General features: G+C 46.1%; 1 long non-coding RNA gene across 1 annotated transcript; it reads left to right on the top strand.

Moving 5' to 3' along the window:
* The first annotated feature begins 21,772 nt into the window (after positions 1–21,772).
* On the top strand, positions 21,773–46,535 carry LOC135361891 (uncharacterized). The gene is made up of 5 exons (XR_010406009.1): positions 21,773–24,109; positions 38,973–39,054; positions 40,236–40,749; positions 41,710–41,808; positions 42,405–46,535. It is a non-coding gene; the product is annotated as an uncharacterized LOC135361891 (long non-coding RNA).
* The last annotated feature ends 25,554 nt before the right edge of the window (positions 46,536–72,089 follow it).

The following is a 72,089-nucleotide window of genomic DNA, read 5'->3' as shown; positions in this document are numbered from 1 at the left end:
ACACTGATGAAGCAAATAGCCCATCAGTCACTACATCACAATAGTGCACCTGAAAAAGTGAGGTTAATTTAAGGAATTTCAAATGCACACTGTGGGTCATTTATATGAATAGAGAGACAGGAAGTGAAGGATCTGACAGGAAGTGAGGGGACTCATTGCCAGTTACCCGGAGACCCCAAACCCAGGTGGCCGTGAAGACATACACACATCTGGATTTCTAATCAACACACGGTGCCTGTTGTTTTGGTTCTGAGTTTGTTTTTGTTTTTTGGGGGGGGGGGTTCTCATTAAAAAAAAATTTTTTTTTGGTAGATTTGGTTCTTGCTATGATTGGCACACGAGCAATCTGCGGTGTATTTTCTGCACCAGATCAAGAGAAAATTGTATATTCTGTGACTCACGCTACCAACCCCAAACTTTTCACTGCAAGCGTGGCTAATTATTGGCTGCAATATCTCTTCGGGTTAATTTATGCACGCCTATTTCTTGTTTCCGAGAAGCAAAAATAAGGCACAACACTGGGGCTGTGAAAACCCGTAATTTGAGCTGTCAGCATCGCCTCCCCACAGTTAGAAAGCCTGCAAGTTTAATCTCATCGTTCACGCAAATTTAGAGACTTAAGAGAAGGTATCTGGGTCTGAGCTCTTTTCTGCACCTCGGTGACAGACTTGCAAGGAGTGGTCCCCCGTGGGGATCTGTGGTTTCCCAACTTGGTACAAAAGTCATGCCTCCAAGAAACCTTAACCCTCTCTCCTTATCTGCAGCAATCCCATAAAACGTGGTTTCCTGGGTTCATCTTGTCAAGATCATCTTTTGCTTTACTTTAATGGTGGCTGTCCACTTGGCCGTGTTTCAGACAAGGACCAGATTTGCTCAGATCGGATTTTGCAGGTTTTGCCCAACGCCTACTTCCTTTGTCTCAAAGGGTCAGATCCCCAGTCGATAGCTTGCTTGCTTGCTGTCCTCGGAAGGAGTGACTCATCCATTCCTTTCTCCCTCACAACCTTGAGTAAAGCTGGAAAAGTCAGTTGCAGGTCTTGACACGTCTCTGGGAACTGAACAGAGGGGAAGGCATTTTCCACTTGGCTTGCTCTTGATGGAAATGAACATAGCATGAAGATAGGAGGCGGGGAGGGGCAGGTACAACTTTTTTAAAAGGGACAAGCCCTCGGGCGATGCCCGCGTCAACTCCTTGCTTCTCAATTCCCTTTGGAGGAGCAAAGCTGCATGGGTATTTTCTCGGCAGGAAAGGCATCAGGAAAACATCTGTAGGGTGGCTACAGCAGAGATGCTGAGCATTAATGGTGAGGTAGAGCTTGACGTGTCAGTTCTGCTGCCGTGCACCATCAAATGAGGGCATCAAAATCGGGAATGAAATAATATAAGCAGGCACAAGAAGGAGAAGGGCACCTCACCCCTATCTGCCCACGGGAAAGTCCCTCTGGAAAATGAGCATGTTTGCTAATACGGCTTGACTTCTGCCCTGCTGTACACTCCGCACCCAGAAATTCTGGAATGACAGTGATCCACAGTGACAATTCAAGAGCACAGCAGATCAAAGAAATATCCTTCCCTGTAGAAACGAACACAGAACCCCAGTTTTGGCCTTATGCTCTCATCTCATCAAGTATAAGAATATTGCCAGTCCTCTGAGTCTTTCCCATAATATATAAAGAAGTGCTATGTGATTTCGCCTTGACGTAGGATTTTTCTCACTATACTACATTGTTCCTTTAATAGGTCCCAAATCATTATATGGGCAGTTGCCAGGAAAAAAGTCACTGGTGTTATTCTCCGTTTGTAATTATGATGGCATTCCACTGTCAAAAAGTCAAAGCACGTGAGGGTATTTATTTCGTATTTGTGTAACGCTGCGAAATAAGACCGTAATGAATTCACAGGTTGGCAAACTTCCTTGGAATGTGAACAGCTGTATGAACCAAACACCTTAAACGATTTCAATCGCATTGATTTGAAATGGAAGAAGGAATTGCATGCTCCTGTCATGACTGTGAATTTCTTTAACCAGGTATAGAATTTCTATCTTTGTCGGTCTCTCATAATATCCGTCAAGTGCCAGGGGATAAATACGTTTTTGTTAAACAACTGACTGATGATGAAGTTCATGAACAGACTGTGGTGTTTTCTTCCCAGTTGTAGGAGTCAATGAAGGATTTTTTTTTTTTAAGTATTGGTTTTTTATATAGTTTTCTGATTTGGCCCCTAAAAAAATTTTAGGATTAGACCTGATAGGAACCAGGGTATCTGAATATACAAACACCGGGTGTTTGTTTGTTTCTTTTTTTGCTCTTTTGTTTTGTTCTCAATGACCTGATAGGAACCAGGTTTATCTGAATATACAGAATAGCAGGTGATGGATTGTTTGTTTTTTGCTCTTTTGTTTTGTTTTGTTCTCAGTGAACTCTGACGCTGAGGCCGAGCACTTCTTTGACCGGGGTGAGTGACCTTTAACTACTCAGACAATGCTTCAGTCTAGACTGGCTCACGCAGTGACAATAGGATCACCTGCCCATGCCTCGGCTGACCCGCATTATCCCCACTGCTGAATATAAATGTCACTGCAGGCTTTTGAGACCCTGAAGTGAAACACTTCTTTTATCCCTCTATTGTTCACATTGCTGTATATTGACCGAGATTCAGAACTTTGCAGGAGGCAGGAGGTGGTGGTGGTATTGTGCAATTTATCAAGGCACACGTATTAAAAAAAAAAAAAAAAAAAACAAAGAAAAAACCACTTAGTTTACAAAAATAGAAGTGTTAGAAAGCAGTGGGAAACCCAGTCAGTCAGGTAGGAGAAGAACCTCAGAGGGGAGGGTCTTAGGAGTCCCACAGAGCAGGTAGGAAACTGAGGCAGGGTTCTGGCTTCAAGCAGTGGGGACCAGCACAGGTGAGCCCGTAGAAAGGGTGAGGACAGGATACAGGGAATGGAGGAAAAGATGAAGATCCAAAAACCAGAAGACTACCTCTGGCAATATGGCTGGACCCCGTTCTGAGGGCCCAGTGCCCATGTCAAAGAAGTGGCAACATATGTTTAATGTTGTAGTGGGGTGAATAGTGGCCCCCCAGAAAGACAGATCCACATCCTGACCTTCAGGAACCTGAGAATGGGGTCTTATTTAGGAATATGGTTTTTGAAGATGGGATTAAGTGGAAGATCTGAGAAGAGGTTGTCCTGGATGACAGTGGCCAGTGACAGGTGTCCTTGTAAGAGACAGACACAGAGAAGGAGCCACGTGAAGATGGAGGCAGAGATCGGAGGGACATGGCCACAAGCCCAGGGATGCCTGGAGCCCCAGGAACTGGAAGAGGCAGGAAGGACCCTCCCCTGGAGCCTCAGAAAGGATCATGGCCTGGACCCCCGCCTGGATCTCAGCAGCCCTGCCCCACCTGGATATCAGACTTCTGGCCTCCAGAGCTGGCGGAGGGGATACACTTCTGTAGTTTAAGCACCAAGTTTGGGGTACTTGATTAAAGCTGCCCCAGGGCCAGGGCACACATACAGATATCATCCCTGATTTGGGGGATGATGAAATTTTGAGAAAGTTAAGACACTTAACAGAAACATCCTAGAACATTTAGAGAGAGACAAGGAATCCGTGCAGGAAATGTTGTTTTAGAGCACCCATTAGACCCTATGAACGCTGATGTTTTGGGGAGTGGAGGGGCTTTTTGACCAGAAAAGAACAGAAAAGAAGAAAAATGAAACCCCCACGGTGCACCCCTTTGAAGGAACGGCAGAACCAGTCACTCAAAACTGAAAGACAAAGATGAATTAGAGGTATTAAGAAAAGATTTATGAATAACATGGGAAATAAGCCCAAATTAGCCTGAGAGGGAGAAAAGCCTGTCTGCAGAGCCCCATCTGGTGGCCAGGAGGACTCACTCTGGGCTTTGGGCAGTGGCACCAACTCACAAAAACATGGAGAACTCATGAAAACCTGAAATATAAGAATGGGGGAGGCTTTGGAGACCATTTGCAGAGTCCTCTGACTTCCAGATGAGGAATAGGAAGCCCCACTTATAAACAGCCCCCGCGCTTGGTTGCTGTGCTGACCCCCGGGGCCCATGTCCCTGCATAACCATCCCTTTCTCTGTTGGCAAGTGAGGGTCAACACCTGTGAAATGCATCATCAATCCCTTTTATAAAAAGGAGACTCTTCGGGGCACCTGGGTGGCTCAGTTGGTTAAGCGACTGCCTTCAGCTCAGGTCATGATCCTGGAGTCCCGGGATCGAGTCCCGCATCGGGCTCCCTGCTCGGCAGGGAGCCTGCTTCTGCCTCTGACCCTCCCCCCTCTCATGTGCTCTCTCTCTCTCATTCTCTCTGTCTCAAATAAATAAAAAAAATCTTAAAAATAAATAAATAAATAAATAAATAAATAAAAAGGAGACTCTTCTTTTTTTTTTTTAAGCAAAGAGTTCTACTCAACATTAAAACTGTAAATTCCCATTTGCATACGTGATAAACCCTATCTTAGAGTGATGTGTTCTGGCTTGTGAAAAGATCCATTCCAATGTGACTCTCCTAGGTAAATCTGTCGGTGGATAGAGTCTCCCGAGCCCACTGTTTCCTTGCACAATAATGGAAATTCAGCCATCAGACAAGTTAGGAAGGTGACTTCTGGTCTACCCAGGAGATTAAGGTAATATTTTTTATTCTTTTTCTTTTAAGTTTTTATTTAAATTCCAGATAGTTAACAACAGTGTAATATTAGTTTCAGATGTACAATATAGTGGTTCAACAATTCTATATATTACTCAGTGCTCATCATGGTAAGTGCCCCCCTTAATCCCCATCACCTATTTCACCCATCCCCCACCCACCTCCCCTCTGGCAACCATCAGTGTGTTCTCTAGAGTCAAGCGTCTGTTTCTTGGTATGTCTCTTTTTTCTCTTCACTCATTTGTTTTGTTTCTTAAATTCCACATATGAGTGAGATCATATGGTATTTGTCTTTCTCTGATTGACTTATATCACTTGCATAATACCCTCCAGTTCCATCCATGTCGATGCAAATGGTGAGTATTCATCCTTTCTGATGCCTGAGTAATATTCCATTGTATATATGGACCACATCTTCTTTATCCATTCATCTGTTGAAGGACATCTCAGCTCCGTCCACACTTTGGCTACTGTGGACATTGCTGCTATGAACACTGGGGTGCACGTGCCCCTTCAAATCACTATGTTTGTATCCTTTGGGTAAATGCCTAGTAGTGCAATTGCTGGGTTATAGGGTAGATCTATTTTTAACTTTCTGAGGAGCCTCCATACTGTTTTCCATACTGTTTCCCTTTCTCCACATCCTTGCCAGCACCTGTTGTTTCCTGTGTGGTTAATTTTAGCTGCTCTGACTGGTATGAGGTGATATCTCATTGTGATTTTGATTTCTATTTCCCTGATGATCAGTAATTTTTTTTTCCTTTTAATCAGCTGATATGTCCATAGTTATTGTGAATGGTCTTTGCAATGTATCTATTAGTGTTGTGTTTACCAGCATTCTTGAAGCCTGATCTTCACTTTCATTCTTAGAAACTTTCCATTCTAATAGTATTCCTCTGATGAGTCTCTGGCTACTGAGAACCTGGCATACCAGGGACCAGGAAGGGGACAGAGGGAAAAGATCCACATCATCACCTGGGAAGGTATGGCAACACAGAGGTGAGCTCTGCGTCCCTCAGCACACTGCCTGGGGCTGGCTATGCCTCCATGACTTTGTTTGCTTCACACCTCCTCTGCCCCCCATGGCTCACCTAACTATTCCCCAGATTTTCTTTTCTGGATTGTCGGGGTATGACACTTACGGGCCCCACACCTATAAATAATGCAGAGCTCAAAAGACAACACCGCACATAATAGTCTGCCGGTTTTAATAACGACTCCATCCTTGCGTGTTGGTTACTACCAGATGGTCAGAGGCCGTTAAGCAAGCCAGCTGAAAACCACAATAAATCCATGGGAGCAACGGGGTAGAGAGGGAGCCAGGCTTTTACACCATGGGAGGGACTCTTCATTCAGTAGTAAACAAGAAGCCAGGCTGGTGTCTGCAGACTTCTCATGGCTCCCACATTATTCGTCCAGCACTCGCTTCCTCCTGTCCCTCTCACCCAGGTATCTGATGCTGCATTGCATCTCTTCCCCTGGCACAGCAAACTGACTTTGTTCATTGGTGGAGAAATGCCTTTCCTCCACTTGTCTACTGTCCAGATTCTTCGTACGCCTTCCACCCTGCTGTGGGTTGAATTGAGTCCCTGTCTCTTTCCAAAATAATGCTGAAGTCCTAAACCCCAGGCCCTGTGAATGTGACTCTATTTAGAAATAGGGGCTTTGCAGATGATCGCATCAAGGTGACATCACGAGGGTGGGCTCAAGTCCAATATGACTGATGTCCTTATAAGATGAAGAGAAGAGACCGAGATAAACACCAACAGAGAGAAGTCTGAGTGAACACATAGGTGCACAGGGAACATGATGTGGACCTGGAAGCACAGATGGGGTGTAGTGTCCCCAAGCCGAAGACCATGAGCAATGGCTGGCAAACACTAGATGCTTGCTGAAGGCACACATAGAATACTCTCCCTGAGCCTCTAGGAAGAACCACCCCTGCCCACACCTGGACTGCCCATCTCCAGCCTCCAGAGCCAAGACAGGACACGTCTCTTGTCTTACGCCCTCTGATTTATGGCACCCTGTGATGGCAAGCAGCCATGAGGAAGTCACTAAATGTCCCGACACAGATGCCACCGCTCCGTGAAGCCTTCTCTGACATGGCTGGTGCAATTGGCTGTGTCTTCTTCTGTGTTCCTGCAATATTCAGATCATAGTTCCCTGGAGCCAAGTCACTTGGAGTCAAACCTGAAAATCTCCTTGGGGGTGGATCATGGTGGTGGGGGGTGGAGATGCGTACTCATTGATCTTCCCAGAGGGGCCCTAGATGTCCATCCTGGGACCAATGACTGCAGAGTTGGTTGGTGCGTCACCCAATGGACTCTTCATTAACTGTACACATGGTCTAGTTCTGCCCTTTCTGAAATGAACACGTCACCCTTGTAGCCCATCCTTTCCCTGCCATCACTGCCCTTGTTCCTCCTGTCCCACACGTGCCTCTTACACTGGCTCCTGCCTCCACAGGACATGGCACACACCCAGGTGAACCATGTCGCCATCACTAAATACAAAGAGCACCAGTCTGCATCTTCTTAACCCCCTTGTGGCGTTGGTGGTACCTTTTTTTTAAAAGATTTTATTTATATATTTGTTTAGAGAAAGAGCATGAGTTGGGGGGAGGTAGGGAGGAGCAGAGGGAGAGGGAAAAGGAATCTCAAGCAGACTCCATGCTGAGCACAGAGCCTGACGCGGGGCTCCATCTCACGACCTTGAGATCATGACCTGAGCCGAAACCAAGAGTCAGAGGCTCAACTGACTGAGCCACCCAGGGGCCCCCATGTTGGTGATTCTTACTTTAAAGCTTAGTCACTTTTATGGTTGCCGATCCCCATCCACCCACTCTAGCCATTCTGCTTCTTCTCTTTTTCTATCTTGGTGTGAAATTTGTATAACATAAAAAAAAATCAAAGTGTTCAGTGGTGTTGAGCACGTGCACCATGTTGTGCAAAGACCACCTGTTGTGCCAGAGCATGACCCCAAATGGAAATGCTGCACCCATCAAGTATCCTTCCCCACCCGCCTCCCTCCTACCCCTGGATGCCAGTACTGTTTTCCTCTCTGTGGATTTCCTTATTCTAGGTATTGCGTATAAATGCAACCATGCAGTGTGTGGTCTTCTGTGTCTGGCTTCTTTTACTTAATGCTTTCAAGGTCTGTCCACATTGTAGCATGGGCTAAAGTGTCATTCCTTTTCATGCCTGAGTAATATTCTGCTGTACGGCTAGACCACATTCTGCTTATCTGTTCATCCATCCGTGGACATTTGAGTTGTCTCCACCTTTTGGCTGTCGTGAATAATCCTGCTATGTAGATGGGTGTGGGAGTTTTATTTCCTACACCTATTCCCAGTTTGGGGGCGGGTATATATTTACGAGTAGAATGGGTGGGTCATAGGGTGACTCTACGTTTTCACGTTTTTGGCAGTGGCAAGCTCTGTCTTGATCACTTTTCCACACCTGGCACTCTGGTCCCTGGCTCCTGGGTCTGGTCCTGTTATCTTTTCATTGCCCACATGCTCACATTCGTGGTTGCCATTACGTCCCAAACCCCATGTGCCCACGTTATCCCTGGAACTCACTGCATGCAAAACCAACTGACCCTTTTGGGTCTTCTCCTGGCGCCAGAAGAAACATCATGCATGCTTATTTCTGTAGTTTGCCTTGAGATGGTCATCTGCCTCACCTTCCAAATCTAGTTCCCCTCTTGTATTCCCGATCTTAGCCAATGGAACCTACTATCCCCCTAAGTGCCTCATGTAGGGTTGTGGAGGTCTCCCTTGCATCACTAAATTCTTCTCATGAATTATAGATTCTGCCTCCTAAAGGCATCTCAAGTCAACATTCCTCTTCCAGCATGTCATCAGGGTGCTGCTGTCTCAGTGAGTACCTTTTTATCTGTGCCACCAATGCCTTGGACCATTCCAGTACCTTCCAAGGTGGTTCCTTGGTCCTGTGTCCTCTAAGCCTCCGGTTGAGAAGCCATTCAGGGGCATCTTTCTAAAAACACATTCAAATTGCATGTTCCCAGGTTGGCCTCCCCAGCGAGGTGGCTGATATGATCATCTTTATTCACACACCTGCCTCTAGACCCTAGAAAAATGTGTAGTATAGGATATGTCTTCAATATGTGTGTATGAGCAGGTGCATGCTATTTATATAGCTCAAAAGGACATCCGGCAGGTGTCCACTCACACCACAGGTAGATGTGCTCATCCTTCTAAGGGGAAGTTCAAACACCAACACACAATTCCACTTTATCTTCAACAAGCACCCTGACCCAGTTAGCTCCCGCTTTACTCCCAGCTTCAGCATGAACATTCAAAGTACTGTTTACACATTTTCGCTTCTCTCCAGTTAGGATGTGGATTTCTGATCTGTATTTCCTTTCTGGCTTTTTTTCCCCATTTGGAATGTGTTTTTTTTTAATCAAGTTTTTTATTTTAATTGCACTATAGTTAACATCCAGTGTGATATTAGTTACAGGGGTACAATCTAGTGATTGAACACTTCCATCCATCACCCGGTGCTCTCCATTCTGACTTTTTACACACACAGGGGTGCCATGTTATTCTGCTTTGGTGATGGCAAATTTCATGTATCATTTTCTTCCCAGATCTTGGCAAACCACTTTTATTTAAACCCTTGCTCCATCTATCCGGACTCACTCATTCATTCATTCATTCACTCATTCATTCAGCAAAGTCAAGTTTTACCGAGGGATCTTGGATAAGGATCAAAGTGCTTTCTCTGTGAAATGTAGTTGTTTTTGCTCTGAAATCTTACTTTGTGTCATTCGCAGAAAGATACAGATGTTCCTGGTTTCCTTGTCCTTTGCTATCCCCCAAAGCCTTCAATTCTTTGAGGGCATAGACTGTGGATTATTTGCCCCAAACACCCACGTGGTGCTCGGAACCTAATGGAGATGATTGGTGCCAGAAAACATGGCAGACAAATGCAGGAAGAGGATGGATGGGGCTGGCAGGGCAGGGCTGTAATCATAACCACAGGCTTTTGTCATGATCCGTGCTGTCCTGGCTGTGCTCCCAGGCCCTCTCCTGCCCCGTTCTCCCAGCAGTCCCCATCTCCTCCCATGATAATGACCAAGCTATTGCGCCTTTGCATTTGCCATTCGATGGGAGGATGATTCCACCGTCATCCCTGGCACGTACGCACCCTGATCGGAAACACCCACTCATTACCCCTCCCATTTCCACAAGATGTTATTTGTCACTTGCCAGTGGACGAAACATGGCACCATACCAGATTCCGAATCTAAGTCACTGCAGGTCCCTGGATTCTTGCTGAGGCCCGTGTGTGTGTGTGTGGGCGGGGGGAGGCAGCCACGTGGGTTCCTGTCAACCACACTTTCCATACTGCTGTGTTCTCTCCACCAGGAGGCCAGCAGATGCGGTGGCTCTGTCCACACTTTCTACCTGTTTCTCCAGAAATTCATGGTCCTGATGATACATCTGTGCATTTCACATTTTCTTAAGTATATAGTTTGAATTTTGAAAAGCGTTGGGGGCAGATAGTAGAGGAAGTACAGGATGAAATGGGATTCCACAAAGCATTTGTTAGAGAATGGGACTTTATACTCATTGGTATATAAATATTGTATATTTGTATATAAATAGTGTGTATTTGATTATAGCTCAGACCTCAGTCCAGTGGGATCTTCTAAACTCTGGAATGTCCGTCAAAACTTCCAATCTGTATGTATACATAATGAAATATTATTCAGTCTCTTGAGAAAGAAGGAAAGCTCGCCATTTGCAACAACATGGATGGACCTGGAGAGTGTTATGTGAAGTGACATAAGTCAGACAGAGAAAAAATAATGCACAGTATCACTTGCACTTGGAATCTGAAATAACCAGACTCATGGAACCAGAGGCTAGAATGGTTGTTGCCAGGGACTCAGGGGAGCAGGGGGGAAATGGAGAGATGCTGGTCGAAAGGTGCAAACATTTAATGATATGGTAAGTTCCAAAGATCTAGCATCCAGCATGGTGACTCTAGCTAACAATGGGTTGGTTGGTGTTGTGTGTGCCCCGCGTTGGACACAATAAACCTGCTATACACATCAGTGTGCAGTTTATGGTGTAGATGGATGTTGTTAGCTCATTTGGGTAAATACAAATCTGCCGCCTTGTTGCAAACGTGACAGCCTTCATGGACTAACTCCAGTGTGGTTGTGGGATTGTTCAGGGCCAACTGGCAGCATTCCTCAGTAATGGTGGTCATTGGTCATTGGCTGGTTTCTTGAGAGGTAAAGACATTGCCCTAAAGCACCAAGCTGGCTGGAAACCAAAGAAGAGTCAAGACAAAACCCATAAGGGTTATAAGAACGCACGCAGTCTCTGGATGTTGCCCTGAGGGCGTTGGAGAACCAGCCAAAGGTGGGCATCAGTGTTTCCTAATCTCAATGCCAGTGCAGGCAGGTCAGAGGAGACCCTCCCCAAGCAAGTGTGGGACTGGCTTCATCCCAGCATGAAGAATGCCCACTGCCAAACTGAGAAAGACGTCAAGCATCTCATCAGAAAAACAAATACCCAGAAAACAAATCACTGCAAAAGAAGCAAGACACCACAAAGAAAAAAAATCACCAGGCAGGCTATGGCACAGACCCGCCAGTGAAAGCCAAGATGAGCCAGAAAAAACAGGATGTTTGCACAGACTCAGAATATGTCCCCGAAATTTCTATTTACCCCTGCATATAAAGCATATAAAAATTTAACACACCAAATGCACACAGAACGTTAAACATCCCTCACAAGTTCGGTTGATGCCAGGAAGGCAAAGTTGGGCAAGCACTTTCAACAATCGGGAAAGAGTTCTTAACACAGAGGAGAAAACCACATGCTCTCTCAATATGTGCCGAATATTTGGGTACAGAGTTTGGGCGGGTTTAAGAGACTCACGATGACAACAAAGGACAGAACCCAGCCATGGGACCCGGGCACATCCTCTGGCTTCCAGGGTCTTGGCGAGGGGACGGTATTAATTTCCTCCTTGCAGCGGGGTCGCAAAGATTAGAAATGACGAGGTCCAGAGACGTGGAGGGCGGGATGCGTGCCTTAGGTGATAGCAATTGCTGTGAATTCCCCACCTCTGTGCTCTCCACACACCAGCGTTTTGGGGCCAGCACCGGAACCCAGATTCTGGCAAATGGGAATGATCATGTGCAATGGGGCGCCGGCATCTAGCCACCACCGGATGTAATTACATCTGCATGACCAGGGGTTCCTTCCTCCGTGCCAGAGCTCCCCTGTGCGGCTTTGCTTAAAGTCCAAATCCCCTTTATGCACATTTTGCATTGGGGGCAAGGCAATGTATTCTCTGTCCGCAAGCCTCCCTCTGTCCCACTGGTATGGTCACACACCTGTCATTTCCTATCTGTGGAGCTCCCAGGGTGGCCTGGGTGGGCAATTCGTGCTATTTATTCTGAGTTTTATTAAATTCTGCAGGTGCCAGGGCGTGGTGGAGAATTGATCTGTGACCTCCAGCCTTGTGAACACCTGTTTGTATCTTCACACATTGTGTCCCCCCACCCAGGACCCCAGCTCAGAGCAGCTCCCCGTTCCTACCCTTCATGGCACTCACAGAATTCATTAATTACTCTTTTTCATAATTAGCAGTCTTTTTCTCTTTAGTCGAGGTTTAGATTTACGGAAAAACTGAGCACATAGTAGAAAGAGTTCCCAACTACTCTCCCACACAATTTTCCTCTACTCTTTACATTTTGTGCATTTGGGATATTTGGTGCACCGGTTACAGAGGATGAGCCAATGTTGATGCATGGTTACTAACCAATGTCCATACTTGATCTTAGGGTCACTGCTGGTAGTGTATGTTCTGTAGGTGTAGACACATATATAATGGTAGGTACCCATCATTGTATCACACAGTTTTTTCCCTGCCCTACTACGCTGTATGATCCCATAATCCTGAATACATATCATTATACATTTGTCCAAACCCACAGAAGGCATGTTTGCCCGCTGCGGTGTGTTTTCAAGGAGGCAGGCTCCGTTCTCTGTCCGTACTGCACAAGGGTCCCATGGGGTAACGTTGTCACCGTCTGGTAGGTGAAGAAATGGACACCTGGGATGTCCCAGCTCTTTTCTCAAGGTCATGAGCACAGGGAATGGTGGAGAAAGAATTCTAATCCAAGTTCAGGATCACAACTACTCATTCATTCACTGATCCTTCCATGCAATGGGTATTTATTCAGCACCTTTTGTATATACCAGGCTCTAGGTACTAAGGATGTAAGGCTGAAAAAAAAACCCCAAAACAGGAATCAGTAAAATACGATGATCTGTGTGCATCACTGTGTGTGTGTAGAAGAAAGAAGAAAGAGAGAAATGGAGGGGAACACACTTAGTATAAGTTAGAAAGAGGACTATGGTTTCTCCATAATAAGATAAGAAAGTAAAAGCCCTAAGAAAATACAGGTGATTGAGACATGGTCCTTGCCAAGAGCTTGCTAAGGACGTCACCCAGTCTTTAAGTTCCTGCCTCTCTCCCCCTCAATAGTCCACTAGCTTGTGGAAAGAGAGAAGCCTGGAGCAGGAAACCTGGTGGATTTGTAATGTCACCCAGCACACACGGTCATTCCTGGGTCACCCAACACCTGCTCATCTCCAGGACACCCGGACACCTGCTGGTCCCCAGGTCACCCAGCACACCTGCTGGTCCCGAAGTCACCCAGTGCACCTGCTCATCCCCAGGTCACCCAGCACACCTGCTGGTCCTGAGGTCACCCAGTGCACCTGCTCATCCCCAGGTCACCCAGCACACCTGCTGGTCCCGAGGTCACCCAGCACCTGCTCATCTCTAGGTCACCTGGTGCACCTGCTCATCCCTGGGTCACCTAGAGCACCTCGTTTTCCCCAGGTCACCCAGCACACCTGCTCATCTCTAGGTCACGTGATTATTCCTGGGTCACCCAGAGTACCTTGTCATTCCCCAGATCCCCTCTAAGGATCATCCCCCACGAAGTTCTTGGTGGCTTTTCTTTGTCTTAATTGCACACGTGGAGAAACACAGAAGCAAGTACGAGAACAGACGGAAGACTGAGGGAAGACTTCCTAGCTCATCAGACCAGCACGGGTGTCAGGTTTCTAGAGACCCCTACGTCTGGTGAGGGTCTTGTGGCTTCGGGCTACCAGAGCTAGGTTCTCCTCAGGTCCTGCAACCCTAGGGGTTGAAAGGCATGCCCCTGTTCTGTGCTTGCTACGCACAGAGTTCTCATCCCACACACACGCACACGCACACGCACACACCATCATGCGAAGCTTTCCCACTCAGTCAGGAGGTGCTGTGCAAAACACCCAGACCGTGGTGAGGCCATTTCCGGGCTGTAGAGTGCCCCATGGAATGGCCGGATTCCTTCTTCATTTCAGGTCAGTAGTGCTGGACTGATCGGCTAGCTTTGCAAGTGAACATGGCGCTCCACAATAGAAAGACCTTTGAAACTTTGAGGGAAGGGACCCGGAGGATGGCATTACCAAGGGGATAATTGCCCCCTGACACACAGATCCGTGCCTGGTTTTGAAGCAGGAGGAGCTCTGAGAGGCTGGGGTATATTTCAGGCAAGATCAATGTGCAAGAGAAAAAGGAGGCTATAGATTTCGGGGGATGACAGAGGATGACTCCCTCGGTTCTGAGCCTCTGGGTCTGTCCATGGATGCCTGGGAGATGTGAACCACGCTCTGGGCTCGTGCACCTCTACCATCCACTGCTCTGCTCACTGGCTCTCCAGTGTTTGCAGCTCTGCAGGCTTGAGTCCTTCATCTGTAATTAACAGCGACATGCAGGCACTCAGGGTTTGGACATCCAAGTCCGACCTCCTGATATGGGGACTCAATGTCTCCCGTGTCTATTTGTAGTGACATCCCCGTCACATTTCACAAAGATTTTAAGGGAAACCATCACTCTTGATGCACAATTTAAAAGCTGATTCTTTAGCCATCCATATGGAATGAAGGGAATTATCTGTACAAACAATTTTAGAAGCTGGACTAACTAGAAAGGTTTTCTTTTGGCGGGGGGAGGCTTTTTTTTTAAGGTTCTGTTTTTGGGGCGCCTGGGTGGCTCAGTTGGTTGGGCGACTGCCTTCGGCTCAGGTCATGATCCTGGAGTCCCGGGATCGAGTCCCGCATCGGGCTCCCTGCTCGGCAGGGAGTCTGTTTCTCCCTCTGATCCTCCTCCCTCTCATGCTCTCTGTCTCTCATTCTCTCTCTCGCAAATAAATAAATAAAATCTTAAAAAGTTCTGTTTTTAAGTAATCTCTATACCCAACATGAGCTCGAACTCACAACGGTGAGATCAAGAGTCTCATACTCCACGGACTGAGCCAGCCAGGCGCCCCTCACTAGGGAGATTTGGCATTTTTTGTTTTGTCTTATTGCTTTAAAAATATTGTTTTATTGCTCAAAAAAATATGTTTTGGTTGTGTGTTTTTTCGAGGAGAGGGACTCTCTTGGGTTGGGGTGGGGTGCGTTCTGGGCAGACTGCTCTGGCAGTCCTGCAGAAAGGGGGTTAGGTGGGAGACCACTCGTAGGCTCTGGAAAGCCTGCATTAGGGGAGTGCACAGGGTCGGTGGAGAGAAGAGAATGGTGTTACGGAGATAAAACCAGGACTGTGGGAATGAGTGTGGGTTTCAAAAGAGCAGGGAGTTAACTCAAAGTCAACCATTAGCCTGGAATTGCCCAGGGCCAGACCCGGAAAGGTGGAGAAGAGGTTGTGGGGACAGAACTTAATGAGTTCCAGTTACAGATGTAGGTTCAAGGACCGTGCAGAAACATCTGGGCGTTCCCTTGCCTGGATGTGTTTGGGCCACCGGAGAATGATCTGGCAATTGCCCCATCTTGGATCCCGTGTCATGCGGTCCTCTGGTCTTCAACAAGGGAGCCATGAATGCTCAGTGGGGAATGCGTGGTTCCCTTCAACACACACTGTTGGGCAAACTGGATATTCACGTGCGAAATAATGAAATTGGACCCTTGTCTGACACCCCCACACATACACGCAAATTAGCTCAGGATGCATTAAAGACTTAAACCTGCAATCTGAAACCTTTAAACTCAGAGGAACACACAGGGGAAGGGCTTTTTGATGCTCGTCTCAGTAATGATTTCACAGGTGGGACACCGAAAGCACAGGCAACAAAAGCAAAAACAGACAAGGATGGTTGCCTCAAAGAAAAACGTTACACAGCAAAAGGAATGATCACCAGAGGGAAGACATGATCTTTAGAACAGGAGGAAATATTTGCAAATCACGTATCTGATCCTTCAGAGCTTGTATTTGGGGCATGGTAGACCACCTTAAAAAAAAAAAAAAAAAAAACCCAGCCACTACCCAAAATAGATTGTGAGTATTTGCTTTATGGTAAGAATTCTTAATTCTGATTTATCTGTAAAAATCCACCAATTTATCCTAAGGATGCAAACAGATTCACTCGGTGTTACTGTTACTGTATTATGTGGTTTCTAGTCTCCCTGGGGAATAAAGAAGTCTCTCTTGATTTTCCAGGTGGTTGGTGGCATTTCATTGATTCTATGGAGGACCCTTCACATCTGTGCTCCTGGTGGGTAAGTCCATCCATCCGTCCTTTGTCGGCTGCATAATGCTCAGCACTCTTGACGCAAACCTCCCAGCTTCCCCGAGTGGCTCCCCGAGCCTCACAAATCGGATTCTGTGTTTCTGAGAACCATCTGTGGGTGCTCAGTGGTTCTTTTGCTTTTCATCGAATATCTTTGAAAATTCTCCAAACACGTGTATCTTCCTGCACCAAGTTCACACTTGGAGATCGTCCAGGAGGGAATCCCATGCCTCGTTTTGGTTGTAAATGAGGGTGGTAGACTCAAAGTTCACTTTTCTGGGGTGATAAAGCAAACAGCTGTAGCTTTGCTCTGAGCCAGAACAAAACTGGAGAGCCATCAACACAAACCTGCACCCCGCCGGCTCCACAGCAGGACGAAGTTTCCCTCTTCTTCCAGTGCTCCTGTCCAGGCACCACAGAGAGACAACAGGGATTGAGCATAGGTCCAGATGATTAAATGCATGCACAAAATTCCCATACATAATTTTGGTTGCTAGCATTAATCAAACTAGCCTGGCATTTCCTGCCAAGTCTATGAATGCGCAATTGGTAGTATGTTGTTTGGGAAAGAGAAGGCCACTCTTCAAAAAAAAAATTGAGCTTAAAGATTGGAAATTGTACATTGAACTCAGAAGAGGCATGCTCAGAATTATGACTCTGTGTTCAAGCTTTAACAAATGCTTTGACTTTTTATGGTCTTGACCTACAGAGCCCAGCTCATCCATTCCAGTTTGCTTAGAAACATTACAATTTCTGATTTTCAAATGGACAAATCAGGCTAGTGATGCTGCCTCCTTTTGATGAGAGACACGGATGTCAGGTCAGGCATTTTCCTATAGTCATCCCCTTCTCAAACCAATTATTTTTGGCCTCCTTTTGGACCTCAAAATAGGACCAATGACAAGTAGGGAAATGTATATAAAGATAAGTCAATTTATACATTTTTAAGATACAAGCAACGGCAGATGAAAGAATCAGTTCCCGCCACAAAAAGCAGGCACACTGAATTGTGATTTGATGTTGATGTAAATGGAATTAATTCTGTGAAATCTTTTGTACTTCCCCGGCAGATTTGGTAACTCAGTAGAAAAGCTTGAAACATGCCATGAACTGTATGTTCCTGGGAGAATCCTAAATGCGAGTCCGTTCAGGATATCTTAGTAGTTCAGATTTCGTATGCCGCCCTGGGTAGTGGAAGGACGCAATGCAAGAAGTGGGTGGGTTTTCTCATTTCTCGTGATCCCATCCTGGGTCTGTAACTGTTCTCCAGTGAGCCAACCCCAACCTAATTTCAGTGCCAATGGTATATTCCATTTTAGGTAGAATTAAAGAATTAAATAAATAAGAGCACAAATAGTGGGCAAAACACAAGCATAAAGTGGACCACCTGCACATGCCACAGAATTGGACAATTCCAAGGAGTATCTACCCCCACTCGTTCTCAGAATTCACTAATTTATTTTGCTTTCTAAAGAGCATGAAAATAATCTCCTCTGAAAAATCAGGCAGCAGGTCTTCCGACTCTTGATCGGCAGCTAGAGAAGATCATGTTGGCTGAGTTCGATTTGGGAGAATTTCATTGTGAACCCACAGGCATTGTCCTCCTATCGCTGGGTTGGATTAGGCTAACACACCATTTGCTAGCCCTCAAAGGGGTCAAAACGTAACACAAATCAACTAGGCTCGGTGTTCTTCCCCTAAATCAGTTGGAGGAGGCCAGTCTTAATAACAACCCCAGGGGGGCCGCCTGGGTGGCTCAGTCATTGAGCATCTGCCTTCGGCTCGGGTCGTGATCCCAGGGTCCAAATAGCAACCCCAGGATCTTAGTCCAACAAAAGTGTATATGTCCCCAGGACATGCATGTTCTCTACACGCTGACATAGGGATCCAAGCTGACACGGTGGCTTCACTATGTAAAACGCCACCCTCCTTAGTTAACATGAGCAGAGAAAGACACTGGGGAGTCACGTGTGGGCCACACACCGTGCGTGTTCGCACACACCAACATTGCACCAGGCAGGACCGCTCACGTGGCATTTCCCTGCAAGGCATGCTGGAAAGTGTGGGGAGCAGATGGAGCTGTCAGTGGGCACCAGTCTCTGCCCCAAACTCTCAGAACTCAGATCCCCTGACTGCAGCCAAACACCAAAACAAATGCTCGTAAATACTAATTCTGTCCTCATCCTGGGAGATGTCCAGATGTTGAATAGGAATTTCAGGCCAACAGCTCTACAGAGCACAATGGTAGATGTCAGGTAGATGTGAAGATACCAAGGAAGGTATCAATGTAGATCCTTGGTCAGTGCATATTCCAGGCAGTATGGACAATGGCTGGGATTAGGCACCCCCGTGAGGATGGCAGCCATCACAACAAACAAACAACAAAGAACAGGATATAACAAGTGTTATCAGGGATGTAGAGAGATGGGAACCCTTGTGCATTGTTAGTGGGAATGTAAAATGGCGCAACTGCTGTGGAAAACAGTATGGCGGTGCCTCAAGAATTAAAAATAGAACCATGCCGTGATCCAGCAATTCCACTTCTGGGTGTATACCGGAAATAACTGAAAGCAAATGTCTTGGAGAGACATTTGTACATCCATGTTCATAGCAACATTATTCACAATAACAGGAATGTGAAAGCAACCCAAGTGTCCATCAACAGATGAGTGGATGAGCAAAATGTGGGTCCATGCACATGGTGGAATATGACGCAGCCTTGAAAAGGAAGGATGTTCTGCACCTGCTATGATGTGGATGGACCTCAAGGACATGGTGCTGCATGACATAAACCAGACACAGAAGGACAAATCCTGTGTGATTCCACATATACGGGGTCCCTAGAGGAGTCCCATCCACAGAGAGGGAGAGTAGGTGGTGGGACCAAAGGCTGTAGGAGGGGGGATGAGGACTTAGTGTTTGATGGGGACAGAGCTTCAGTTTGGGGAGATGGAAAGTTCTGGGCATGATGGTGGGGATGGTTGCACAACAGTGAATATGCTTCATGCCCCTAACAGCATATTGCCACATGATTAAAATGGCCAATTTTTTTGTTATAAATGTCTTAATTCAGTTACAAGGAATCAGAGAGCCCCAATACAAGTATATAAGGCTGTTTTTCAATTACCACTTAGTCCTTGGAAGGTAGAAACCCAGTCCCTCCTTAGACAGCGCAGCCCTGAGTGGACCCCATGTTCTGTCCCAGCCCCTGTGAGTCTGGCTGAGGGGCTGGAGACAAGGTCACACGGCCACCAGACACTCAGCCACATACAGTGCGCAAAGCCGTGGTGGCTAAATTGAGGCTTGTGATGTGTCCGTCAGACAAGTGAATTGATTATCACTCTTTTAGCTTGGGAAAACTAAGGATAAGTGTCCCCATTTGGAGGGGACAGATGGGCAGATGGTTGTGAACAGAGAGTACAAGAAATGTCTGAGATGGCTCAGATAGGGGCAGAGGAAGGAATGTGCTTTCTTAAGCCTCATGTGTATTTGTGTAATATTTTAAGGGGTATTTTGAGAACTCTTCCTCTTGCAAACAAGGCTTATGTGTGCCTTTTAAAAAGTAGAGAGATCCAATTGCATGAAAATGCAATTAATTTCTGCAATCTTGCTTGAGCCTTGGGCCCATCAAATCCCTTTATAGAGCATGGAGAGCACCCCAGTTCGTAGATCTGGACGTCCCAGAAACTTGGCAAGGCACCTGCCAGATATACAGGTGAGCCTATTGGGAGGCACACTGGGACCTCAGAGGCACAGACTGGGTGGGAAGGAGCTATGGTAACAGGATTCTGAGGTGGTCTCGAGATTTCTGTGCCCTAGTGCACACACCCTGTATCATCCCCTCCCCTGGAGTATGAGCAGGACCCATGAACATGACAGATGTCACTCCCCTGCTGATGTTACTAATCAGGTAACTGTGACTTCATCAGAGGGAGATTATCCTAGGTAGGCCTGACCTAATCAGAGGATCCCTTCAAGAGAAGGTGAATTCTGCCAACAACAAGAATGGACCATAAGAGAAATTTAGTCTTCAGATGAGAATGCAGCCCCAGCTGTTTTCTTATTGAATTTTTTTTTTTTTTTGAAACCCTGAGCAGAGGACCCAGGTGACTCATACCTGGAATCCTGACCCATTGCCATTGTGATATAATGCATCTGTATTGTTCTAAGCTGCTAAACTTGGGGGACATTTGTTACACAGCAACAGCTAATATGGCAGCTGCGGATTGGCAGAGCTGAGGTGGAGGAGGATGCAGGGGATGACCAGAGAACATTTCTTGGGGTCTCTATAAAGGATGGAGTGGCTGGGCATTTCATACCTGGGCTCAGTACTCATAAATTGCTCATTTCCTAGGAACTGTAGGGTAGAAAGTAATCAGAACTAACCAGGGCAGAGCTTTCCATGTCCATGGCCCTGTGAGAGATATCACTTCTGACTCATAGGAGCTCCTTGGATTGAGAACACATCACATCAGCAGGAACTCGGAGCACAGAAGAGAATGCGGTGGACCCTCTGCTCATGCAGACGTGATTAGTTAGGATGAGATCGTGGGATTGGATCCAATATGAGTAGTGTCCTTATAAGAAAACCACAGAAAACCAAAGACAGCAAGCAGATTGGAAGGATGCATCCACAAGCCAAGAGATGGCAAAGATCCCTGGAAAAACCACCGAGTCCTGAAACAGACTCTCCATCAGAGAATCCACATGGAATCAACCTTGCCCTCGGATTTCTAGTTCCCGGAACTGAGAGAATACGTATCTGTTATTCAAAGACTCCCAGGGCGCCTGGGTGGCTCAGTCGGTTAAGCGGCTGCCTTCGGCTCAGGTCATGATCCCAGGGTCCTGGGATCGAGTCCCGCATCGGGCTCCCTGCTCTGTGGGAAGCCTGCTTTTCCCTCTACCTCTGCCTGCTTCTCTGCCTACTTGTGCTCTCTCTCTCTCTGTCAAATAAATAAATAAAATCTTAAAAAAAAAAAAAAAGACACCCAGTTTGGTGTTTTGTCATGGCGGCCCTGGGAAACGAATACCCGTCTAAACAAAGGATTTGGATATCAAGCATGATCTCTGTTCAAGGGAATTTCAGCCAAATAGCCAGTAGGTGCAAAATCCAACACAGTTGTGTGCAAATTGGTCCAAATCACGCAGCGCTTACCAGTGTATCTAATCAATATGACAAGAGGACAGGTTAGTGCCCCCAGATAATTATTTCAAACACCCATTACCGAGTATAAATCTCACAGGGCTGGAGAAAATGATTCCGGGTCCAGCCCCACTGAGATTCTCTGTCTCTGTCTCGGGGCAAGAATATTTCACAGTAGAGGAATATTGGGAAAATTTCCCAACACCTCCTGTCCACAGAGCAAGGGCAGCTTTTCGGGGGGAATAATGGATGATGACCAGCCAACTGGATCCTAGTGGTTGACTCTTCAACATTCAAATATGACAACTCATATGTAGGTGACTCAGAAGATGAATCCTGATGGCAATGAGGCATCTTCAACAAATCTCCCACGTCCCCTCCAGTTGGGGTCTGCTGGTGACAAATCATCCTCCTGCCAGTTCATGTCTACATCTTATGTCTTGTCCTCACCTGTGTCTAGTTATAATATGAGAAACATCAGGCACCAAATACCTTCTGGTGCCCAGCACATCAGTGCAATTATTTTAATAGATTTAGACAGACTTAATTGGGACAAAAGGTGTCAGAATGCTTGAGTAACCAACTGTAAATCCTACATAACCAACATTATTAAGGATGAAGGAAGCTTCTGAGAGAAAGAGTAACTCCTTAAAAGAAACCCCAAAACAACCAGTCTACCACACTTGGTGTCTTAGGCCAGGCTGCTGTGACAACATACCATAAACCAGAGGGCTTAACAGCACAAATTTATTTCCATGCAGTTCTGGAGGCTGGAGGTGTGAGATCCAGGTGCCAGCAAGGTTGGATTTTGGGGCGGATGCTCTTGCTGGCTTGTACATGACCGCCATCTTGTGTGTCTTCATACGACAGACAGATTGAGCTCTTTTCTTGTAAGGAGAGTAATCCCATTGTGGAGCCCTACCCCCATCTGGCCCTAATGACTTCCCAAGGGCCCCACCTCCTAAAACCATCCCATTGGGGGAGTAAGCCTTGCACATGTGAATTCTGGGGGGCTGGGGGGGAGACATGATTCTCTCCATGCACCCAGCCTTCCTGTTGTGATAAACAGCATCATCCAGACACTCAAACCAGAATCATGGAGCGGATGCCTGACTCTTCCTTCTCCTCATCCCCCCACATTCAGTACATCTTCAGGCTTTGTCAAGGCATATACTTCCAGTCTGCCCCATAGTCTCCATCATGGCATCCACCATCCCAGACGCAGCCGCCACCATCAACCTGGACCATGATCACAATCTACTGCTGTGTTCACTCTCTCTTTCTTATCATTCTCCAAGCACTGATGCAGATGGAGCCTCCATGACTCCATCTGCAGGGACTCGCTTGAATGCCGCGGGCTCTAAGCAACTGTACATCACCCCACTGCACCCTCCAAGACCCGATGATCTCATGCTTCAGCCTCCCCACGTCTCCCTACCTGTCACCTGCCCTCCTGCATCAGGCACATCACACTTCCCTGGGCTCTTTGGACCCACTCAGTCCTTCCTGTATCCAAGAGATGGATCAGAAGCAATAATTATAGAAATGACAGGAGACAAATGTAGTCCGCCAAACACATTGTCAGAAAGAAATTATGACATTGGAGGTCTCAACAGAAAACAAAACAAAACAAAACAAAAAATGGAACCAATCCTAGACATACTCTAGTGGATTTCTCAAACCAGATAAAATAAAGAAAACTCTCCAAGGGTCTACAGGGGAATAAAAATAAAACAACAAAAGAGTCAAACTGGTCTAGCTTCATTTCATCTCGGACATTAGAAATGACACAGTGGTATTGGATTGCCTGGCATTGATAGGGGGCAAAAAAAAATCATTATTAATTCCACAGAGGGACTTTTGGGGAATGAGCCATTTCTCCCCAAATACCATTACAATAATTTCAAATACAGTTTATGCAATCCATGGCATTTCACTCAGTAATTGTGCAGTGCTGCAAAGCTGTGTTGCGTACAGGGATCTGTGTTAAGGAGTCCTACAGTGAAATCTTTATCCCCTAAAACAGACAGTTTTTGTCACGGTTGATTATTGCATCCGAAATACTTAGAACACAGAAAGAGGGTTTCATTCTTAATCCATGCTTCAAAAAAAAAAAAAAAAAGAAGGCAAAACAGATGATGATTTACAAATGTCTTGCTAAAACTAGGGTGCAGAGAACGTATCCGTGCCCTCACATCTACAAAGCCATGGGACAGGAACAAAATACCCTTAACAGGATTTTCTGACTATGACCAAATATATTTGCATTTTCCTCGGTGAGGGACAAAACCAGAATTGGCTGATTTTAATGGTTTCAATACTTCCCTCTGTAGCTTAGTGCCCCCTTCAAGTGGGGGGAAAGTATTCCCACATTAAAATTTAGAATGAAAAACCTTTTTAAGAATTTATGTATTTTCTGAAATCCCCTCAAATGTCATGTGCTACAAAAAAAAAAAAAAAAACAAAAAAAAACATTTGTTTGGGAAAGACAAGGTGGGGTATTTTAAGAACTGAGCATCTATGACTGTGCTGACAATGTTATCCTCTATAATTTCAGAAATTCGGGATGCTCCTTTTACTTTACCGAGGACCCCGCCTGACACGTAGGACATGGCATTGGCGTGAACCAAACTCTCAGAGACCTACGCCTGCACCATCCATGCTCAAGGTGAGCTGGAAAATCTGGTGAGCATGCACACTTCCTCAGAAGTGAGTACCGTGTGCATTCTATAAGCTACTTGCTGCTTATAGACCTTGCCCTACAGGTGTTTGTGGGGGACGTAAGAGGGGCCTCCCTGCTGTGCTAATCATATTGAGCACCGTCTGTGGTGGATCCTGCATGAAGGAATCCTACAGTGACATCTTTATCCTCTACATCAAACCATTTTTTTCAGAGATTGAAGATCAGGAGATGGAGATTAAAGTCAGCACTTTGTTACAGCACGCTCTCATGGGGGCCCCTGGCAGTTGGACCCAGGAGAGAGGGTACCGTGCACCTGGGCCACCTGGAGCCCGATTGGTTCCGAGCCATAGCTGGGCTGACAACAGCTCCGTCAGCCCCTGGCGGGTCTGCTGGACAGGCACCATCCATGAGTGGTAGATAAGATGTCTAGAACAAGTTGCTCGGTCTCCACAAGGGCCCTGGGAGGAAGGCACTCTTCTGGCCACTTTTTAAAAAAATAAGAACATTGAGACATACCATTCGAGTCAACCTCCCCTAAGTTCACAGAGTTAGCTCATGAGGAAGAGCCCGGATACACAGTCAGAGTGTCAGGGGCACGAAGAAGAAATGAGCGGCGTGCCGGGGCCGAGAGTCCATTTCAAAACATGCTTGCCCTCTGTTGGAAAACCCAGATGGCTCAGAAGTTCAGAGGCAGAAGGACCTTCCTTCCAGGGTGGAAATGGATTTGCCCAGAAGCGCTCTGGCTTCTGCTTGGAAGCGCCCAGGGATGAGCTCACAGGAAACTATGTAGTGGCCATGGCTGTCACGTCACTGGTGTGTGATTCTTGGATTTTCCTCCGAGAAATCAGCGTGCAGGGGTTGGTAGTCCCACTTGTGGTAGCTGAGCTTCAGTAAGGGCTGGTCATGCTAGCAACACAGTGGTCTCCCCAACCAGACCCTGCAAGGCTCCCCTGAGCCCAAGCTTACGTGGCAGGTGGGGAGATGGCAGACTCATGTTGGAATCCCTAAATCTTCTGTGCATTTCCAGGCATAGCAGGTATAAGGAATAAAAAGGCACTTCCCCCCAAATAGGAGGCACGCTCCTTGTCCACGAAGGGTTCCCCAACCTTGACGTTTGAATGTGAGGTCCTTGGATGTCCGGGGAGAGGTGGTGCAAGAAAGAACCTCAAAAAAGGTGCACCTTCACAATTATGCATAAAGTGTGAGTCTATGTGTGCACCTACTCTAGGAAGAGTGTGCAGAGTTTTTGTTCACTGTGAACGAGATCTTTGAACCCAGGCTTGTAAAGAGCATCAAGGCAGTGGTTAAAAAGATGGGGACTTGCCGCCCCACGCCGTGCCTCTGCCACTCTTGAGAGGCAAAGGGACAATCGTGAGAAAGCTCATTTGGAGTGCATTCTTGTCCAGACGGGATCTCAGTGCATCTCTGAATTTCTTTTCCTCAAAGCTGGACGGGTCCAGAGAACACACCCGCGGCAGCCCCAGTAGGGGAGCGCCGGAGAGGTTTGCAACTAGGATGAGTGTCAGAGGTGGCCGGGATGGGGCTGTTCCCCACGTCTGAGCTCCTCTCGGGAGCTGATTACAGACCACTTTGCATCATGAGGAGGAGTGATGCACACAGGCAGCCCAGTCCATTACCTCCTACCAGCCGCATCCCGTGCCCTGCGTTTGGCAGTAAGTCTGCCTGGCATGCCTTGTCGCCTCTCGTCAGGCTCCGCGATGCCTCGCTCTGTGTTTTCCCGGAGGTGGCGCCTCAGGGAGTTTGCTCCTTCCCGTGGCAGATTGCTCATGACTTAAATCCTGTTTCCGGCTTCCCACCAGGATGACAGGTGGTCTGACTGGGAAGGGACTTTGGGGACCTGCGTGTTCAGACTGAGAAACCCAAGTCTCGACAGCAACATGGCAGATTTGGGTGATAGGAACGCATCTGAGCGTCTGCACCTCCGATTATGTCTCAGTTATCGTTGGGCTTGCATGAGCGCACCTGCATGATGCTTGGAGTCCTTAGTGGATACGTGTGTTTACGTGGGTATAAGACACACGTCCGTACATACATATAAATATGTCCTCGTCCCCACACGCACACACACCCATCACGTATATACATGCACATACCTACACAGACACACACACACCAACATACTTTACAAACTACTACGTACAGACAATTCGCCACAACATATTTTGCAATATCAATGATATAAAACCTTCCACCCTGGCAGGTGCCATCAGAAAGTTTTTTCTCCATCGTTCAGACATAGCAATGGGGACTTCTTTATTATTATTATTATTGCAAGTGATTTGTTATTTATAATTGAAAGAATCATGTATGATTGCAAGTCCCCCAAACAGCTAGATTCTTGTCTTCAGAAGCATTTTGAATGTACCACCCATTTCTCTGCCTTTACCCGGACACCTGCTCCCAGCCACCTGGGATGCTTTCTTATGTTTCCATGTATTTTTTTTTTTTCCTTTCCTGCAAGAGCTCATAAATCCTGGGTGGATTTATTCTGTGCTTGTGTATGAGCTGGAATGCCTATCACCCTCTCGATGGCGCTAAGGTCAGCCCTAAGTAGGGTCAGATCTTGCATTCGTCAGGGTTCTCCAGAGAAATAGAACTGGTAGGATGTGTACACGTATACAGACAGATTTTTTTTTTAAGGAATTGGCTCATGCCGTACTCAGAGCTGAGTGGTCCAAAATCTTCAGGGTAGACTAGCACTCTAGACATGCAGGAAAGAGCTGGTGTTGCAGCTGAGCTGTGCAGGCCCTGTGCAAGCAGAATTCCTTCTTGCTCAGAGGAAGTCGCTGCTTATGCTTTTAAAGCCTTCAACTGATTAGACGAGGCCCACCTGCATTGTGGGCCGCAATCCGCTTCATTCAGAGTCCACTGCTTGAAATGTTAATCTCATACCAAAAAATATATACAGATAAAACACCTTTAAAAGAAATATCCAGAATAATATTTGACCACATCTCTGTGGCTGGGCCACATTGACACGTAACATTGACCATCACAGATCTGCTCACTGTTCAGGAAGATATCCGTGACAAGATGACTGGAGACCTGGCCAGGACCAGGAGCCAGTGACAGGCTCCATAACGTTTCAAACAGAAATTTTCCATACCAGCAGGGGCTAATCCCCATTAATCAAATATTCACTTGCCACGCAAAATACGTGAATTGGTAAAACTCCCATGTCTCCCTACCTCATGGGCCTGGCATATTGTAGCTGCCCGAAGATACAAACATCACTATCTGTTCTTTGTCCCCCTGTACACATCGATAGCCTTGCACAGAAAGTCTGAAGAATATGATGATGCCTTGGTGTGTTTTGTGGCAAAGAATTATTCTTTTTTCTGTGGATCACTTTTGCAGAAATCATACCAGATGTCAGAGTGCACATCACGGCTTCTCAGACATTCATGGGCACACAGTTTCCAGGAATCTTGCAAAAGTGCAGATTCTAATGTAGCAGGTGTGGGGCAGAGCTGAGATCTTGGCGTTGCTAACAAGCCCCCAGGTGAGGTCGATGCTGCAGGTGCATAGGATACCCCCTGGGCATCAGTGGATAGACCTTCATCCTCCGAAATCCAGGACAACACAGAACCAGGCATGAATAGGTTTCTTGATATCTAGTCTCTATGGGATCTCCGTAGGTGAGTTTCTGTAAGTCCTGGAGTATCATCCAAGCAAGGTGTTGCCTACAACCTGGACGTCAGGTGTGCTGGAGGAGGCGGCCACCCGGGAAGTCTTCTGCGTGTTAGTTTTGTGCAATCAGGCAGGAAGCATGGCTCATCAACCACAGGAGTTAACATTTGGCCAGCATGTACACATTCCCAAGGCTTCAACCCAAACACCCACCCCTATTAAAATGCTCTCACAGTGCAGCATAAAAAGAGGCAACGAGCAAGCCACCAGGGAACAGAGACAACTAGAGTCAGTGACTCCTACCTGCTTGTAAAGTCCGGGTACACAAATCTGTTCATGACGCCCAGCTACCCCCACCTGTGCTCACGAGACATTGTCTAGAACCAACCACAGGGCCTGTGGTGTGCACGCCTGCCTTCCATTCCTGCCGTGCAGGAATGTTTCGGTGCATTCATCTTGAAGAGAGTGTGTGGAAGACAGAAACCAGACGTATGGCCGATCGCACTGGCCCGTGATCACATTTAAAGAAGGGCAAGTAACAAAATCAGACTTTGGTGTGTTGTGTGCAAATGTACCTTCGTTGTATGGACCAGGCCATGGCTAGTCGCCCAGCTCTGAGCCCATATACCTGGCACCGATGACTTGAAGACCCCTAAAGTTTACCCCAATTTCTATTTCTCTGGATTCCATAACAGTGCACATAATAAGTATATTAGCTATCACTTAGATATATATAATATATTTACATATACATGATAATGCATATGATACTATGTATATGATATATACATAATATAAATTTGCTTAGATATATAATATATATTTATACATATATTACAATATATATCATGCAATATATAATATACATATTACATATAGAATACATAATATAAATTTTATATATTTATGTATGCATTATATATTGTATTATGCATTATATATTATATATCATATAGTATATGTAATATACTTTCATATAATTATGTATCTAAAATTGCATATGATGTATATATATGTATGGTCTAGGGCTTCATTATATAATTATATTACATAATATATATACATATATTCACATATATACATGCAAATATATAATTATATATGGGTTATATATGTATTATACACACTATATAATATATACATATAAACTATATATTATATAATTATGCATGTTATATAATATATATACATATATCCAAATATATAATTACATATGCATTACATAATATATACATATATACACATATATAGAAATATACATACAAATACACAAATACATAATTATATATATATTATATAATATATACATACAAATTATATAATTATATGTTATATAATATATACACATGTATTTGCAAATATATAATTATATATACATTATGTAATATATACATACATAAATTCAAATATATAATTATATATTTTATATACACTATATATGTGTTGTATACTATACATCATATATACATCATATATAAGCATGTTATATATTATATATAAATGTAATAGTACATATTATAATACACACACTGTAATGTATATCATAACATATACATTCATATATGTGTGTGTATATACATCCATCCATCCATGTATATCCTCAATGTCTTAGAAGATGGAAATATCAAATCAATACTGGCGTAGCTGCATGCTAGCATATAACCTGGTGATTAAATGCCGGTGAGGAAGTTCCAGGAGGCACATTCGTGATGAGTGTGAGCACACACACACGCGAGCCTGTCTGTGTTCCCTGGGAACTGTGTCTGCGGAAGACGTGGGAGGATGGGCATGTCGGGGCGAATTTGCTTTGGAAGAGTTTCTGGTGTGGTTTGCAAGCAGCTGATGAGAACCAGATCCACCTGACTTTCTATGTGTTAACTACTAAGAAGCTCAGGAAAGGGAGAAGCCCCAGACCAGCTCCCACCAGACAGTGCCTGGAAGTTGGCTCAAAGCACGCTCCCTGCTTGCTTTGTGTGTCCCATTCTCGGTGCTCCCTCGGTGGTCTTCTTTGATAGTGGCATGAGAAGGTCATGGATGAGCAGGCCAACAAGGAGGATTATAGAAACAAGAACCAGTGTGGATTGAGTGCCCACTGAGTACCGTGGATGCATTAAACTCTCAGGACCCTCCATTGAGGACAGCACGATGTATATCCCATTCCACAGGTGAAGGGACTGAAATTCGGAGTATTAAATAAGGAACCAGGTCAAGTCTCTTGGCTGGTTGACGGTAGACCTTCTCCTCCGACCTGGAAGACGCCACCATCACCTTGTGGGTTCACCTGGTGACCACAGCCCAAGAATGAAGAGTCTGAGCCCACCTGCCTGCAAATCAAAGACGGGGCATGGCAGAATCAACTCTGTGACTCCTGAGGACCCACACACCTTCTCTTCCTCCCTTCTTTCATTCGACCTCTTCTTGCATTAATTCAGCAAGTGTTTATGAATCACACGCTTCTGTATGCCAAGTGCCATTCTGGTTCCCACCAACAAGCCAGGCAAGCTTCCTGCTCAGCATCCATCCCAGAGGGAGAAGCAGACCATGAAGCAAGATGCAAATAAATGGATGAAACTCATCTCATCGTGTGTTATACAACATGGTCGTGAGTCCTCCAAAGAAGAGCCAGCAGAAGAGGTGCGCTTGCACCGTTGTGGGCTCTGTGAGGGGTGACGTTTGCCCAGACACCTGGATGAGCTGACGGGGAAATGACATGTGTGCCCCAGCTGGGAGCAGATGGTGTGGATGGTGGCACAGTTACAGGCCAGCCTGGATGGATACAGCTCAAGTGGCTGTGTGTGTGTGTGGGCAAGAGGCTGGGGAATGAGTTTGGAGACCACAGGGATGGGGCAGATCTTTCTGTCTTATGCGGACTTTGGGTTTCATTCTCATTGAAATGACAGGCCGATGGAGGTTTTTCTCTGATGGGGCTGATTCTTGTGGGGGTGCTCCACTCACACCCCCAAGGAAGTCCTTGCTGTTTCTGAGAACAGCGACCTGACTTCCAACGCAAGCCCTGCCTCTCTGTTGGAGGGCTATACTCATTGCTGGATCCCATGATCCCCATTTGAGTAGCAGGCTGGAAGTCTGAGAAACTCACATACCCACACCTGGTACTGATAGTCATAGGGTATAAATAATGCCTCCTTCATTCTCGACCAGGACAGTCCCCAGGTGGGTGTGTTATGCTATTTGCCAGAGCATCACTGTGGGATAAGCTCCAATCACCTCTGTGTGGCCGGCTTGATAAGTCTCCTTTGGTTGGCTAATTTACTTCCTTGTATCACCTCCCCACACCCCTACCAGAGCCCCTACCCCACCCTGTATTCAATCTTCAACCCCAGGTCACTTCTGGGAGAAGCCCCATTGGGATCCCTGACCTAGGTAAGAAAATCATCAATCTGACTTCTGTGCTGAGGTTATGACGCAGGAACGGATGTTGAGAGAAGTAGGGGCAGGTAGAGGCTAGTGTCCAGGGAGAGATGGCAGCATGGACCACACTGGACACAGAGGTGGCATGATGAGAAGCACACACATCAGGGACTTACTGATAAACTGCGTGAATCAGTCAAGAGAACCGATGTGCTTGTCCAGGCTTCCTCACTAAGGCTACTCCTCTGACCTTTGTGTCTTCATTGATCCCTTCTTGATCGTCCTACCTCTTCTCCCTCCTTCACCTTGCCATGTCCAGCTCTTTCTCACACCCCTCCCTTTGATCTGGTTCAGATCAGATCAGAATGTAATTCATGTCAGGTCTTTGGTGGAGTGTGCTAGAGGTGTTGGACACTGAGCCAGGTACCAGGGAGACAGCAATTACTGTTTCTCGTCCAAGGTGTGATAGACAGAGGGACACATAATCAGGATACAGTATAAAGTCTCACCAAGTCTGTCTAATGTGAGGACATGTTAGGAAAATAAATCTTGTTTGTGTTTCCTGAGTGGTGTTTATAAATCCGTCTTTCTTATAAAATTCATTCAGTGTGTATTCATTTGTTTCTCTTCGGATGCATAAATACTCACATAAACAAACACAAATGTAGTAAATAATTGCCTTTTAATTCATTGGAGCTGGTTGTTTTGTAATGTGAACCTTCAAGAAGACAATGGTTTTCATCAGAAGTGGGTCAGGAATAAAACAAGTATGATTTGTATGACACATTCTAATGTTCAAGGTCCTGCATACTTTAGTTCGTTTGTCTCTTATGACAGTCCTGTGAGGCAGGCCACATCACCATCACCACCATCACCATCATCATCACCACCATCACCTTCATCACCATCCCCCCCCCACCATCACCATCATCATCATCATGATCATCCCCAGCATCATCACCATCATCCCCATCATCACCTTCATCACCATCCCTACCACCACCACCACCATTACCATCTTCATCATCATCATCATCATCCACAGCATCATCACCATCATCCCCATCACCATCATCATCCCCAGCATCATCACCATCCCCCCCACCACCATCACCATCATCACTGCCATGTTACAAGAGAGAAAACTAAGCTTCACAGAAGTCCAGCCTCGCCCAGTGTCACAAAACTAATAATTAACAGCACCATCATTCATGCCCAGTACCTCCCAATACAAAGCTTTTCCCCCCTCTGCCTACTAGCCCTACAACATGCTGGAAACCTTCCTTCAAAGACATACACAGCTGGCCCTTTCTTCCCTACCCTACTTCCCTTCCTCCCATTTGCTTCCTGGAATGTGGGGACCGTCACCCCGGACCATGAGGTCAGGGGCCATTATTACAGCTGGAGAAGCAGAAAGGTGCAAAAAGCCTAGCTTCAGAGGAGCCTGACACACAGCCAGCACACCAACTCTGGACCATGTACCACAGGGTCACCTTTACTTGAGAGAATCAAACTTATGTCCTTTTTAAGCACTCCTGTTTTAGGTTTCAGTGCCTGCCCAACCTAATCCCGGTGTAGCATTCAAGCTCCACATACTGTGCAAACTACCCCCTCACCCCCCATCCCTGCACACACGTTAAACCCTCCATCCCAACTCCTCCAAAGGCAGCTCAGCTATTTCCATAATCTGATTTGCTTTTAATCCATTTTGGAGGGGATAAAAGCAGTGACCTTCAAGAATAGACCTGAATGAAAACTATTCTTTTGCACCAGCTGAAAACACTGGGGATAAGCATTTGTTTGGAAAGAGCTGGCTCATTGTGAGGGGTGTCTGAGAAAGCTGTTAAAATGTATTTAAAAATCCAATGTTGCTCTCAAATGCACATTTTCCATCTCTGGTTGGGTCAGTCCAGCAAAGAAAAGAGATCTTTGGCTTGTGGTATCCTTTACCCCTCATCCCATGCCATCCCGTGATTGTCACCACTGAATGAGTTATAAACGCTTTCAGACCATCATCCTGCAAAGCTCCCTGGGAAAGGGAATGTCAGCCCACCTTCAGAGCCCACCTGGCAATGGAGTGGTCAGCTCAGAGCCCAACTGGGCATTATAGCATCTCAGCCTTGCCCTTCTGCCACTGCATGGTCCTTGCATGTGGCACGGCCGATCCTTGGAAGGGGGTCAATGGCCTAGGGTGCTTTCTTGACACAATGAAATTCCAGTGGTTGCAGGCAGTGAGGTTTGGGGCTTGATGACAGCTCGTGTCTGAGGGAGCGGGGGTCTTGATTGGCAGTAAGCTGTTCAGCAAGGTGTGTGAGGACCAGAATAAATCCCAGGAGCTCTGAGAAAAGGGCAGGGCTGATCCTGGATACATGAGATGCTCCTCAATAGAATGTTTCTTCTGCACAGATATCTGGGAAATACGTGGGGTGAGCTCTGCCATGGACCTGCCAATGGGCCAGGACATGCATCTTCGAAAAGCACAAAGAGCCGGCCATGAGCTGGTTTCCAACAGTGCTGTGAGCAGAACAGTCTCAGCATTTACCAAAGAGAGACATCTGGGTTTTTCATGCCAAACATTTAAATTAGTCCTGCAAAGAGCAAGAGTTTAATCCAGTTCAAAGAAAAGGGGACCGGGAGAAAGGATTTCAGAAGATGCTACTGAAAATTCCAGAAGGTGTAGTGCAATTGTTTTTACAGATAGACTTATGAGAGTGTAACAGAAGATGTCTATGAGTGTGTGTGTCTGTGTGTGCACACACGTGTGTGCTTGTGTATGTGTGTGCATGTATGTATTTGTGTGTGTACATGAGTGTATGTGCATATGCACATATGTGTTTGTTTATGCATGTGTATATTTGTGTGTGCATGTGTGTATGTGCATACATATGTATATTTGTATGTGTATGTGTATGTATGTGTGTGTTTGTGCGTGTCTCTGTGTGCACGTGTGTGTGTTTGTGCATGCATGTGCATATTTGTGTATGTGTATCTCTACATTTGTGCATGTACACACTTGTGCATGCATGTGTGTATGCATGGGTGTATGTGCATATGCACGTATGTGTTTGTGCATGCATATGTGTGCATGTGTGTATGTGTGTGCATGCATGTGTGTGCATGCATGTGTATATTTGTGTGAGCATGTGTGTATGTGCATGCATATGTATATTTGTATGTGCACGTGTATGTGTGTGTGTTTGTGTCTGTGTGTCCACGTATGTGTGTTTGTGCATGCATGTGCATATTTGTGTATGTGTATCTCTACATGTGTGCATGTGCACACTTGTGCATGCATGTGTGTATGCATGGGTGTGTGTGCATATATGTGGGTTTGTACATGCATGAGTATATTTGTGTGTGTGTGCATGTGTGTATGTGTGTGTGTGCAGAAGGTAGAGAAGAAAAGTAATCACAGGGCTTGGTGGTGAGCACTCTGGGGAGCCTAATACACACTCCACTTCTAAGAAAATGCATACAACTCATGAAATGCCATTTTCAGTATAATTTCATTCTTAAATCAATATCACTGTCTGCTCTGTCATCAATCAGTGATTCCCCGTTCTCTATGACTGCGTCCGGTTTTGCAATAGCCCACGGAACATAAAGACATGCACATCGGTCGGCGTGGGCTGCTGTAACAAGATACCGCAGGCTGGGAGCTTAAACAGTGGGAATTTATGTCTTGCTGCCCTGGAGGCTAGAAATGCACGGTGAAGCGGTCGGCAGCTTCGGTTTCATCCCGGGCTCGCGGATGGCTGCTTCCTTGCTGCGTGGTAAATTTGTGTCACTTGAAGCAACTAGGTTTGTGGTGCATTGTGACAGCAGCCATCGGAAATTCATGGAGCGCCCGAGGGTGTTGAGGACGGCGGAGGCGGCGGGGGGGGGGGCGGTTGCTGACACTCGAATGGGTATGAGCACTCATGAAGATCTGATGAACAGGACAGGTTAGAGGCAGTAGTAGAAGCTGCGGGGGAAAGTATCGAGTTTTTCCTGTTCTGATTTGCTTGACCATTGGGCGTGCACCTGCACAGAACACTCAGCTCCGTGAAGGCGGGACTGAAGTCTATTGGCTGAGCTGTTTTTGTGCACCGTCTGCCCCGCCTGGCATGCTTAGGTGCTCCATGAAAGCCCTCTGGAGGAAGGTTGAAACATCAGGGCCCACGGCAACCCACGCCTCTCTCACGTTCACGTCCCATCGCCCACGGCTCAGCGCAACCCAACGCGTGGACTTCGATGCATTATGGCCATATTTCCTGGGACATCATAAGCTGCCTATTTATCAATTATGATCTAATTTGATTGGATCCAGAGCCGCTTTATGCCCGTAAAGCAGATGTTTTAAGCCCGTCCGTGGAGCATGTGGTTTTCTCTTCCACAGATGATACCCTCCGGTGGAGGAATTCCCTCCCTTCACCCTGAGTGCAAGCTTCCCAAACTGCCTCTTCTGGCCACCTTTGGCTCTCCTTCACCTATCCAGGCAGGCACTCGATAAATAATTACTGAATAGATAGCGAATGCATGCCAAAGTGGTGCTGTGTGGATTTCGAGGCAGCCGACACTGAATTCATCATGAGCCCAGGCAATGTGGTCTTGTTTTGTTTTGTTTTTTAATTCCAGTCCAACATCTATATCCTTGTGGAGTTTCTACAATATGAATGCAGTTTCCACATCCAACCTTCAAATCTCTGTGGTCACAGGAGAGGCAGCTCAACTGGGAGACTTTCCAGCCCAAGAGAAAAACCACTGACCTTGGAGCTAGCTTGTCAGCTGCTCTGACCTTGGAGCTGGTCAGCTGTGCTTCCAAACGCCAGGGCCCTTGTGCAAGTCATGCATCGCCTAAGAAACGATGATATTACTTTTTCTCTTGAAGATGTGAGTGCCGTGAGCTGAATTGTGCACCCCCAGAATTCATGTGTTGAAGTGCCATTCCCCAGGATCACAGAATAGGGCTGTATTCAGAGGTGGGGTCTCTAGAGAGGGGATCAAGGTAAAATGAGATCACAGAAGTGGGCCCTGATCCCATAGGAAGGGGGTCTTTAGAAGAAGAGGGGATGAGGACACAGACATGCACAGAGGGACGACCATGTGAGGACACGGGGAGAACACGGGGTCTACACACCCAGGAGAGAAGCCTCAGGAGGAACCAGCCTCAGCCCCACCTGGATCTCGGATTCCCAGCCTCCAGAACCGAGATAATAATATATGTCTGTTGTTTGAGTCAACCTGTCTAGGGTGTTTTGTGAACACATTAAGTTATAGTTATGCTATGTGTATGTATGTATATATGTCTATTTCCTATATACATGCCCAAATATATATATATATAAAATGTATACCCAATTATGTATATATAAAATACATAATTGTATATGTATATATACACATATATACAACTATATATACATGTATATATAACTATCTGAATTATATTTATATAAAATGTATACTCCAGTATGGGTATGTATAGATAGATAGATAGATACATAGATAGATACCTGAGTATATATACTATATATACAAAGTGGCCAAGAGTAGAGGAATAAAATTGTCAACAAGAAGACACTAGGGATAGAAATGTAACAGTCATGGCGCTGGTTATGCATCTGTCCACGCCATTCAAAACCCACCCACCTGTACCCCGGAAAGGGTGGCTCTTCTTTAGTGTACATTACATCTCATTAAACGTGAACTGCAAAAGAAGGAGCTTGATAGTATTTATCCCTTCTATCTGTTAGCAAAACGACGTCAAGTAAGAAGCATTAAAGATAAGCCCAAGTAGTGCTTTCATTTCTATACAGAAGTGTTATGCTTGTAAGACGGTGTTGAAATTAGTCTCGTTGTCGGGCGCCTGGGTGGCTCAATCATTAAGCGTCTGCCTTTGGCTCAGGTCATGATCCCAGGGTCCTGGGATCGAGCCCCGCATCAGACTCCCTGCTCCGCGGGAAGCCTGCTTCTCCCTCTCCCACTCCCCCTGCTTGTGTTCCCTCTCTCGCTGTGTATCTCTCTGTCAAATAAATAAATAAAATATTTTAAAAAATTGGTCTTGTGGATTTTATCTGAATGAGCACTTTCTTTGGAGACAGTATGTGGGGTGTGGCATCCCTTGTGATCCTACTGATTGCCATTCTCGAGAGTTTTAGTGCACATGAAAGGTGAGCATAAATGCACCCCTTTACCTTCCTTCATTTGTCCCCTACCTTGCATATTAAACAAAGTATCTGTAGATGAAACGAAAGACAGAAAGTGTTCAGGTGTGCACTTGGAAACACAGCTGCCAGCCCGCTCCTCCCCTCTGGGTGGGTGTCCAGCTGGGGCAACAACCGATGATGCCCAGCTCCCTGCACACCCACTCTTCTGCACCCTCAAAACAGCCCTGAGGGTACAACAGAGTGACGTGACCAACGGAGGGGGCCTGGGACAAGGGAACGGGCAGATCCTTGAGAAGGCCAGGTGACACCGTCTGAAGTCTGTAGGTAACACGGCCACCCAGCGGTACTGAAGACGTGGTGTTTCCATACCGTGTCGAGTCATGAGAACTCCAGAGCGCTGACATTCCCTAGACACAGTTAAAACCCCACTCCTCTCGTCTGGTATCACATGCCCCGGAATGTCATCCCAAACCGCTGTGACGTGCGCACGGGATGGTGTTCAACCCACCTGTTCGTCTGCGGAAGGTCGGGAATATCTGTCTCTCCGTGGCGCCGTGAGAAACAGCCACGTGGTGGATGAGGTTTTCCACGCGGACACAGAGCTGTCCCCGTGGGACTGATGACTTTATCCATCCCCGGGAACAGATGGGACATGCAGCGTGCCAAGATGCCGGGCTCATGCAACGCTGCGCTCCATCTGACTGGTCTCCCTCAAGCCTTGGACTGAGGCATCCGGTTCTATCTTTGGAAACTCTTGATTTTGAGCACAAAATAAATGAGGTGCTAGCAGGTTATCACCCAAAGCGTAAAATGAATAACCACGAATCCGTACTGATATAGGTTGTTGGTTAAATGGATAAACACACAGGGGAGAAGAGGCATATCTCCCATGGAGAAGAATTCCAAATAATTTACCTAAATAGTGGGGACTCAGGGCGGTGGAGCAAATCTCCCCACGCCTTCCGTGTGTGCTGGGCAAAGTGACTTCCTTCCAGAGAATAACCTTATGGCAGAGAAACCAGATCAACACACCTCAACCAGGTGATCAATGCCAACAGTGATGAGTCAGGTTGATGGATGCACCTGGATACGAGGTGATGTAAAGGACACTTCATCTCAATGATTTCCTACCCAAGAACCTATAAGCCCAGTCAAACCAGGAGGAGAACATCACAGAAACCCCAATTGAGGGGCATCCTACAAACTCCCTGACCAGCACTCCTCAAAACTCTCAAGGTCGTCAAATACAAGGATGGCCAGAGAGACCGTCCCAGCCCAGAGGAGCCCAAGGACATGAGACAACCCATTGTAATATGGGATTCTGGATGGAGATCTGGGACACAACAGACATATCTGGGGGAAACCAAGAAAATGTGAATAATATGTGGGCTTTAGTTACTAGTGATGTATCTGTGTCCGTCCATTAATGGTAACAAATGCATTAAAGTCATGTAAGATGTTAACGGGAAGGGGAAATGAGTGTGGGGTCACAGGAAATCCAATTATCTTCACAAACTTTTTCTCATCCTGCTTAGCCTGACTACTCTAAAAACAGAATTTTTTTTTTAAATTTTAAAGCTCATTTTTTAAAAAAAGCTACGTGGGCTTGGTGCAGTCGGGATGCCCGCAGGAGCCGTGCATTTCCCTTCTGCTCACAGGAGCATGTCCCTTGTCCGTAGGTCTTGGCTTCCAAGATTGGGCCACCATCTCCAGAGGCAGCAGAAGGAGCTTCCCTGGAAGGTGGTCTCTGATGGCAGTTGCGTATGTTGGGGAATCGGGGGGTGGGTGGGCAGCAGTATGGGGATGTGCATGGAGCAGGCTGGTTCCGGGTTGGGCGTCTATGGGTTGAGATGTCCTGGGTTGGCTCCATCAGCAGCCCCGATCATGCCTTCTTGTCAGGAACACATCGGGGGCTTGTGGTGGGTCCATGAGCGTCCCCAAGCATGCGTGAAATGGTTAGTAGGGGCTTACCCACCAGCGTGGTTGCAGCCCCTGGTCTTTGTCCACAGCTCCCTGCCTTGATTCCCACTTGGATCTGCCCCAGCTCCAAGTCAAGGAGGACACAGGCTTGACAACGATCTTGTCCCCAAAGCTGTGTCCGGGGTGGGGCTCATTACGCTGGGTCTGCAGGATGCATGCTTGTCGCTCTCGGTCCACGGGGGCCCATCTAGAAATTCCGGTCCGTTCACCAAGGATTTACCAGAAATCTCACAGAGCCCAGGCGTTACCTTTAAAGATAATGGGCAAATGCAAACATTCATTCCCCTTTAGGGAGTTCTGGGAACCAAGCAATCCGCTCAAACTCCTCTCAAATTGTGTGGGAAAGCTCTCGGCCCTCGGAGGGAGATCGTTCTGGGGCACGGCAAGCTCAGGGGCTCTGGGGGTGCAGCAGCTGATGGGCAACCATCACCTTGCATGGGGAAAGGTCCTTTCTCATGTGGAAGTCGCCATGTGTGTGTGCACGTGCTTTGCACAATTACCCACGGTAATGTGCCGTGGATGCTGGCATCTGAACCGTGCATGGGTGGGGGGGGGTACGGGGGTTCGTGAACTCCATCGTGGTCACCGAAACCCGAGTGTCCAAAGCCAGCTGGAGAGAGGCGTCCATGGCAGAGCCGCCTGGCTCTCCAGTTCCCTCTCCCACAGCTTCTGTGATCTAGACGCGAGCACCCACCACCTCCCCGAGTCTGGGGACGGCACCCATAGCAAACACAGGGGATGTGAGGGAAATCACGACTCGCAGGACCCAAGTTAGCGGGGAAACTGAGGCATAGAGGGCGGCAAAGTCATCCATCCGGATGGACCTCACGTAAGGACACAGGGAGCTTATGAAATCACACACACACATACACGCAACCTGCGCACACACGCAGTTTCAGCCTTAGACACGGAACCTTCACCATAACCATATAGCTGCAATTCTTCTTAACTTTTTTTTAAAGATTTCATTTATTAGAGAGAGAGAGCATGATCAGGAGGCAGAGAGAGAAGCAGGCTTCCCGCAGAGCAGGGAGCCCAATGCAGGGACTTGATCCCAGGACCCTGGGACCGTGACCCGAGCCGGAGGCAGACGCTGCAGAGGTCCCAGAACGCGGGTGAGGCTTCAGCAAGTGGAATAAACCCAGAGCTGAATGAAGACATGAAGCACAGTGTCTCGGAGGACACGAGGCAATTGCGTGGCGTCCCTCGTTGGATGCTCTTCCGTGGCCATCAGGCGGCTGTGAACACGGACGCGGCCAGACCGTGCCGTGTGCCGATGACACCTGAGTGCATTGCACCTGCTTCTTTGGTGCCGTGGGGCGGCCGTAACAAATGTCCCCGCGCTTGGTGGCCCAGCACGATGGAAGTGTGTTCTCTCCCAGCTCCGGAGCCTGGACGCCCAAAACCACCGTGTGGGCAGAGCTGGGTCCTCCCGGAGACTACGAGGGCACCTCTGTGGCCGGGCTTCTGTCCCAGGTACGTGGGGCTGCCGGCCATCCTCGGCATCCCCTGGCTGGTGGACAGGCCCCCATCTCCGCCTCGGCCTACCCCTGGCCTTGCCCCCCACTCATCACACTTGGAGCCCAGAGACTTCAAACGCAGATCCTGCTTCCCAGCAAGAACCCTGGGGCTCTGGCTTCTCGTGTTTCAGGGTCCCGGCATCGTTGTGCAGAAAAGCCTCTGTGCACGTTTTATTATTTTTCTCAATATTTTTTTAAAATTTAAATTCGATTTGTCAACCTATCGAGCAGTGCATTTAAAGAGAATTGGATACAAAGTTGCAACCCATGGGACAAGAACGATGTCTTTCTTGTCTACCACCTTATTCCCAGTGTTTGATTCAATGCCTTCAAATTATATGAACACGATATTATTTTTCGATAAATAAATGAGCTCTCAAAAAAAAAAAAAAGTTGCCAAGCCAGCTCTGAGATATTTTCATTGGCTCTGAGACCCCATTGCTTGAGGCTGGGTGGTTCCGATTTCCCCTAAAACAGCCACAGGCTGTCTGGGCTTCCAGGGGCACAAGGAGAGCTTGTGGGGATTTCTAATCAGGCAGAAGCCCCTCCGGTCAGCCCCCCGCGGCAAAGGGTTTTAATTCGCATTTCCCCCCAGGACTACTGCGGTGCAGCATCTTCTTACCTGCTTCTGGGCCATTTGGAGCTCTGCTTTGGGACAATATTTCTCCCTGTCTTTTGCCCAGTTTTTTAAAAAATGGGATTATTTGTTGTATTATGGAGTCACAGGAACTCTCTGTATATTCTTGATACATGTACTTGATCCAATACATACTTCCAAGGGGAAAAAAAAAAATGCTTTACTAAAAAACAAAAAAAAAAAACACTTGACCAAGCTGGGGAAATTTTTTATTTATTTATTTTTGGGGGGGGCGGTGTTTAAAAATCTGTTTCGTTTTGCTTCGTGTTTACCTTCCAGGAAGATTAAAACGACAAAACAGCAAGAATACACATGAAAGTACTTTGAACGGAAACTGAAAAATCCGTTGGTCCGAGGGGAACGTGGTAGAAGATTAAGGTAATTTATCCTAAGATCCTAAATCTCCTCTGACTGTTCCTGCCTTTCCCAAATTTCCACGGGTTTCTGTTTGTGAGGGCACGCTCCACGTAATCTGATTTTCTTTTTTTAAAGATTTTTATTTATTTGCGAGAGAGAGAATGAGAGGCAGAGAGCATGAGAGGGAGGAGGGTCAGAGGGAGAAGCAGACTCCCCGCCGAGCAGGGAGCCCGATGCGGGACTCGATCCCGGGACTCCAGGATCATGACCTGAGCCGAAGGCAGTCGCTTAGCCGACTGAGCCACCCAGGCGCCCAGTAATCTGATTTTTATTGCTATAAACATACAGTGATGTATATCGCCGTGCTGACCATCCTCAGTAAACTATGACCGGTACGGAGAGAGATTAAAATAAAAAAAAAGAAAAATTACTCTTTCTTTTTTTATGGCTTCTTGAGGCATTCTATCTGCTTTTGCAAGCCAAAAATTTTGAACGTCCTCACGGATCTGCCCAACGCGCGATGACTTTATTATGTTCGTAAAACTGTATCAGCTGCATCCCTGGGCTCATCGTAAAAGAGAAAGCTCATGCCCATGATCGGTGTTTTTCAATCGCAGTGGACGAGGATGCTCCGTGGGCTGCAGGAAACACAGCGCTCCGTGTTGGACAGAAAGCACCCGGACCAGACTGGGTACCCACCGTGCTAGACTCAGAGTCATCGCTTTCACATTGTTTGCTCGGGGCAGGGACGGTGCCCAACGAGCCCGTTACTCCCTTACAAACAAACCCAGGGCCATCCGTTTCCCTGGTGCATTTCCCTGTTCAGACCACAGCAGGATGGATTTCCGGGGACTCTCAGATGGTAATGTTTAAGGCGAAACAAGAAGTCTTCTGTGCACCTGCTCCGGAAGACGAGTCTCGGGAGCATTGCCCACTGGGAAAACCCATCACGGGCAGCCCACATTTTGTGTTGACGGGCTTGTGCACAGCCAAGCGGTGACCTGGCCATCCTTGTGACCGACTGGAACCAACCAAGACGTGGAGGGACCGGGATGAGGGGTTCAGGTGGCTCCTAACCTGGTGGGAGCTACTAGGCTGGATCATAGGGGGGACTTTTTAAATCTCTGGTTTCACCCCTGTAGGTATTGGCCCGCATGGTGCCCGGCAAAGTCAGCTCCTGGGTGTGCTAGGATCTGCCCACGGCAACGTCATTGGTGAAGATCTTTGCTTTGGGCACAACGGGGATGAGCCGTCCTGGGGTGGGCGCCTTACCAGGAATCTGTCTCCGCTTGGGGGGGACGACCAGCCTCTTTGTGTTGCTGAGAACATGATAGACCCTTTGGACTTTGGCTCTTCCAAACTATGTCCCCTCTCTCCCCTGCAAACAGCCCCCGCCCTCCACCGCTAAAACCGCTACCCTCTCCAAATGCAAGAAGAGAACTTGCCATCCTATAAGATCCTATAAGGGCTTTCTTTCTTTCTTTCTTTTTTAAATTAAGATGAGCGCCCTTGAATTGGAAATGTCTCTTCTTGCTGTAGATTTTGAAGACACCATTTTCTTCCTAATTTCTCCACCTATGGCCGCTCCTCGCGGTGGTAATAGGACATCACGCTGAAATTTGGGACTAATGTCTGAAGCTTTCTTACTGTTTTGTTTTGTTTTTTTTTTTAATGACTGGCATTTAAGACGACATATCGAAAACCAGCTCCTCACTGTCGGATTCAATTCTGGATTAGAAGCACTGTTAACCGTTTCCGCGCAGACGACCTTAACAGAGCAGTTAGGTCCCAAGCATGCTCCAATGTAGGAGAAAAAATAAAGGAAGTGGGGCCGGGAAGAGAGCTTGGCATGGATGGGTCTCGCCGCCGTTGATTGCCGACCTGATTTTAAAGTCAGACATGGGATCTGCTCCCCCCCTCGGGTGCTTTCTGCTGCGTAGCTACTCGTCCTTGATTCGAAGACCTATTATTTCAAGTCATACAATCGTGGGTGGGACAAGTCCCCGCGAGTCCTTTAACCTGGGGCTCCCCGTGTCAGTGCCGAGAGTTTGACGGTCAGTGGAAGGCAGTGAGCTGGTCCCGGTGAGGGATGGGCAGGTGCCTGACCCCCGCCCCCAACACACACACATGCACACACGTGCACATAATACAATTTTTATTCGGGTGGTACCGCCTTGCCTTTCTGAGGGTGCCACCTACGTCCATGTTTACTTCTTTTTTTAAAAAATATTTAATTATTTATTTGAGAGAGAGAGCAGGTAGAGGAGCCAAGGGACAGAGAATCTCAAGCAGACTCCGTGCTGAGTGACGAGCTGGATGTGGGGCTCGATCCCAGGACCCTGAGATCGTGACCTGAGCTGAAACCAAGAGTTAGATGCTTAACCGACTGCGCCACCCAGGTGCCCCCCCATACCCTGTTTACTCCTCCCCTTTCAACCTGAATGCTGTGTGTTTATCTCTCTAACAATCACACAGCCCCGGTTAGGACTCCCCATACGGTGCAGAACTGCACCGATGAGATCAGACGCCTTTCCCTCGTCCGCACACGTGGCTGGGAAAGCGTGTGTTCTCCCCGGGATTCAGAAACCCCCCTCAATTCCGAGCTTGCTGAAGGTCATCAGTGCCAGGTGGATTTTATCAAAGCCTTCCTCTGTCAAATCAAGATGACCCTGTCGGTTTTTCTTTCTCCCACCTGTTAAAAGGGTGGGTACCTGATACCAGGTGGGTACCTGAATTCCTTGTCATGAAGGAGCCCGGAATAATGTCCACCATAAGCCATGCTTGGTCAGGATCTGTCATGCTTTTTCTACATGTGATTGGGGCGCCTGGGTGGCTCAGTTGGTGAAGCGTCTGCCTTCAGCTCAGCTAATGATCTCAGGGTCCTGGGATCGAGTCCTGCATCGGGCTCCCTGCTTACAGGGGACCCTGCTTCTCCCTCTCCTCCCCGCTCATGCTCTCTCTCTCTGACATATAAATAAATAAAATCCTTAAAAAATGTATTTCTAAATGTGATTTGCTGATATTTTGTTGAGGGTTTTTGCATCTTTGCCCACAAAGGAGATCCATCTGTGGTTTACCTTTCTTGTCTTCTCTTTGTTTTTGCATCTAGATAAGTCTGCTCTCATAAAATGACTTGTAAGTCCAGTTTTCTTGATAATTTTTGTACAATCTGTGATATGTTATCACTAAATGTGTCAGAGAATTCATCAGTAAAACCGTTTGGACCTGGAGTTTTCTTTTAAAAAAAAATGCTTTTAGCTAACAATTTGATTGATTTCATCAATACAGGACAACTCAAGTTACCTATCTCGTCTTGCATGGGTTTTCTGAGGATGTGAGGAATTGCTCTATTTTATGTAAACTGCTTAACTGATAGGTATACGTTTTTTGTTATTATTTTCTTACTATCGTATCACTTTCTGCAAGACCTGTGATGAAGTTGGCCTTGGGGCTGAGCCAGAGCCGGCAAAAGAGGGGAAAATATCAGAATCTTCCCAGTTGCCAAATTCCACCTGTTCGGGTGAATTCCAGGAGACAACAGAGAAAAGAAATGTGTGTCTGTGTCCAAATCCCCCTCTTCTTGAAAGGACACCAGTCACTGGATTGGGGGCCCGCCCTTCCTAGCACAACCTCATCTTCACTAATTACATCTGCAAAGACCGTATCTCCAAATGAGGCGCACGTCGAGATGCAGCGGCGGCATGTCCCCAAGCCCGTCTGTACCATCTGCTCTCTCGGAGGGCTGCTGAGTGATTCGGCCACAGCATGCTGATACAGAGCCACGTGGATTCTCGGAGATGCCCACTGCGGCCTCATCGACAAGCTGGGCAGGGGACCGAGGCGGGTAGAGCACACAGGGCAGTTTGGACGAGACTTCAGTCACCCTCAGGTCACAGCCTGGGTGTCCTGGTGCTGGATGATGCACAGGGAGCGTGGACACAGTCACCAGTCCACGGAAGGCCCTCCCAGGATGGCCAACAGTGAACAGAGAGGGTGTGTCTGAGCTGGGCAGTGTGCACTCCCGTGGAGACCCGCATGGTGCAGCTCCAGGGTGGACCAGGAGCTCGCTCAGCTTGCACAAAGCTCCGGGTTCTGGAAGACTCCAGACACACTCACAGCGGGCTGGCCCCACTGCTGTCCACTGCCCCCTCCATATCGAAGCCCTATGTCCACTGTCCTGCTGTGAGGAGCACGGCCCTGTCTCCCCTGGGTCCTGACTCCCCGGAGACGTGTGGCGATGCCAGGTGTCGGGAGCAGGAGCTGGGTGGCCAGGATGAGCACGCCTGCCCTTCCTGAGCTCGAGAAGGACGAGGGCCGCGGTCCGTGCCGCAGACGACACGGTGAGGAAGTCACACCACCCAGGTATGTGAGCGCCTGGGGCTCCAGCTGAGGGTTTCCTCCTCCTCACCGTGGCAGACGTGGGGGACGTGGGGGAGGCGCTGGGTGTGGGGCCTGCGTCTATATCACTCACCAACCCCCCACCGTGATGCAACACACGCATGTTGCACGCACACACACGAGACGCATACCTCTCACACATGCGTGTGCATCCACACCCGCTCTCACACTACGCACACGTCCACGTGCTCACACATGTGGCCGCCCCCACCCTCATCATTACCAGGTTCCCTTCTTGTCACCGCCATCTCTGAAAAGCTCCACTTTCTGTTCCGGATAGATGTCTCGTTAGTAATGTCATGTAATTATTAATAATTATTACTTATTAATTTGTTATAGATAAGTATTAATTATTGCTTATTACTTATTAATTAATTTATTACATATAATTGTTAATTATTATTGCTCATTACTCATTAATCTATTACATATAATTATTAATATTTATTACTTATTTCTTATTAACTAATTTGTTATATATGATTATTAATTATTATTACTTATCGATTAATTTATTATATAATTATTAATAATTATTACTTATTAACTAATTTATTATATATGATTATTAATTGTTATTACTTATTAATTAATTTATTCCATATGATTATTAATCACTATTGCTTATTACCTATTAATTAGTTTATTATATATAATTATTACTTATTACTTATTCACTAATTTATTATATATAATTATTCATCGTTATTACTTATTAACTAATTTATTATATGTGATTATTACTTATTAACTAATTTATTATATAATTATTACTTGTTGCTTATTAATTAATTTATTATATAATTATTAATAATTGTTGCTTGTTAATTATTATTGCTTATTATTATTACTTAATTAATTTATTACATATAATTATTAATTATTGCTTATTACCTATTAACTAATTTATTATATAATTATTACTTATTACTTATTAACTAATTTATTATATAATTATTATTACTTGTTGCTTATTAATTAATTTATTATGTAATTATCAATAATTGTTGCTTATTATTAATTATTACTTATAATAATTATTTATTATTACATTAGTAATAAGCACATTACTAATTGCATTCATACACACTGTTAATAAAATGGTATTTTACTCATTATAAACGAATCGTATTTATTTCACATAAATAAATCATTTATACTTATCATAAGAAATAATATGTAACATATACTAACATAAACTTAAATAATTAAATAAAATTACTTAATAATTAATAATTAAAATTAAATGATACAAATTACTATCATTGCGGGACTACTATATTATCATTATGATTCTCATCTTCCTCTCGGCAGCAACGCTGTTATTACGATTGCTAGTACTGTGATCATGGTAGCGATGTTGTCGTCATGGAGGCAGTATCATGATTATAACTCTCATGGTAACGGTATTACTTTACTCTCACGGTGGCAGTATTACTGTAATTATTGTTACAATCACAGTGGCGGTACTGTCGTTCTCACGGGCATGGAGCGGTACCGTCGTTCTCCTGGGCATGGGAGCGGTACCGTCCTTCTCACAGGCACAGAGCGGTACCGTCGTTCTCCTGGGCACGGGAGCGGTACCGTCCTTCTCACGGGCACAGAGCGGTACCATCGTTCTCACAGGCACAGAGCGGTACCATCATTCTCACGGGCACGGAGTGGTACCGTCCTTCTCACGGGCACAGAGCGGTACCATCGTTCTCCTGGGCATGGGAGCGGTACCATCATTGTCACGGGCATGGTGGCGGTATCTTTGTTCTCATGGGCATGGAGTGGTACCGTCATTCTCACAGGCACGGCAGCAGTATGGTCATTCTCACGGGCATGGTACCATTATATCACCATCATGATCACAGAGGCAGCATTACTCCTGTCATGGTAGCGGTCTTACTCCCGTGATAGCAGGATTAGTCTCCTACTGCTCCCTCTCCAGACACAATAGCGCTATCGTTACGGTATCACGGTAGGAGTACTGTGACTACTGTCATGGCGTCAGAGGCTGACACGGCATGGACACCAGCAGACACTACACCAGACACGGCTGCAGGTGTCTGTGGGTAGTAACCCACTTCAGGCTCTCAAAGCCCAGAGACACATTCCCTACGCTCACCCTCATTTGCACTGAGATGCTGCGGCACAGGGAGCTCAATACCTTTCCCCAGTTCCCCCAGCTGGGAAGTGGTGGAGCCTGGCTACCCCCCAGGCAGGCTCTGCCCACAACTGGTTCTACCACGGCCACCCCGTGCCTCCTCTCTGAATAGGATGTGCACATCTGCTTCTGTGCTTTGTGGGCTGCCCTCAGCGTGGACTCGGGATGTGCATTCGTCTTGGGTTAAGCCAGAAGGAAAACCCTACACCAACACCAACATCAAACCTCCATCATTCCATCCATCCATCCATCCATCCATCCATCCATCCATCTCCCCATCTTTTCTTCTCAACTCTCTTCATGGCCCTGCTGCCCACTTACGCCTTCGTGTATTCATCTCCTTACATGGTCTGCAGAACGTGGTCTCCCCTGAACCTCACCTCAGCTCTCGGGACTCACACCTGAGAACGTGTTACATTACACAGCACAGGTACTCTGCAGGTGTAATTAAGGCTCCTGCCTGCTGAGATTACCCCCGGATTACCCAGGCTGAGCCCATGCAAGCACAGGAGCTCTAAAAATCAGAGCTTTCCACTTACAGAGGGCGGAAGACAAAGTCAAAGATTGAAAGCATGAGACCTTCGGGCGGCACATCTGCTAAGACCGGGGTGGCCTCCAAAGACAACCAGCAATGCCCCCTCTACAGAGATAGAGGGCTTCATCATACTTCTTCACGCATGAAACAAAGAAGCTTCACCCGTGATGGTGAAGCTTCTTTCCCCGCCCCGAGCCCTCGTGAAACAGAGACGTCGGCATTCACTAAACCGTTTCCAAATGCCCATCTAATTGGATTCTCTCAACACATTTAGGTATCAATCTGATTTACAAAAGCATTTCTTCAGAGCTTAATTACAAGTGTACGCAACAGGACTTACACTTGAAGCTCCTCGTTTCTTTCCGCCATCCAGCCATCCAACCAGTCGAAAATAAACAAGTGGAGCTGTATGCACAGTTTTGACTATGTCAACACAGCGTCTAAATCAAGCCACTTGTTTGGTTTTAATTAGTGGAAGTTTGGCTTTAGTAGGAAAAACATCATTTTGGAAAAGAACTTAGTTCTAGGGTTGGAAAATTGTCATCAGTTGAGGAGAAATAAATGCCTCCAATTTGCCACATGAAAATGGATGTTGTGGTAAATTTAGCCTACTTTTCTTTCAGCAGATAAAAATGTAATTTATCAAGTAGGCATTTAGGGGAAGTGTGGGAATCGTAACGACAGTTTCAGGGATGGCAAAAAGATTTTGAGTTGTTATTTGTGACATCAAGTCAATAGATCCAAGAATGGGTTGCCATATTGGTTGGATTCTCTGTGAAATATATTTTAGATTATATTTTTATCGGTACGCACATATATAAAGAGTCAACACGTGGATGCGAAGGCTACACCCCAACTTCACAGTAGTAATGATGTGTGGTGACAAGAGGGGTCAAGGGTAATTTGGGGTGCTAAATACACACCCCCCATTCTTATCCCATCCATCAAAATATCTTTTGTAACAGAATGTTAAAATTGAATTTTCCAGTAGGCACCATGATACGGTAGATTTGAGACTTCAGGGTGAAGTAACACATCATCACTTGCAAATTTACAAAGAAAATTAAAAGATAGGAACCAGTTCCATGATTTTTCACACATTCACACACACCCCTTTGAAAATATGAAGGAATCTATGCAAGGTTTTGGAAATTTTCTTAAAAGGTACAGATTATGCCACGAACCTTCCCACACACTAGAAGATGCTTGTTTTCTGCATCAGTCAGCTCTACATTGAATGAGGTTGCATAACAAACAACCCTCAATCTCAGTTCCCTGCAATGATAAATACTTATTTTTCACACCTGTGGGTTTGTGGGTGTTTGGTGGCAGATCTAGATTGTGTTGCCCCAGGCTAAGCTGAACCCAATGTGTCAGCATAGATTCATGTCTGCTCTGCTTGATTTTGATTTCCTTATTTTGGAACCCAGGGATATTCCTGTAATGGTGGAGAGTGGATATTCAGAGGACAAGCCAAACCATGCAGGCACACCTCAGCTTCAAGCATTTCTTCTAGTATTCGACATGCCAAAACGAACCAGATGCAAAGTCCAAAGTCAATGGACTAGGGATGCATGGTCTTTGCACCAAGGATTAGCCAGGGCCAAGTCATGGAAAGAAGAAAGACATTGTGAGCAATTAATGCAGCCTACCACACCTCCTAACCTCAAGCCTGGTGGGAGGGGACGTATTTCCCAAGTCCCCCTTCATATTCAAAACCCATCATTTCCTTCCCCCAAGGGGCTGATGGACATGGTCTGCATCATTCAGTCCTGGGCTCCCTGGTGAGTTCAATGACAGAAGACAGTGGAAGGAAGTGGGAAGTTGGGAGGGAAAGATATTTCTGCCTTGGAACAACCTTATCTGTTTGGTTGGTGCTGGTTTCGGGGAGGGAGGGAGGAAGAAGGAAAACAGGAAGCTTGATGCCTCCGCCATTTTCCCTTTGCTGACGCATACACGGTCTACTGCCCCATTTTTGCACTGAGTAATCAGATACTGGTTAAATTACCATTTTCCTAGTTTTCTTCCCCACTTGTGCTTTTTAATCACATCGTATGTCCTTGTTCCTATAACCCATATCTATGCCGACATGTTTTTAAATTTACTCATATAATCTTCATCAATGGAGCATGGCAAGATTAAAAATGCACTTCTGTCCTGTGGCCTTATCATCAAAAAAATAAGACAAAGCCTGCCCTGAGTATGCAAAACGTGTGTAGATGCCTTCCATTATGATCTCCATATGCTAAGTTTTATTTTCACAGGTACATTTCTGAGGTTTTATCTGTCTGGTGCAGCCTCTCATAGAAACTGTTGTAATTGAAAAAAACAAAAACCGTATGTAAAGACATTTCATAGCTGAGTTTGAAACCATATCAAAAAGCTTTAAAAGTCCATCTTTTGGTGAATTTGTCCTTACCTTCCATTTGTACCTCATGAGAAAAGCAGCACATTCCCACCTCCTTTGCAAGGTGGAAGATGGATTGTAATGCCTAATTAGCACCTAAGTGATGCACACAGATTGGCTTATCTTCCATTCCTTGAAGCCTTCAGAGGAAAAGATTCTGACAACCCCCCAGCGACACTGAAATTAAACTGGGGGACACAGGCTCCAACACCTCCAGGATCTGTTGTGTCGGGAGGGCGATGTGCATGACCATTGGAGCTTTACCATCTCCAGTTGCACAGTTCAATAAAGTTCTTGAATGCTGCCTTCCCAAATTCATTCCAACCCATGACAGCCCAGGGCATGCAGCAATTACGGCGTGGCCAAGACTGCTGAAAAGCGCCCAGAGCTTAAATGCCTTTCCTGGCCCAGGGACTGCCTTGGGTGCTGGCTTATTGTCCATTTGCAGGCAGGCTTTGTGGCCACAACAAGGGACAAGTCTAAGAAAGACCTCTCAGAAACAAGGACTGCCGCTGTACATCCTTAGCTTGCAATGTCTGCAGACGTCAGCCACCTAATTCCTTCTCAACGTTTCTGCGCCAAAAGACCTCTGTGCTCCCTCACAGCCTGTATGCAAGCAACTGGGGTCACAGAGAGTCTCTCCTGTCAACGCAGACTGCAAGGGGCCATTACAAGGTCCAGCACACGCTTCCTTGCTCCATCTCCCCCTGGGTCCCATGCATCGCTCTTCCTTCTCCTTTATGTATTTCTGCCATGCTGACTTTGAACATGGTACCTGTCCAAACACGGTCTTTTTATCATCCTTGGAACCCTCACTGTGGCAAACTAGTTCATCACGTGCTGGGGGCTGCGAATGGACCGACAATAGGTTCCATCCCTCGCGGTCTGACAAAGCCGTCCCATGCCATCCCACCCACTCCGGGACCCAGCTGGCTCCCCACTCAGGCATCTCAGTAGGACCCACTTCAGAGGGCTAGTTAATTAAGTGAGTCTTTATTCCTCCCTATGTCATCAGAGGCTACATCTGCAAAATTATCTTTTTTGCACATAAGGTCTTACTACTTCCAAATAAAGTCCACATATACATTTGCACAAGAAGAAATATGCAGAGGCATTTCTAGTGACCGAGTCTTCCCATTGTTTGTGTAGGGTGCATGAGAAAACAGACCTCATCTCCAACACCCATCCAACACTTGTGCTGCATCCCAGGGTGACCCACCACCGGGTGCTCTGTGGTGTGCAAGCATGTGGCCTCATGATGTAGATAGGATTGCAAGGTATCAGCGCTGTGATGATCTACTGCTCTCCCCATTTCTGTTGCATACTGCTCTGTCTCATTCCAGAGGGTTTCATGACATCAGAAGAAGTGTCTCCCTTTGTGCACCACACAAAAGATCATTCTTGGGTGAATGCGTTTTCTGGTTAATAAAGCTGCTATTACGGATTGCTGAAATGAACACCATTCTTCCATGCCCCCTGCCAAGGATCGGATATGGTTGCATTACAGTCTTGCAAGTTCTTTATTTCTTTACTGTGCCTTCACATTTAAAGAAGCAGAGAAGGTGGGAGATTGTGCCGTTTCTCGACAGTTTGTGTCTCAATGTAAAAGCTTAATGCAGTTAACGGACAGATTACTCCATGCGGCTCCGTAAAGCCAGGTAGCTATAAATGGCGACGATATTCTTCCTCCCCACCTCCCAACAATGCAAATGCACACCGATTACGAAAAGTCATGACTTTCAGCAACATCTCGGCAGTAGAACATATCATTCCTGGCCCCAAAGGCACAGATCACTTTACTGACCTCCATGACAAAATGGTGGCATTTTCCATGTGGTCCTACCAAGCCCACCAGACATTCCCAGCACACAGGGGAGCAGGATGACTGTGTGCACATTTGATAAATCCAGACCATTTCAGTGTCTTCCGAGCTCCAACTTCCCTCGTTTCTTTTTCTCGAGGATCCTCTTATCATTCAGTTTTTGGAAAGCATGGCTATAAAATTGTGATGAACTTCCCCGGAGGAATGCACAAGGCAGACAGATGTCATATCCACAGCAGAGATGGGGATGACTCTCGGAAGAACAGCTGCATGCCACACACAAAGCCACCCAAAACTGAGTCCCAATTCCTCGGTGCAGGAATAAATCGCACCAAGACTTTGAAGTCACGGGCATTAGGTTTCTGGGGTGACCACAACGAAGTCCCACAGTCCTCATGTGCTCAAATCCTAATGCCTGGGATATGGGGTGGGATTTTTCTGCAATGTCAAGTAGGATGACTCTCAATGCTCTGCTCACAATGCATGGCAGGCTGGACCCCACAACACAGTGAACGTGCCCAACACCCAGTCTGCACACGGGATGGTGAGCTGAGGACCAGGGTGTCGGGAGGCTTCTTAGGGGGTGGCTTCATTTTCAGAGGTCACTAAAAGAGAAGGAAGCCTTGTCCATGGTGCTGCTCCATTTTAGCTCCCGGAGCGGCTATGCCAGTCCTACTTGGGGCCACGCGCTATTAACCCATCTCCACTTGCCTCCAACATAGAATCTGGTCCTGGGATTGAGTCCCGCATCGGGCTCCCTGCTCAGCAGGAAGCCTGCTTCTCCCTCTGCCTCTGCTACTCCCCTTGCTCGTGCTCACTCGCTCTCTGTCAAATAAATAAATAAAATCTCTCTCTAAAAAAAAAAAAAAGCAATGGAGATTTCTGGGAAGGACCCAGATCCACTTTAGAAAGAATAATCACACATCCACATGGTGTGAACATGGCTCGTTTCTTCCGAGATTCGCTGGCAGTCCCAGAGGATCCAGAAATGACCCTGCACATAGACTTACGCCCAGGACAGGCATTTCCACGCAGCACAACATAACTCCCGCCTGCATTCTGTGAATGGCCAACTGCAACATGATTGTCATGTCAAGACATTGCTAAGATCCAGCCAATTTGTCCAGGTGAATAAATATGCAGTGTATTCTGTGCAGTGTAGCATCTAAATATCATTAGATTTCCCCCCAACACTGAGGCCAATGCAACAGGACCTTTGGCTCTTTTAATTAGACGTTTATCCAGGTTTGAAATATGTTCTGGGCTGGAAACGTGAGGCCCACAGCTCCCTCGGACCGGCAGGGTCAGTGCGTGAGGATTTTATAGGAAGCCCATAGTAGGCAGCCAGGGTGTGTGATGCTCTAAGAGAGAAGAGACCCCAAATAGGAGGGGAGAGAAAAGTCCCAAAGTCAACTACTCCCTGGAGCTCCCTGTATTAAGGTGGCCATAGAAAATATCCCAGACTGGGTGGTTTAGACAACACACATTTATTATCACAGTCTGGGAGTCTGGGAGTCTGAGATCCATGCGGGGCTGAGGCTGGAGGTCGGAGATCCAGGTGGGACCAAAGCTGGTTCCTCCTGAGGCCTCTCTCCTTGGCGTGTATACCCCGTGTTCTCCCTGTGTCCTCATGTGGTCGTCCCTCTGTGCATATCTGAGTCCTCATCCCCTCTTCTTAGAGAGAAACCAGTAAGTTCAGACTAGGGCCTCTGTCTCTTATATACAAAAGCATCTGATTAAGTCAACATGTGAATTAAAACATGTGGGCCAACCCGCCACACTGCACAAGATGTCTCAAAATAGCATGGATATGAAGTGGCCACCCACTGGGGTGAGGCTATTTTGAAAGGTTTTTTTTCAACTGGTCCATTTAGTAACCATGGATTACTGCACTAACCCGACAAGGAGCTGACCCCTAGGCATGTTGATGTTATTGCTGTTGTGGATAATGAGGGTTTACAGCTATTTTAAGGGCTCTCTGCATAAGACGGTAAGCAACTCCATATCCGAAGTTATTTTAAGCAGCTCAGTTAAATCATGAAAAGAGCGTCACTAATGTATCCATGAAGGAATTAGAAGAGCAGATGCCGATGAGGGAAAGCTTATGCATGTGTGTGTGTGTGTGTGTGTGTGTGCGAGCATGTGTGCGTGCATGTATGAGAGAGAAAGAGAGAAGAAAGTGCATGAGTTTGTGTGCGTGTGTTCCTCTAAGTTAGTACATGGGAGGACGTAGAAGGGGCAAAACCCAAGAATTTGACAAATATTTACACTGCAGCAAATCATTTAAATCACACTCATGGAAGCTAATGAGAAGAGAGTATTTCAATTATATTGGATGATGCTTAGGGTATTATAGGGTTGTGTACCTGCCCCCAACTTCAGGGTAAAATGTACTAGCATTGCAACCTTGAGAGATAAATCTTTCAGAGATCACCAAAACCTAATTATATATTTTAACTGCAGGGCTTTCTGGCAGAAATCTTTCTCAAATATCTAACACCATTGGCTTACTAGAATTTTTAATGATTTCAGGTAAACATCACCAATGACCAACTCAAGAAATAATAATAAAAAGACAATCACAGCAGCATTGATTGTAGCTATTATAAATAGTTTCTGTATGGCTGGCACAAATAAAGGGTTCACCTCATGTCGTTGGTGTAATGGCGCTTGGAGAAGACACAGCTGTCGTCCCTCCATCCGGGCATGTGGAAAGACTGTGCATTACCACCCACGTCTGGTTGGATGGAGTTATGGCACAGGTGGAAAGACTGTGCTTCACCACCCATGTCTGGTGGGATGGAGTCATGGCGCACGTGGAAGGATCGTCCATCACTACCCATGTCTGGTTGGATTGGAGTCATGGCACGCATGGAAGGACTGTCCATCACCACCCATGTCTGCTTGGGTGGACTTATGCACCATTTTCAATAGCAGGTTGTGAGCGGAAATGATGTGCATTTCTTTTGAGCTAGAGCATTTAAAAAACACGTGGAGACACTCGGGACACCGTTTTTCCTTCCTGTGGTTCCAGCTGACAGCTACTCAGCCAGCGTGTGTCTGGGATCATGGCGATGACATGGAGCAAAGCCCCCAGCTGGAAACAAACCCCTACAAACCACTATGGCCTGAGGCACCAAGACACTCGTGCTGCTTGTCATTGTGGTATGGACTCTCCTGCCCTGACTGATACCAGCCACATGCGTGGAAGCAGTGTGGTCATTGCCACGGAGACTCCAGGCAAGGTTGCTGCTAGGTGTGGGGAGACATGCTCGGATTCTGTATATAATGAAGGCAAATAATTGGTGGGTGCATTGGGGTATGTATGTGAGAAACAAGGGGTTTTCAGTGATTTGGGGACTTTTCCCAAAGCAGGTAGCAGAGATGATGATGTGCTAGTTTATTCCCCGTGCCCCTGGGAAAGGTACTGGTAGCGTGCTAGCCATCCTTCTGCGTGCATCCCCTGCCCTTACCTCCTCCAAGAGCTTTCTCCCATTTTCTCCTGCCACAAAGCTGGCCTCACAACTCAGACATGGATCTACCAGGACTGCCCAGGACTGAGGGGCTGTGGGGCCGCCACCCTGAATCACATCCTCCCCATCTGTGATCGGGGCCACTGGAGCATTGGTGTAGGAGACACAAAATTAAGACCCAATATCACATACTTCCTGACACCTGGAGATCAGGAGGTCCCCATTGCCTCGAACCTCAAGTTCTCCCTACTCTGCTCCTGCAGATAAGGTAGCTGAATAACCTCATAATCCTAGGGACTGGGCACGGTGCCTGCTTATGCCTGCTGGCCCATGGAAGTTTTATTCAAATGGCTAATCGCATCCTCCCAGGGGAACATTTGCCTTACCTTGTAGGCATCCCCACCATCATCTCTAGAACTTTCTATCTTCCCAATCTGAAAGTCTGTCCCCATCCCCCTCCCGCAGCCCCTGGCCCCACCATCTACTCTCTGTCTCTATGGATGGGACTCCTCTAGGGGCTCTGTATATGTGGAATCACAGGTGCATCTGGCTCATGTCTCTCAGCACCATGTCCTCAAGGTCCATCCATGTCATAACAGGTGCAGAACGTCCTTCCTTTTCAAGGCTGAGTCATATTCCACCGTGTGCATGGACCATGTTCCGTTTATCCATCTGTCCGTCCATCCATTTGTCCATCCCTGAACCCAACCATCCTTCCACCCATCCACCTGTCCCCCTGTCCACCCATTGTCCATCCATCCATCCACCCAACCATGCACCCATCCATCCACCCTTCCACCCACCTGTCTACCCATTGTCCATCCATCCATCCATCCATCCATCCATCCATCCATCCATCCACAGACACTTGCATTGCTTCCACCTCTTGGCTGCTGTGAACACAGCTGTGCAATTATCTGTTCAAGTCCCTACTTTCAGTTATTTCTATCTTACCATTTTTTAACCTATTTTCATCAATGTGGAGCCATCCACAAGTGCTGTTTAATAATCCAAAGTCAGGGTGAACTTCCCTAAATTTAATTTTCCTGCAATACCATCTGAAATGCAAATAACCCATTTCAGCCAAGCCTGTGACAGACAAGTGACATTGTGTTTCCCTGGCACACTGCAGCCTGATGAGAAATGTATTAATTGCACAGTTCATCCAAGCATTATGATTCCTGCCAAGCTTGGCTCTGCCTGTGTGTCGGTTTGTTAATTATTTAAATCCCTTTGGGTTCCCCTGATGGGTTTCCCCGTAATTGAAAAAATGCAGATGAGCCTGACCACAAATACCAGTCTCAGGAACTCACCCGTGTTGCTCAGAAAGAGAGTTTTCTCTCATCTGTGCAGCTCCAAGTTGCACGAGGGGCTCCAAGTGCAGCCCACACTGACGCCATCCACGTGCCCCCCTGCTTGTTGCAAACAGGGAGTCATGGGGAGGTGGTGGTGGCAGGAGCTTCCATGTGAAATGATCAATCTCCAAACCCAGTGAACAAGGGGACGAGATCTGGGAGCTGTCCCATTGCTGCTGGTGAGGCTGTCCCATCCATGAAGGTTTCCCTGCCAGTTTGGAGGTCGTGAGTATGGATCCTCGAAGTCTGACGTATCAGGCTCTGGGAGGGGGTGGGCAGCCTCAGTGTTTCCTGGGTCCCTACGAGCATGCCCAGCCTCCTGCCCAGGACAAATTCCACCTGCATCAGCAAGTGGAGACGAGTCAGAAGTGTCCTCTGGGGTCCCTGTTCTTGTTCTGGAAAGCTCCTCAACTGCACACCCAGATGAGCTAATTCCTTGAAATAAGAATCTTCATACATCTCTTACTGCAACTCATAGGCAAATTCTGGAGACCTGGTGCACAGTACAGTGAATATAGACAGTGATATTGTATTATAATCCTCCAACTTGCTAAGAGACTAGATCTTCATTATTCCCACCACAAAAAGAAAGGATAATAATGTGATGTGACAGAGGTACTATTCCTACAATTAAAAATAAATCACTTTATATATAGTTACATATAAGTAGGTTTAATACATTATTAATATATAATATATATTCAATATGTTATATATAACTGTATTATATATAGCCATATATAACCATCTATATGTAGCTATATATTAATTATATATATCTATATAACTATATATATAATAATATAACTATATATAACTGTATAACTATATCTGACTGTGTATATAACTATATATAACATATGTATATAACTAACTATATAACTATATGTAACCATGTATATAGCATATAGGTAACTATATATAACTACTAACCATATATAACTACATAACTATATATATAACTACATAACCATATAACTATAACTATATATAACTCTAACTGTATAACTATATAAAATTATGTATATAACTATGTATATAACATATGTAACTATATATACATAACTATGTAACTATATATATAACTATACAGCTATAACTATATATAACATAAATATAACTATAACTATATAAATATATATAAACATACATATAACTATATATATCATATGTAACTATATATAACTACATAACTATATGTATAACCATATATATATGTAAGTATAAGTCTGTTTCTCTGATAGAACCTGGACTGATAAAAATTCCAAAAAAAATATTCTCAGAAGGTCTGTGGACCAGCCTGAGTAATCAGTCCATACCTTCACCCAGTGTCTTGTCCTCTGCACAACTGACATTTGGAGCTCGCTCATTCTATGCTCTATGGGGCCATTCTGTGCACTATAGGGCAATGAGTAGCGTCCCTGGTCCCATCCCAGCCGAGGCCAGTACCACTTTCCACCCTGAGTCGTGACAACCAAAAATGTCCCCACACATGGTCAGGTGTCCCCTGGGGTGCAGAACTGCCCTAGACTGAGAGCTACTGGCTTAGACCAGTCTTTTTTATCAGGGATTCCATTGGCCCCCACTTGGATCATCCCCACCTCTTTGGTAGATGAGCCAGGGCGAGAAGATGCTGGAGGCGACGTGTGAACTCTGGAGAACAAAACAAAAGACTTGCAGTAGATGTATTGGAAGTTTCCCTGGGCTCTAAAATGATTGCATCCTAACAATGTGGTGCAAAAGCTGAGGGCAGCCCTACTGACAAGTTTGGAGTTAGCTGCTGGTGTCAGATTTGCCCCGTTCGCTTCACACACACACCTACGTAGGTGAGGAAGGTGAGTCTGGAGGAACAAGACTCTGAGGCCCAACATACATGTCATATTTTCCTTACACCTTCAGATTCATGGGTCATCCCACAGGGAATCAAGAATCTCTGGGAGAGATGACTCAAGACCAGCCCCAAAACTGTGCTCCTTTGTCTTCGCTTCACCAAGGAAAGCGTCCTAATGCCGTCTCTCGAAAAAGGACAAAATCCGAGCAGCCGAAATGGATTTATTTGCCCAGTGAAGCAACATGTTTCATGCTTTGGAGTTGATCAGAAATGAGAAGGAGCAGGGGCTCTGAATGCTGGAAACATGTGTCAGGAGTGTCAAGAAGTCTCCAAATGAGGGCAACAGGCATTTCACGTGGCTCTGGCCACTTGCACAAAGGGCTGTGCCGTGTGGCCAGCTTACGACTCATGAGGTGCTTGGAAAATATTAATTGGGTGTTAGGCACTGGGCAAGGCATCTGAGTCATGAGCACAGGCCCCGAGAAACCATTGCAGCAATATGTTTCAGGGAAGATAAGTTTGATGTAAAGACCATGGAAAATGCCATTATCTTCCAAGAGGATGAGAGAAAGCGAAAGCGTCCCTCTCTTGCCTTAAACTTCTGGATCCTGTGCTTCCCCTGGAGTTTGAAGGCATCCTTCCAGCTCACGGTTATAAACACACGGAACAGTGAAATGAAAATGTAGAAATGTCCCACTGTACACACAGATTGAAAGGGGCGCTTCCTCACTCTGAAGCCTGTTCTTGAGCTTCGGGTGACCCTGAGCCAGCATCCCCAGCTGGGGGCTCAGTCTTGGCATCACTTAGGGTTCAGGGTTTGGAATAGGGACAGCCCCTCCCCGACTAGCTTTTCACAAAATTGCAGAAAGAGACATTTCCCTCAGAATCTGGATAAGCACATTTTCACCCTACACGCCTCCTTAAGACAGTGTCTTAGCAAGCTGTGGGTGTCCATAGTGAAATGCCACGGTCAGTCAGGGCGGCTTAAACAACAGACACTTTTCTTCACAGTCCTGGGGGCTGGAAGTCCGGGATCAGGGCATGAAAACTGCCTTCCTGGCTTGAATTCCTTACATGGCTTTTCCTGTGAGCATGTGCAGAGAGAGAGGGAATCTCTTCTTCTTCTTTCTTCTTTCTTCTTCTTCTTCTTTCTTCTTTCTTCTTCTTCTTTCTTCTTTCTCCTTTCTCCTTTCTCCTTTCTCCTTTCTCCTTTCTCCTTTCTTCTTCTTCTTCTTCTTCTTCTTCTTCTTCTTCTTCTTCTTCTTCTTCTTCTTCTTCTTCTTCTTCTTCTTCTTCTTCTTTCTTCTTCTTCTTCTTCTCCTTCTCCTTCTTCTTCTCCTTTTCTCCTCCCCTCCTCCTGCTTTTTCTTCTTCTTACAAGGACACCTGTCCTATGGGATGAGGGCCTCAGCCTTACGACCTCATGGAAATTTAATTACCTCCTAAAAGCCCTCTCTCCACATACAGTCACACTAAGGATTAGAATTATGAATTTGGAGATAGGAGGGAACCTCAGTTCATAGCACATACCATATGCTCTTAGGATGAAAAACTGCACATGTCATTTTTGTGAAATTGGAAATGCCAATCTGTTGAAATGAATAGTTTAACCCCCCTCAAAAAGAAATTGCATCATCTAGTCTTGAAATGGTGTTGAACCAGCACAAAAGCTAAATGCTCAGCGGGAAAACAGATGACCACACGAGACATCCTCATGCTTACCACCCAGATGCAACCAACATTGACCCACCAGGACCATGTGTGGTTCATTTCTGTGTATTTCCAATCAGACGTGACAGGTGCACGTGAGTATCCCATTGACCGGAATAACTGCATTTCTAATCCTGGAGGGCATTCCCATCGGTGCTTAGTGAACTAGACCACATCCTACTGATGGGCAAGGAAGGGAAGAGGAGTTTCCAGCGACAAAAATGCCTGTTCTGTATCACCCTCCCAAGACTCACCCCACTAATTACACACATGGGAAACATCATCACACGGGTGTTGGAATCTTGGTTAGATCAAGCTGAGCATGTACTTTAGTGGAACACGTTGGTATCCCCAATTTGCCAAAGGCCATCTTCTTGCTTCATTCTTTCAAGCTAATCTCCCTATCCAAGCCCATTCTCCACCCTCCCCCCATGGGTTGCCATTGGAGTGGGTCCACTATGCATTTTTTGTTTGTGTCCTTTGAAACTGATCTGTGCTGGTTAACAGGTGTGTGGGTTTTAGGGTCCAGAAATGGGTTTTAGGGCCCAGGAAGGGGATTGTGTCCTTTATCTCAATCTGTTACCTCTTTCTCTCCCCGTTCACTAAGTGCCACATTCGGAAGACCTGCCATATTGCTACTGGCACAAGAACTCCACAGCTTCTGTGACAACCCCAGCAACCAACTTGACCCAACCGATGGGTACAAATCATGGCACCCAACAAGCACAGAATAACATTCTTTCCAAGTGCCCATGAACATTCACTGAGGTCGACCCAGTTCTGAGCCATGAAGCAAAGTCCAGTGAATCTTAAATAATTGGAATTTTGCAAGGTATGTTCTCAGACCAGGACAGGACTAAAGTGGAGACCAATAATCAGAAGTCATCTAAAAAGCCCAATATTGGTCAATTCAACAGCACACTTCAAAATGACCCATGGACAAAGAGAAATGACAAAGCAAATCAGGAAATACTATGTACTGGATGACTATGGAAATACAACACGAATTTGTGGATGCCCTGTAAGCAGTGTTTAAAGGACTTCCATACAGCTTCCAATCCTTACAAGGAAAGAAAGGTTTTGAATCAGTATTTTATGCTCTCACCTTCTTAAGAAATTCGATGAAGAAAAGCATACTAAATAGCACGCAGAAGGAAGGAAATACTGAAGAGCATAAATCAGTATAATTGAAAACACAGAAGCCATAGAGATAATCAATCAAGCCAAAAGTCGGTTCTCTGACTTCTCCATAAAATTTACAAAACTCTACCCAAACTGCTCAAGAAAATAAAAGAATAAATAGCTTAACCATATCTGGAACGAAGAAGGCAGGACATTGTTAAGATCCTATTGATTGTGTTAAAAGATTAACAAGGAGACATTATAAACACGTTCATGCCAACTAATATGACTATTTAGATTGTATGGTCAAATTCCTCAAATGACACAAATTGCCAAAGTTCACTCAAGAAGAAATAAGTACATGTAATTTTCAGATATCGACTAGCATAATTGAATTTGTAGTAAGTACCTTAGACAAAGAAAACCCCCAGCCCGAATGACTTTGCAGGCAAATTCTACCAAATATATATGGTGGAAAAATCTCTATGGGGTATAAACACTTTGAGAAAACAGAAATGGAGGAAATGCTTCTCAGTTCTTTTTGCGAAGGATTTGCATGTATTTGAGGATCGGCAACTTCTGCCAAGAGTTTTTGTTTCGGGTATGTCTCAGTGTGTTTCTTAAAACCGGGTATGACTTCCTAATATGCCAGGCAAACAAAACCATCCGCACAAAGGAGATCCACTGTCATAACCAGGAGCAGAAAGAGGAAGGATCGTTGCCCACAAATGAGGTGTGGGTTGCGTATTTGAAGTAAATCAAAGTGACATGCCAGGACAACAGAACAAAAAAATGGAAAAGCATAGAATCTGGGCGATAGGCATTAAGGAGGGCACGTGATGGAATGAACACTGGGTATTATATGCAACTGATGAATGACTAAACTCTACCTCTGAAACTAATAATACACTATATGTTAACTAAATTGAATTTAAATAAAGAATCTTTTTTAAAAAGCATGGAACACTACATCAAAACTAATGATGTATGGTGATTAACATAACATAATAAAATAAAATTTTTAAAAATTTTTTTAAAAGCATAGAATCTCAATAGATGCAAAAAAAAAGATATCTGAGAAATGTCACCATTCATTTATGTTAAAAATATATATACTGTTTTCTCAAACCAGGAATAGAGAAAACTTCTATCACCTTACAGAGAACTTCTGCAAAAACTGGCATGTAGTATATTTACAGGGGGAGCAGGGAAGACCGGATGCTTTCCTTATAGGGTCAGGAGCCAGCCAAGGAAGCCCACACTCTCACCCCTATTTGTGCAGGATTAGAGCGGGTGTCCCAAGCAGCACAATTAACAGAGAAAATTAAAAAAAAAAAAAAAAAAGAGGAAAGGAAATAGTCTGTCTTTCCATCATAGTGGCCACACGGCCCTATATATTTGTTGTCAAAATGCACACAACTATGTACCTATAAATGACAGTTCACTCTCCTTCCATAAAGCCGGCTTGAGAAACAGCAGAGCCCCAGAGGCTGAAGTGAACATTTTCGACAGGCATACGTTCCTGGGAGTTTAGCTGGCTGCAAGAGGAGCTGGACGCGGGCACGGAAGGAGCAGATCTCCCCGGACTCCGCTTGGCTTCACAGAATGAGAGAGAGCAATCATAAGGGGCAGAAGACGGAGTCCTGACACACTGAAAAACCAAAGGAACCAGGTGGCTCGATGATTCACCCCAAAACGACAATTAAAAGGATCAACATGTACCCACGGCTCTTTTGAACATCGTTGGAAGCACGCAGGGGGAAGAGAAATAAGTATGTACAGTAATCTGCTGATGAAAAGGTTTGGAAAACTGGTTTTGCACGATAACAGAAGAAACAGACCTATGAGTGGCTCCGAGTGAGAACCTTCATAAATGGAAAATAACGGGAATTAGGCCCCCATATGAATAAGTCAGGTGTTCAAGACCCTGAAAATGTTTCAATGAAACAGTTATTGATATTTCACGCCCAAGTCAACATTACACCTGCAGCATTCTGGGCCATCTACCGGAGTCGTGCGCGGACGAGTTCCTCCACTGGCTGATTGATCTACTGTGTGAGGTCCTGGCTCTCCTGAAATCGCTTTCAAATTCTGAAACCGGCCCAAGGGAGAATTCCCTTGGAATTTCTGACATGCCTTCAAATCCATTCCATTTAAAATTCTGAACCCATATGTATATTGCTATATATATTAAAAATTCTGAACCCATATATTTATATTATATATATATTTAAAATTCTGAACCCACATGTGTATTTATATATTATATATAATAAGATTCTGGACACATACATATATTTATATTATATATTTAAAATTCTGAAGCCATATATGTATTTATATATTGTATATATATTTAAAATACTGAACCCCTATATGCATTTATATTATATATCTATTTAAAATTCTGAACTCACATATGTATTTATATACATTATATATATATATTTAACATGCTCAACCCTTATACACATTTATTTTATATATATATTTAAAATTCTGAACCCCTATATGCATTTGTATCATATATATTTAAAATTTGGAAACCACATATGTATTTCTATAATTATATATATTTAAAATGCTGAACCCTTATATGTATTTATTTATTATCTTTTTAAATTTAAATTCAATTAGCCAACATATAATACATCATTAGTTTTTGGTGTAGTGTTCAATGATTTATTAATTGCAGATAACACCCAGTGCTCATCACATCATGTGCCTCCCTTAATTCCCATCACCATGTTACCCCATCCCTGCACTCACCTCCCTTTCCACAACCCTCAGTTTATTTCTCAGAGCATCTGTATATTATATATACATTTAAAATTCTGAACCCCTGTATGTATTTATATTATATATGTAATGCTGAACCCCTATATGTATTTATATTATATATATTTAAAATGCTGAACCCCTATATGTATTTTTTTTGTCAGAGACAGAGAAAGCACAAGCAGGGGGAGTGGCAGGCAGAGGGACAAACAGGCTTCCTGCTGAACAGGGAGCCCAAGGCGAATCTTGATCCCAGGACCTTGGGATCACGACCTTAGCTGAAGGCAGATGCTTAACTGACTGAGTCACCCAGGCATCCCTATATGTATTTATATTATAGACATGTATTTAAAATGCTGAACCCCTATATGTATTTATATGTATAATATATAGAACATACATATGTTTTGTTTTCTTTTTTATTTCTGTTTTAAATTGAAGTGTAGCTGACACACACTGTTACATTTGTCTCAAATGTACATCACAGGGATGTGACAACTCTGTACCTTATCCTGTGGTCACCATCCCAACCTACATCTGTATCGATAACAGAAATGGCAGGTAGGTGAGGGGCAACAGTGAGCGTACTTCTTACATGTTGTATATGTGCACGGTACCAATTTTATATGCACAAATGTGTTTTATTGCAAAGACAGAAGAGAAACATAGTTATAACCCACACTGGGTAACAGCCCAGTGCACATAAGCTCTCAGGATTCCCAGACCTCGGAGAAATACTTACGGGTATTAGTGCAAACAAGGAAATACAATGCAGTGATTGCCGTTTTCATGTATTTCCCTAAGATATGGGTACAGTCACACAGAAAGCACGTCATCATTTGGGGGCAATTCTCTTAGGGTTCCCTTAGGAAAAAGTAATGATGCTGAATAATTAGATCAGGAGCAGTATTTTCCAGTTTTTTCTGTAACACTCACTATATGCATGTGTATAAGCCTACACACACACTCACACACACACACACATATATCTGCCTATCTCATCTATAAACAGAGAGCCATATATACTAAATGGTAGATCAATAGATGACATATTCATTGATAGATGATGGATGGATGGATGGATAGATGATAGATATGATGGATGGATGGATGGATAGATAATAGATAGATAGATAGATAGATAGATAGATAGATAGATAGATAGATAGATATGAGAGGTAGGTAGGTAGATACATAGGTATATAGGTGATGGATAGATGAATGAATGGATGGATGAATGGACAGATAGATAGAGGATATAGGGATAGATGGATGGACAGATGGACGGATAGATGATAGATACATAGACATATAGGTAGATAGATATGATAGGTAGGTAGATGCATAGGTAGATAGATGATAGATGGATAGACAGATGGATAGATACATATATACATAGATACATAGATATACGATGGATGGATGCATGGATGGATGGATGGATAATAGATAAATAAAGAGATGATATCTATCATCTATCCATCCATCTAATCTACCTACCTACCTATTATTTATCATCTCCCTAATCTAATTCATATCTGTATCTTTATCATCTCTCTCTCTACACACACACGCACACACACACACACACACACACACACACCATCCCTTGGTCAGAGCTCACATTAACCTTAAAACACACGTGGGAAGAAAAGCCGTACTTGCCCCTGAAGGCAGAAGACACCCAGAGACTGTGTTTCAGAAACACGTCCCAGAAAACACCGGACTACAAATCATGGCCAGCCGTGTGGATGCCGGGGGAGGGACCTCCAGCCTCAGGTCAGGCCCTGGAGGTTCAGACCCTCCATAAAGAGCAGTGGATCGGGATGCAGACTCCCACCAATTCACTTACACAGCTGGGGCTGCTCTGGTCAGCAATGAAGCAAATCGCTGCCCAGGCCTGGGGATGCCTTCGAGGCCCCCCGGCCTCTGTACACCTGTTTGCAATTGAAATGAATTTCACCCCAGAATCATTCTATAAATGCGAAAGGCACAAAAGTATGAGCAGCCTGTGAACCTGAGCTGTTTTTGCTCTGTGGTACAGAACCACTCTTCAATCCCCTGCCAGGCTGGGTCCACTTCCCAGCGCCTGGGTTTGAGCTCTGCCCCCAACTCTCCTGATGGGTCCCCTAGACCACGTTCTGCCTTATTCATCTTTGTGCTGCACCCAGAGTCTGTGCTCCATCAAACAGACTCAAAACACAAGTCCAGACACCCAGTCCTCCCCACTGGGGGCCCAGCCAATGCCAGGGATCTGCCCTCATGTGTAGGTGAGCTCATCCATCCATCATATATCTATGTATCTATGTATATATGTATCTATCCATCTGTCTATCCATCTATCATCTATCTACCTATGCATCTACCTACCTATCATATCTATCTACCTATATGTCTATGTATCTATCATCTATCCATCCATCTGTCCATCCATCTATCCCTATATCCTCTATCTATCTATCCATCCATCCATCCATTCATTCATCTATCTATCACCTATATACCTATGTATCTCATATCTATCATATTTGGGGAGGCCTCCAAACCCTCTGCACCCAAACTTCCCCCAGTGTTATAGAGAGAATGCTTAGCAAAGGCACTGTGGCCTCTTGGACTTTGCATTATGCATACACATCCTCCTGGGAGTGGTCACTCCTGACACTTTGCATGAATGCACCACACAGAAGGTGGTGTGTCCATACAGTGGAACATGGCTCAACTATAAAAAGGAACAAGGCACTGAATTTCCAAGAAATTCAGAACTCCTGCCACAACATGGTGCCCAGTGAAAGAGGACAGTCGGAAAAGGTCACATATTGTGTGACCATGTTTATATAAAAGTCTCCAGAATATATCAAGTCGTAGAGACCCAGAGCAGACTAGGGCTGCCAGGGGCTGGGAGAGCAGAGAATTGGGAAGGATCGCCTCTCAGGGACAGGGTTTCCATCTGGACTGGTGAAAATGTTTTGGAAGTAGCTGGTGGTGATGGTTGCACAGCACTGTGAATGTTCCAAATATCACTGATGCTACATTCTACGTTATGCGTATTTTACTAAAACTTAAAAATAAACGAAACTCTGACCTCCGGCTCACTGTGCCTGAGAGCTGCTGAGCACGAGGACAGGGTTCCCATACACAGGGGGCTTTCCATGTATCGTTCCAGAAGCAGTTTTGGTATTAACTGTGCATCCTATTTAAGAATACCCCTTGAGGTATCTTAGCAGCTTCCAGAAAGCTACCATTCCGAAAACTATGTTCAGTTCGCAGCCCTGCACCTGTTCCTGGCAGGTGAACCCAAAAGGACACAGGTTGTGTCCTTGGTGACAGGAGAGCCTACCGCGTTAAGATCAGTACCTCTGTGAGGACCCTGTGTCCAGCACCCAGCCTTGTAAAATGAGGTCTCCCTCCTCTTCACAACAGGGTTGGAGCGGGCAGGGTTTTGTTTTATGTGTTTATTTTTTAAAGAGTGGCACTTTTTGAGCAACTTGAAGACAAAGCAAAGCTTTACACAAGAACCGCTGGGTACAGCCAGGTGTTTGCTGCATTTGAAAGCTGAGAGAGACCCGAGTTCCTGCTCCACCTGGGAGGACCCAAGGTCTGCTTCTGCGTTGCAAGTAGAGGCAATAATGACATCAAGTCAGACTGGAGGACATTCCCACCAGAACTAAAAGGCTCTCATCGTGCATGCATAGAGGCACTTAATCCTGGCTGATCCTCTGGGAAAAGCAGGAGATAAACTTTGTCTGTTTTCAACCAAATACCAAGAAAGAATGAAGATCTCAGGAATTTCAATGAGAATGAGCCGCCTAGCTGGCTGTTTTTATTTAAATGAGGATCATGCAGACTACGATTATGTTTCCAGTGCAAGAACAGAGCTCTTATCTTATGAGAACAGGTGTTTTCGGGGGAGGGGGGTTCATTTGACTTTCTCTTTATAACCCCTCCCCACCGCGTTTCTGTTTTCAGTAAGTAATCACTGAACAGAAAACAGAAACACGTTTACAAAAACGCTGTGCAGACACGCGGGAAATTCCTGCAGACCCGACCTCCACTCAGCCCGCTGCAAATAAATAATTGTAAGTCATTCGGATACATGCTGGAGTCCGTTATCAAGCCTCCCCGTTAGCTGAGGCACATGAGGTCAAAGCCCCTCTGCTCCCCGCATGCCTCTGAACCCCGTAAGTCAACTCCACGTGGAAGCACTGACCCGAGAGATGGGTCAGCGGACGTCCTAGCTCCTGCTGGTAATGTGCGTTCAAGGCAATAATGGGTGATGTAAAGTCTGCCCCTTGGGCACTGCTCCGTTAGGGAAAGGAGGGATCATTATCCGTTCCCAAGTGAGGGGTCAAGGATCACGGCTCAGAGAAGTGCAACCCTCCCCCCCACCCCCAGATTCAACAGCAGGAGAGTCAGAAGTGCCTGCAGGGGAGGTGAGCTCTTGGTGAAACAACGTTTCTGTATCCCCTGAGCGCAGTGGGACAAAACCAGCATTTGGCTTCGCTAGTCTTGAAGAAGGGGACCCTGCTAGCGTCCACCTGGCTGTACGTGCTGTGCGTGTCAGGCTGCCCAGGGCAGCGTGGCTGGTCCATCCATGCCGCCAAGCAACAACCGGAAACACCATTTCTCTTTCTTGGGAAAGTCCCTCTGCTCAAAATCTCCCCCTGCCTCTGGCGCTTTGCTCAGCTCACAGGTGCTTTCGCAGTGACCTTTCCAGCTGTTTACCCGTCATTTCCCTCCAGCCGGGCTCTGCAGACGCGGCATTTCACGCCTCCCCCGGCAAGAGCGCCAGGCAGGGGCCAGCGGCAGGATGCAGCAGGTCTCCGTTCGTTGGTGCACAGTGCGTGGACGCTTCGTGATGCACAAGCACCGCGGCCTGGAGGCACCCCGGAGCCCGCATGCAGATTCCCACGGCTACCCTGTGTCTCCTACCAGATCGGGAAACCGTGCTCCTGGGTGGTCAGACAGAGTGCTCCCCCAAGGTCACAGTCCCACCTCTGTGGACGTATGGACTCCCCGATTCAGGAGGAGCCTCAGCATAAATGTAAAATGCATCCCTGAAGCCTGTGGGTCTGATCCCAAAGGCATGGACACCCTTTCGAGGTTTGGACTCACTGCCACATGGGAGGATTGGAATATAAGGTGTCCTGTGGGAGGGGCACATGGGGCAGCTGCGCTCTTCTCCAGTATTTGCTCCATGATGACGGCACACATGCAATTGCTCACTGCCCGCAGGATGGGGTCTCCCAACACACTCGGTGATGGTGGCCCCTCCTGTCTGGACAAATGTCTCCAATGTGCCCGGTGTGGGGACCTCTGCTCAGCTGCTTTCTAACAGCAGGTGCGTGTTAATGAATCACCCTGTATGCAATTCCCGGGGCGGCCACAACAGAGCCATATAAACCGGGTGGCTGACCAAGACACAAGAGATCGGCCACAGGTCAGTGTACGCTGCATAAAGCCTGACGGAGGTATCGAGTCACGAGACCCAGCTCCTCATCCAGATCCCACTGCCCACGACAGGGCTGTGAGAACCTGCTTCTGGGCCAGGATGAGCCAAGCCCGGCCATGTGGCCTTCCAGCACCTCCGTGGAATGGGCATCATGAGAATGTCTACTCCTAAAGGTAATGTGATGGTGACATTTGTGGACAATACCCCAGCAAGTGTATGTGAAGGCTTTTTCTATTGCTTGGCACACAAAGACCTGTTTGTTGACCTGACAGCCTCCTCTTGATGCCAGAGCACACGAGTCAGACCCAGACAGTTGCATCTGAACATGGGACATTCCTCTGCACCCCTGCACCGCCCAGAGCCTGCCCCAATAGGGGACATCAGCTCTGTCTTTCCTTCTTCCCAGACAAGACCTGGAGCCACCCTCCATCCCTGCCTTCCTCAAACACCAACAGGCAATCCATCTGCACCTTGTAGCACATCCACCTTCACAATCCGTGCAGAATCCAGCATGTCACATCCTCTGTACCACACCAACCTGGCCCAAGCTGTTGACCCCTCTGGCCTGGGATGCGCCGCAGACCCCTCTCTGCAGACCCTGCCTGGGTCCTTGGCATACAGCCCGCAATCCGAACACCAGCCAGAAGGAGCCATTTCAAAACACACATCACATCACACATGTGCTCTGGCATTCATTCTGCATGAGAAACACAACACAAACTGTACCCACAGGTACAGTCCCCACCAGGGACTGGGGAGCAGGTGCACCCCACATGTCCTCCCTGCTGGGACGCCCACCACTGCCCTCTCGCTCCCTTTGGTGCTGCCCTGGAGGTCTCTGCACTGATCCTGATGCACCTCAGGTTCACTCCTGATCCCTCACCTGGCTCTGTCCTCTGCCTGGAAATCATTTCCCCGACACCTGCATGGAATGTGCACCACCCCCTCGGGTTCTTCCACAGTTGAAATAGGGCAGTTTCATGTCAGTTATATAGCAAAACAAGTGGAAAAAATGCAAACAAGTAAATAAGGAGGTTTGAGAATCTGACATTGGAGAAAATCCTATTCTCCATATATGGGGTTGAATAGTATCCCCCTAATTCATCTCCATCCAGAAACTCAGAATGGGATCTTGTTCGGATACAGGGTCTTTGCAGATGTAGTAAGTACAGGGTCTGAGATGAGCTCATCCTGGATCAGGGTGGCCCTAAATCCAATGACAGGTGTCCTTACAAGAGACAGAAGAGGAGACAGACACAGAGGAGAAGCCA

The sequence above is a fragment of the Mirounga angustirostris genome, unplaced genomic scaffold (assembly GCF_029215605.1).
Source record: "Mirounga angustirostris isolate CCGP_5_RB_7025 unplaced genomic scaffold, mMirAng1.0.hap1 SCAF_11, whole genome shotgun sequence".
In the NCBI taxonomy this organism is placed as follows: domain Eukaryota; kingdom Metazoa; phylum Chordata; class Mammalia; order Carnivora; family Phocidae; genus Mirounga; species Mirounga angustirostris.
This window is presented reverse-complemented; position numbering and strand designations above follow the sequence as displayed.